The 72,089-nt window shown below is 35.7% G+C and overlaps 2 long non-coding RNA genes across 2 annotated transcripts; both read right to left on the bottom strand.

Moving 5' to 3' along the window:
* Positions 1-14,117: 14,117 nt before the first annotated feature.
* Positions 14,118-29,853, bottom strand: LOC118766287. Its single transcript, XR_005002202.1, has 3 exons — positions 29,764-29,853; positions 20,743-20,747; positions 14,118-14,129 (listed from the first exon to the last, which is right to left on the bottom strand). It is a non-coding gene; the product is annotated as an uncharacterized LOC118766287 (long non-coding RNA).
* Positions 29,854-29,884: 31 nt separating this feature from the next.
* Positions 29,885-39,861, bottom strand: LOC118766285. The gene is made up of 3 exons (XR_005002201.1): positions 39,851-39,861; positions 35,281-35,291; positions 29,885-30,236 (listed from the first exon to the last, which is right to left on the bottom strand). It is a non-coding gene; the product is annotated as an uncharacterized LOC118766285 (long non-coding RNA).
* Positions 39,862-72,089: the final 32,228 nt, after the last annotated feature.

The following is a 72,089-nucleotide window of genomic DNA, read 5'->3' as shown; positions in this document are numbered from 1 at the left end:
TTGAAATTAATAAGCCTAAAAGTTTGCAACACCACTACATCACATATGAAAAATGACATCGCTTAAATAGTAGTCATTTTCAGCTTCGCATGCCCATGGTCTTTCCAAAACTTTCTGAGCTAGTCAAGTCTGGGGAGAATGAAGGCCATTCAAATTAGACTTCACACATAGTTCCAGTTAGATGGGATAACTGCTCATACCACAAAAGAAACAATGCAGTTGCTATGGCAGTGCTTGGGAGAGAGAATAGTTTCCCACTATGGCAATGTCAACTGGCCTATATATATGTGTGTGTGTGTATTTATATCCTTATGTGTGTGCCCCCACCACCCATCACCACCATTTGACAACTGGTGTTGATTTGTCAACATTTCCATAACTTAGTGGTTCAGCAAAACTGATAGAATTAATACTAGATTTAATGGGGCCAATCTGTTGAACTAAAAACCCTTGAAGATGGTGTTCCAGCATAACTGCAATCTAATGACAGAAACAAGTAAAATATATATATATAACTATATATATATACTGCATATGTGGGGATGTGTGGGTATGTATGTAAATACACATGTATTTGTATTAGGTGTGATAAATAATAAAAACATATTGATTTCAAATTTTGGCACAAGGCCAGTAATTTCGAGGAGGGGGTAAGTTAATCACATCAACCCTAGTACTCAACTGGTACTTATTTTATGGATCCAGAAAGGACAAAAGGCAAAGTTGACTTTGAACCCAGAACATGTAGACAGATGAAATACTGCTGAGCATTTTGCCCAGCATTCTAATGATTCTGCCAGTTCACCACTTTATAACGAAAAAATGTTCAGAGAGCTCTTACCTCTGCTGGTAACAAAGGGCCTCTCGCTCAGAGTAAAAGGTAGACTGTATGATGCATGTGTACAAACACCCATGCTACACGGCAGTGAAATATGGGCTGTGACTGCTGAGGACATGCGTAAGCTCACAAGGAATGAAGCCAGCATGATCCGATGGATGTGTAATGTCAGTGTGCATACTCAACAGAGTGTTAGTACCCTGAGAGAAAAGTTGGACCTAAGAAGCATCAAATGTGGTGTGCAAGAGAGACGACTGTGCTGGTATGGTCATGTGGCAAGAATGGATGAGGATAGCTGTGTGAAAAAGTACCACACCCTAGCGGTTAAGGGAACCTGTGGAAGAGGTAGACCCAGGAAGACCTGAGATGAAGTGGTGAAGCACAACCTTCGAACATTAGGCCTCACCAAGGAAATGACTAGCGACCGAGACTTTTGGAAATATGCTGTGCTTGAGAAGACCCGGCAAGCCAAATGAGACCATAACCTCGTGGCCTATGCCAGGGGTGTAACCAGCCCACTTATGCATATCTTTCCTTCATTGGACACTAAACTCTGCTTGTGAAGACCTGTTGAGGCAAGTGAAATCAAAATCAAAATCAATTCGATGACTGGCATCCGTGCTAGCAAGTGTGATACGAGTGTGATCATTGACAGAGCGGCTAACCGGTTTCCGTGCCAGTGGCACATAAAAGGGCACCATTCAAGCATGATCATTACCAACGTCACTTCACTGGCACGTGTAAAAAGATTTGAGTGAGGTCATTGCCAGTACCACCTGACTGGCCCCCGTGCCAGTGGCAAGTAAAAATCACCCACTACACTCTCGGAGTGGTTGGTGTTACGAAGGGCATCCAGCTGTAGAAACTCTGACAGATCACGATTGGAGCCTCGTGCAGCCATCTGGTTCACCAGCCCTCAGTCAAAATCGTCCAACCCATGCTAGCATGGAAAACGGACGTTAAACAACGATGATGATGATATATATATATAGCATCTAATACAAATTGTGTAAAGCAATGTACATATATACTGCTTTACATCAAGTTATATATATTAGAATATATTAGATCAGGGTTTCTTTTGCCAATCAGGTCAAGGTATTTGGTCTTAGTTTGTTACTCTGGTACGTAAGCCATGCATAGAAGTTTGCATTACATTTTGCTGTTAATATAACTTCCTTAACACATCTGCTAACACTAGTGCACTCTATATATGATAGTTGCCATCCTTATTGACCTCCATTACATGGACAGAGCAGCTCAGAAGATGGAGGGATTGATTGAAATACTAAAATCCATTTAGTCAAACGATTCATTGTTTTTACAAATCCACCGCTTTATATTCTGATAATATATTATCAAGCCAGGTAGCAAGTGACCTCTCTATATGAACTCTTGATTTATTAGAAATAACTGCTAAATTTTCCTAAAACCATAGAAAGTCAGAATGAACTAAACAGAACAGGAGGAATCACATGGGATGGAGAGTCCCTGAAGAGTTCACAGGATGTGTGGTGAAAAATTTTCAGACAAAGGAAAATAAAATAAGAACAATAATAAATCTGAAGTGAAGAACAAATATATGGTGCATGTGTTTGTTTAGCAGAAAAACAAAAAACAAAAGACTATCCTCAAATATAACAATATCTGTTTCAACACACCATTTCACATCAAGAATCTTGCAAAACAAATATATAAACATAATTTCCTAAAACAGTATCTTAAAATGTGAAGGATATATTAATTAATGTAGCACTGGATATATTGTTGGAGCAGTAGACAGGATGGTCAATGCTGGAATGTTTTGATCATAAGCCTGCTTCATCAAAGCTGACATGGGGCTAAACAACAACGATATGTAGTTTTCAAATATTGGTAAGTCTATACCCATCTGTTGACTGCTATGCAATTACTATATTTCTTGCAAAATATTTCTTGCACAAACACATTGGTTGCAAACGCTATCAAAGAATGGCAGCTCCTTTATATTTGTGTAATTTGTAATCCAAAGCCAGGCAATAATTGAGCTGCCAATAAATAAATAAATAAATTCTCTTCTTAAAGATTACCTTGCATTTCAAAGGAAATGATCGAGTCTATTGTCATAAAGTTCACTTTGTTGATCCTTGCCTTAAACAGATCCAGCTCAGCATGCAATTGATATGGAAACCATATTAAGAAACTGTGAGTGAAGCAACTAAGCAGTTGTTAAGATCCCTACAAACTGGATGATAAAATATTCCTTTCTACTTCAATTGAGAGATCAAAAGACTTAATGGCTCCAACATTGACATTATTTTTTCTATTTTCATGAGAGTAATTAACATATATTTGAAAAAAAATCTCATTAAGCATACAGAACACATATATCTTCTTTTTCAATGAATAATCTATAAAAAAATAAAAAATAACTACAAAAAACAACAGGAAACAACAACGAAGACGTTGAATTTGTTGTTGTGTTTGCTGTTGTTACTACACTGCTGCTGATATTGATGCTAAAGATGACTCTATTACCAATTAATTCTGAATAATTTGTTTTTGAAAATCTAGTGGCTCAGCAGAAGATATATTTCATTCATTGTCAAGTCTCTTACTGCTTTATCAATTTCTTTTTCCTTTCTATAAACTTTTTGGCTTTTCTTTTCTTCATTTGTTTCTTTTCTTTTTTTTGCTTTTTACTTTATATTATTTTGTCTTCATTTTACTTAAAGAAAGAATAAGAAAAGTAGTCATGTATGGAGATGAAGTGAAATGATGTTGAATGTGACAAGAATAATGAGATTTCATTCATAGCGAAAGATTTGTTGACATCTCCATTCCTCTTCTCTGATCTAGCTACTGTCTATGATGTTATTGCATTCAGTGATGAATCAAGGTTTTAGTGGGAGATAAAATTACTCCTAGCAACTCTGATAGCTTTCACCTAATAACAACTGATGTTTAATATCTTATTGATGGACACGAAACAGTGGCGCATATAAATTTTAGAGAAGTAATTTTATAACATAGTCTCTCTCTCTATCTATCTATCTATATGTATGTATGTATATACACACACATATATATGTATACATACATGCATACATACATACATACATACATACATACATACATACATACATACATACATACATACATACATACATACATACATACATACATACATACATACACACACAGAAACATACATACATACATACATACATACATACATGCAAATTTACACAAAATTCTAGAAATATTAGGTTTTTCAAAGAAAGAGTAAAAGAAACTGCTGTAGATTCACCAATTCCAATCTATTAGTGGAACAGAGAAGATTTGTAAGACATGCCAAAAATTCCCCATCTGGGATTCTTTAGGTGAATAGATGCACACATTTCAATGAGTGCACTGACATCTCAACCAACACACTAACTCAACCACATATTTACAAACACTTGGAACTCTCTTGACTCAAAAAGCCTTGTTTCTTTGTTAGCACCTGGCTTAAACTCTCTAAAGAACTTAAATAAAGCTCAAAGAAAAATACATTCATATAATAATCATTGTTTTACATATCCTTTCCCATACTGGCAAAGGTTGGACAAACCTTCTTGATGCAGTATTCTATGGCTGCATACCTTTTTGCAAGCCAACCCTTATTTGTTTCAAGGAAAACACATTATACCGCTGGTTCTCATGCATTGAATTACAAGATATTTTGTTTATGTGGGACAGAGACAAGCTGTATCAATGCAGTGCTATAATAAAGCATAGGCACACTGGGCAGTTGCCTAGAGGCCCCATAGATTGGGGGAGGGGATGATGTTGTTAGTACAACATGTTCTTTGTCTATCTCCTTAACTTCTTGGAGATTTTAGGTAAAATTATAATAACGTGTCCTTCTGTTCTAATTCAATTAAATTCTATGTCTTTGTGCAGCTGAGGATTGCTCTACATTTTAAATTGATGTAATGAAATAATTGCATTGTTCAATTAAATGGAGTTGCATGAAATGATGGTACTGCATTACCGCTGGATATCCTTGTTGCTTATTTTGATATATACATATATATATATATGCATACATATACAGAGTATGGTGGGTAAATTTTCACCATTCTATATTTTTAATTTCGTGCATGTCCATTGTTTGTTTTTGATTTTGTCAACTACATAGTAAAGTAGGGTCAGTTGGGCACCATCTGAGAAAAAACAACACCATGACACAATTCACTCTACCAAAAATTTGGAAACAACATTCTGTACTGCATGGTATTTGTGCTGGAAGCTCCAATACAAACATTTCAGAGTGCTTGGATGTCAATCTGAAGACAGTGCAATCTGAGGACATGTACTGAGGGTGATCAAAATCCAACATCCAGTCAACATCATGGTGTTTGGAGTGATCACTAATGATGGTAACATTATGCCTCCATTTATCTTTCTACACAGTTTCACACTCAACACGGAGGCCTACATCAAGTACCTGGAGTAGGTAGTGCTGCCCTGGGTCAAGAGGGTGGCTGCTGGAAGACCCTACATTTAGTGACGGGACTCTACACCATGCCACACAAGCAGGAGAACCCAGTCATGGCTTTCAGACAATTTCTGCGACCACATCACCCCTAACATCTGGCCACCTAGCTCCCTAGACTGCAATCCCCTTAATTATTATGTGTGGGATGCAGATATGTAAGAGACCAACAAAACTCATTGTAACACCAAAGAAGAACTGAAGGCAAGGATTATGGCAGCATACACCAACTTAAAGAAGAAAACCATCCAGAAGAGTTGCAGGAGATTCTGAAGTCATCTGGAGGCTGTGGTTGACACCAATGGCAATTCTATTGAATAAATTTACTCTTCAGTATTTGAAGATATTTTTATGTAATTTTGGTAAATATATCTGTTAAAATGAGATGTTAGTATTATTTTCATTTTTGAGTAATTTAGATGACAATTTATTTTCCACACCCTGTATATACTTATATTTGTATACATACATATACACACATGCACATATATATATACAGGCATAAATACATAAATACATTATACAATAGTTTATACATAAGCAGATGTAGAATTTAAAGATTTCTGAATGGTTTAGTTTATTTCCTCTGAAAGGATAGCCATAATACATACACTTTTATGCAAAGCGGTATTGATGCAGACACAATTATTATATGAAAGAGAATTCTACTTCACATAAACATTGTGTGTCTGTAAACACATTTTGTTTAAACAGATATTTTCCATTTAGTCTCAAATTACTCCTCAAATTAAATTTAAATACACAACAAGAATAAAAAAAAATTGGTGTAATTTAATTGAATATGACCTGAAATTTTACCATTATGTAACTTGTTATTAAATTTTTAGTAACACACCCATTTTTCTGTATGGTTTATATATTTTGTGAACATAGTGTTGTAATTTAAAATTCATAGTTGACTAAAATGGCATTCTTGTTGTCTTTGGTGAATTAGCATGTGAAAAGATGTTAAATGAAAATTGTGATTTTGTAGCTTTTCAAAAGGTATTATCAATGTAATTAGGTGAAAATAACTTCAATCAAGAATAGAAACTAAGTGTTGGACCCTGCCTTTCATATGTCTTTCTCAGTTCATTTTGTTTTCTATGGAACAATGCATTTCTTTGGTCCATCTTTATTTCAAAATCAGCCATGTTTACCATCTGAATGAATTGATTGCAATGATGGTTGTTATGGCCAATGCAAGAAATAATTATATTTTAGACCAGGGGTCACCAAACTTTTTGCACAGTGGCCAGATAACTGAGAGCATGACAAGCATGAGCCACATAACCATTTAGTTCAATACAATACAGTGAATACACAAAAAAATAAAGACAACCAGCATATTTATTTACCAAAAGTTATCAAAGAAGGCGACATTAGCAATAAGATAGTTATATCACACCCAGTGTGCATATATCATATATCCAAATCTCACAAGCTAAGCAGAAAAAACGGTTAATGAGATTTGTGAAACTGGTGTTTAGCTTTTAAGATATCATCAATATTTGCTTTGGAATTATTGCATCCAACCAAGAGAATTGCTTTCAAATGTTCATCAGTGAACCTTGTTTGATGTGCTAACTTCACATTCTTCATTTTTGAAAATTTTTGTTCACAGATATAAGTTGTTCCAAACACTGATGCCATACCAGGGGCAAATTTCTTCAACTTTGAAAACTCATCAGCTGAGCAGTGATGAAATTCAACAAGTTTTCCTTCTCTGTGCTTCTCTTTCAACAAGCTTGCAAATCAATGAGCACCAACTGTAGTTCAAATGCAATGTCATCAAGATTACAATCAAACAATTTCTGAAACAGGAGAATGTCACTCCCCAAAAATGCATATTTAAATCTCAAAAAAAAATGCTAATTTTGATCACGAATGCTCTTCTTCAGAAGCTTGAAGTTAACAACTTCTGTGATTCCACTGTGAAACTCTTTGAAACATTGAAAATGAGAGAAGTTTCCTCCTTCAAGTTGTGCTTCAAATTGATAGCTTTCTCTGCAATCCTTTGATGATTCTGTAGAAATCACAGATAAGGTTATCCTTTCCTTGAAATTTGAAGTTCAATTCATTCATGTGGTATGTGATGTCAACCAAAAATGACAACTTTGACAGCCAGGTAGGACCTGACAGAAATGATCCAGCTTTATCTTTTTCAGTGAGAAAAATACCTATTTCACATCAGGGCTTATAAAAATGAAAGCGAATTTTTCTACAGCTCAGCCTCCTCACTGCTGTGTGATTAGCCAAGTCACAAAATTCAGAATAAATTTCTTCAAGAAAAGCCTGGAACTGACTGTGGTTAAGTGCATGTCCCCAACTGAAGTTCACTACAGGAACAACTGGTTTCAGTATGCAAGAAATATCTAAATTTTTCCCACAGAGTACTTGTTGATGCAGGGTATAAACAGAGCACCTGAGAGTTGAAGATCTTTCAACTTAGTCCTGATCTGCCCCACCAGACCCTTCCTCACTCCAGCCATGTTTTTTCCTCCATCAACACATCGAAGCTCATTCCACTGAAGATTATTATAGCCTTGCAAAGTTTACTGCACTTCCATGAAAATATCTTCTCCAGTTGTTGTTCTGTGCATGCTGCAAACAGATGCCAACTCTTCTGTGATCTGAAAATCCAAATTAACAGCACAAATGAACAAAAGAAGTTGAGAGATCAGTAGACTCGTCCAGCACCAGAGAAGTTCCTTGCTTTCTTGCATACCTGTAGCACTATGTTCTCTCCAAGTTCTTCTATTCTCCACACAACTGTGCTTGCTGAAAAACTGATACTTCCAAATGAATGAGCTTTCTCAGGACACAAGTCATTTGCTGCTTCCATCATACATTCTTTGGTGAAGTTGTCATCAGTAAATCGTTTTCCTCACTCTGCCATCTTATGCACTATTTTGTAATTTGTATGAGTGGCATATTCCTTTTCAGCAAACATTCTCATGCAGAAAATGTTTAAAGATAGCAATGCAAGTTAAAACATGATCACTGCAGGAATGAACTCTAAATGCAGTGCAGTGAGGGGGCCAGATCCAGTCCATGGACCATAATAAGGTAGCCCCTGTTCTAGAGTATTCATCAACACCAACCTGATACACTCTACCATCATTCTTTCTCTACTGCTAATAATCCCTCCTCTCCCTAATAAAATTCTGAGTTCAAATACCACCTTTCATCCCTACAGGGTTGATAAAATAAAAATATTAGAACTTGGGTGGGAGTGGGGAATGTCAATGGTTTTGGCTATTCCTCTTCCTCCCAAAAGTGCTGGCTTTGTGCCTTAATCAGAAACCATTATATATATATATATCTCATATTTATTCTGTTCAACAAGTTGCCTTGAGCAAATCCCACTGTAGATAAGAGAAAACTCTTTAGTTTTAATGGATATCACACTAATGCTGATACCATGATACTCTGTAAATTACTTTGTGTTTGGAAGGACATCTACCTGTAGAATCCAACGATAAAATGAAATGTATGAATGAGATGTAATCCTTTAACCAGTTTAAGATGGCAACAACTCTGAATGAAAACTGACTTGGACACTGATGACATGTCTAATCCATGCCAACATGAAAAGCTGATATAAAATGATAAGGATGATTGTGGTAGTGGTAGTGATGGTGGTGGTGGTGTTGCTTTTTGGTGATGATGATGATGTCTAACTTAAGCACAAAATTACAAATTTTTGGTGGGTGTGTCATTCTTTATTTAATCAATCTGTGCATAACTGACATGTATGTTATTGAAACCAGAAAAATTCAAAGTAAAAGTTGCTCTTCATAGCAGGATTAAAACTCAAATCACAAAGAGATAGCAATAATACAGCAGAGAATTTGGTAGGGTAATCAATGTGTTTGAAAGAATGTCAAGCAGTCCTCTGTCTCTTTGTGTGCAAAGTTCAAATCTTATTGAGGCCAACTTTATCTTTTATCCTTTCAGTATTGAAGAGATGAAAGGTACCAGTTCAGTACTGAGGACATTAATGATGATTTCTGCTTTGCACACTAAGTCAGCAATTCTGAAAGGAAGAGGAATAGTTCAAACTATTTTATCGGTCTCAGAGAGATGAAATCAAAGTTAACTTCAGTGAGATTTAAACTCAGAATGTAAAGTGCTGGAACAAATATCACATATCAGTTTTTTAGAATGATCTAATAATTCTACCAGCTTACCACTTTACAAGGGACAATCATAAATAATAATCTTTTTTTTATTAGCCACAGACCATAACCCGTGGCCTTTACCAGGGGTGTAACCAGCCCACTTATGCATACCTTCCTTTGGACACAAAACTCTGTTTGCGAAGACCTGTTGAGGTAAGTGAAATTGAAATCGAAATTGAATTTGAAATCGAACCAAATTCGACTGGCACCCATGTCAACCTTCCTTCATTGGACACTAAACTCTGCTTGCGAAGACCTGTTGGGGTAAATGAAATTGAAATTGAACCAAATCCAATGACTGGCACCCATGCCAATGGAGCACTAACAGCTGTCTGGCTTCCATGCCGGTGGCAGGTAAAAAGCACCATTTGAGCATGATCGTTACCTGCGTTGCCTTACTGGCACTTGTGCCAGTGGCACGTGAACAAAACATTTGAGCGAGATCGTTGCCAGTGCTGCTGGACTGACTCCTGTGCAGGTGGCACGTAAAAAACACCATTTAAGCATGGCCGTTGCCAGTATCGCCTGACTGGCCCTTGTGCCGGTGGCATGTAAAAGCACTTGCTACACTCTCAGAGTGGTTGGCATTAGGAAGAGCATCCAGCTGTAGAAACTCTACCAGATCAGATTGGAGCCTGGTGCAGCCATCTGGTTCGCCAATCCTCAGTCAAATCATCCAACCTATGCTAGCATGGAAAGCGGATGTTAAATGATGATGATGATGATGTTAGGCACTCAAAGAGACATTAACTAGGATGGGTGATACTGGATTGATTTTCTTACTTTTTAACCCTTTTGATACCAACCCAGATGAAACTGGCTCTGGTTCTGTAGTACAAATGTCTTGTTTCAAAAGTTCTGAATTAAAATCTTCCACCAAACCTTAGTCACAACTTATGTTCTTAACATTAGCTTAATGATAACTAAGTTATTTTACTAAATTCTTTGTTATATTTAGAATTCATTGAAAGAAACACAGAGGATCTCGACAGAAATATGTCAACAAACGGGTTAATAATTATCATAATCCTTTCTACTATAGGCACAAGGCCTGAATTTTGAGGAAGGGGGTTAGTCAATTATTCGACTGGTACTTATTTCATCAACCCACAAAGGGATGAAAGGCAAAGTCGACTTTGGCAGAATTTGAACTCAGAATGTAAAGATGGATAAAATGCCACTAATAATTTTTCCAGCATGCGAACGATTCTGTCAGCTTGCCACTTTGCTATAATAATAATAATAATAATAATAATAATAATAATAATAATAATAATAATAGTAGTAGCAACAACAACGATAATCATTTCTTTATTTGCCACAGGAGAGTAGGATGAGGAGACATTATAACAATAAAAAAGATGTTAATAACACTGTCTTTATCACCACAACTGTTCCAAGTGGAACATTACAAAAATAAATGAGAAAATAATAATAATAATAATAATCCTTTCTACTAAAGGTACAAGGCCTGAAATTTGATGGGAGGGAACTAGTCAATTATATTGGCCCAAGTACTCTACTGCTACTTAATTTACAACCCTGAAAGGATAAAAAGCAAAGTTGACGTGGGTGGAATTTGAATTCAATGTAGCAGCAGACGAAATAAGGAGACTCCTCTCACATTTTTTCTTAGAAGGTCTGACATTCAGTTTAATTTAGCCTTCTGTTCCTTTCAGTTGTCATCTTTCTTTCTGTCAGACTCTCACATTTCATTGTCTATCCTTTGATATCTTGTACTCTCTCTCTCTTTCACTCGCTCTATTTCACTCACTCTCTCTCTCTCTCTCTCTCTCTCTCATTTGATCAACTGTTTAACACAACCTTCTGATAGCCATTGCTGATATCATATTATTCTCTTGGCTCTTGAATTACATTTGGTTGGGCAAATTATAATCTTTGATTTGTTGAATTGTATTTTATATACCTTTACTTGTGTTATTAAGAAAGGCATCCAGACATAAAAACTTAGGCAAATCAAACGCTGAAGCTTGACACAGTCATCTGGCTAGTCTGCTTTGGTCAAACCACCCAACCCATGTCAGTATGGAAAACAGATAATGATGATGATATCAATATTACTAGTTTACTTTCATCATTTCATGTTAGATGGATTCAACATAAACAAAATAAATGACTGAATATAAGCAACTGGCTCTCTTCTAAAGTAGAATCCTTTTAAAAATCATTTTTCTAAAAAGATTATCTCCCCATTGTTAAAAATAAAATTTCATAAAATACATGAAATTATATTAATTGAGATGACTGTTAAAATGGATTATAATTTTCAGACCTAATTTGAATTTGGCTCAGTTGTGCACATGGTCCATGTACCTATACTATAAAAGTAGCATAACTATACCAGTAGTTCACTTGTAACTAAGCAATAAATGACATCAATGAGCATTCAGAATAAAGCAGTTCTATCAAGCATTTGCCTCACGTAAGTGTAATAAAGATGTTACATAATCCCTTGGAGCAGTGGTCTATCAGTGAAGACTTTTGTCATATACAGATGTTCTCTATGTTAAGCCTGTTTCTTCAATGATCTTTTCCCAAGGAAAACATGTTGCAGTTAACAAAACACTTGTTAATTATATGATACTCATAAGGTGGCGAGCTGGCAGAATTGTTAGCGTGTTGGGCAAAATGCTTAGTAGCATTCTGTCCATCTTTGCTTTCAAGGGAACCTTTTACATCCATCTTTACATATTTAGTTCAAATTTTGCTGAGGTTGGCTATGCCTTCCATCCTTTCAGGAGTTGATAAAATGAGTACCAGTTGAGATTAGGATAGATGTAATCGACTGTCTCTATCAAAATTTCAGACCTTGTACCTATAGACTGAAAGGAATTATAGAATACTCATTTTGCTTAAAATAAGAAAGAGAAAAGTCCATGAATTACTAATATGATATCATCTATAGTTGTTTAACCCCCAGTCAGAGCAGAGAAAGCAGACCTATGATAAAAGATACTCTTCACCTGTTTTCATCTTGTCTAACTAGGATTGTTCTGATCAATGTATCACTCTGTTTTTTGACATGGTAGGTCAGCCCTGTAGTCTACATTGTCCAATAAGTTTTTCTTTTCTTTTTGTTTTCATGATGGTAGAGTGTGTTTGATGTAAATTTGGCTGTTATTTCTAACATGCCAAGCTACCACAGAGAAACTTCCTCTCTACCTTAAAGGAGAACCAACTGTTATCTCTAGCAAGTTAAGTGACCACATAGGAGGTTTGTCATTGGCTTGTGTGACGGAGTTGTTGATTTTCAGTGAGTGCATTTTCATGTGTGACTCAGGATGTATGCAAGTACATGCATGTGCATGCATGTGTGTGTGTGTGTGTGTATGTGTGTGTGTGTGTGTGTGTGTGTGTGTGTGTGTGCATGTGTGTGTGTGTGTGTGTGCATGTGTGTGTGTGTGCACGTATGTGTAAGAAAGTGCATCACATTTAGATAAAGTGTGAACTACATCACATATTTGCAAATAGAGAGAAGCCTCAATCCTAGTCAAGACATGTATAACAACTGCTGTCACTGATCTTGTTTAGTCTCAGACCAGCCATTGTAGGTCTCTTTCAACCAATATATCCTTTTTGTGTTTGTTTCTTTTTATCAAAATGGTGTTGTGTAATATGATGAAAATTTGGTTGTCATTTCTAATACATTGAGCAACGACATAGAGACTCTTTCACTAACTTTGAGACATGAACTGTTAAGGACATAATAGATTAGACCTTATTGACATTGACTGCTGCAAGTCATACATCCAATTACTAAAGAAGCTATATATTTCATCTCCACCAATCTTACTGTCAACACCTATCATCTGCTTCAACCTTGCTGAATTAGTAAATAATTTCATGGTCTTCAAAGAATACACCAAAGTTTTATGTCAATGAAACACTGCATTATTGTAATCTGTGCAATTAGTCTACATTTAAAACATCTAAAATTTCCTGCTTCAATGACTAATACCTCTTCTGCTTCAATGTTGATAATTATTGCTAAAATTTCTGATAGACTAGATTTCAGTTCACAAAGCCATTAATCCCAGTATCAAAGAAATTTTTGTCTCCTAAGTATGTGTGTGTGTGTGTGTGTACATACATATATATACACACACGTATACATATGTGTGTGTGTGTATATATGTGTGTGTGTGTATGCATGCAAGCATGCATATATGTATGTATATATGTATATATGCAGGTATGTATGTACTTATGTGTGCATGAATGTATGTATGATGGATGTTTAAGAATCAGTACAGTACAAAGAAGTGAGTAATATGGTTATATATATTCATTAAGTCACATTCATAACGTATATGATCTACTTGTGATTCTATACTTTTAATTACTGTGAATGGAAATCATATTTGGTCAGCTCTGAACTATGTTTCTTGTAGTATGTGATGTAAAACATTATAGGCTATATTGATCTCATAAGATACAGTTACAGTCATATGTGTTTTAAACATATATGTGGGTTATGTCATTTCAATTGTGATTACTGGCTAGAAATACCAACCTCATGAATACTTCAGGTGAACAAGAAATATATAATGTTTGGAGATTATGTTAACTGCAAAACTAAGCTTGGATTCCAGATAATAGGCGACATAGCTCTAAAACTGAGTTCTGCTAAAGTATATGTCTTGAGGATTTATGGAGAACATTAGTGTGAAATCTCAGCTATAAATATTCAGTTAAATTTTTAAAATAACTAAAATAGTATGAGCAAGTTTTGTGGTGAAAAAAAAAGCAAATAAGAAAAGCATAACAAACAGAAAAAAAGAAAATATAAATGTGTGTGTGTGTACATTTATATATATATATATATATATATATATATATATATAATAACAATTACTGAAATTGCAAACTAAATTAGCAAGGATATCATATTTATTGTTTTAGACCTAAAAGATATGAGTGGAAATTATACAGGAAGACTAAACGTTTTCCATTTTATGAGTTGTAAAGTGTGTAGCCATATATTGGATAGCATAAGTTATGTCTATTATCTAAAGTAACTGATATCTAATGAAGAGCTTAAATCACTAGGGTAAAGTTACATGATAGTGATATTGTGTTAACTATTCATTATACATTTTATAAAAGTACCTACAAGACTGTATCACTCAAGGCTATTTACTATGTTACTAACACAACAAAATAATTTGTAAAACAAAATGGAAGCAGCAAAAGGATAAAATGTACTTAATTTCTGTACATCCACACATACTTACCTCAGTATGTGTATATACACTGCTTCAAAAATATACTTTTGGAAATTTATTTACAACCTGCTATAAAAGATAATAACTTGAAACAATTTCAGTTGTGACCAACCTGTCAATATAATGTTTAATATTCAAGCAATATACAACATTTAATATGTTAAAATCATTTAATATATACACAATTTTTGTAAAGATATATTGTATTTCATCAAAATGGTTTTAGCATTATATTAAACAATATATTGCATAATCAATCTTTTCAGTTGAAATTTTTAGAACATAATAAATGAATGCAGACATGTTTGTCTTACAAGATCTAAAGATCAAAACAACCAAATGCATATTGTAATATGTAATGATATACAACACAGAATATCTGATGTTCAAAACTTAGAAACTCCAAAACCCTTTAAAATTAAATCAAAAGTAAAAATATTAGAGGTGGGTGCATGATTCCTCCATTTTTAGGAATTTATTTGTTTCAATAATTCAATAAAGTCAGTTGTTTTTTTACATTACCCATAAATTATTAATTTCATTTTTAATTTATGTCACTTTTCATAGAAATTACTCTAAAAAAAAGTCACGATATGAAATATATTATTTCTGGCATTTAATTGTCCCAAACTTGTGGTATGCATTATTTATGAGTGCATATTATACAGGAAGAAGTGAGGCTAGACTGTAAAATTTTCAAAATTTCTGAATAACAACCTATACTCCTATATTATTACATTTTGGAAGAGTCATAATTAATAAAGTCTATGAACACACTCACTGGTTGTTTGTCTATATCAGACAACCAGTGGGTGTGTTTATATGTTTTGTCAATTATGACTCTTCCAAAATATAACAATGCTGGTTTCAATACACAGTTTCAAATCAAAATTATTGTAAAACAGTTTCAAAATCAAAAAGGCTCTATTTCTATTTTTGTACAAAATAGTGCTGGACGCTAATAAAAAGTATTCATGATTTAGTTATTTATTTTAAGATTGTGGAGCTGATACATAACATACAGTATTAAACTGGTTGTTTAATATTTTCTTATATCTTTTGTTTTTTTTAAATATACATATTCCTGATTCCAGATCTTTTTGTGTAATTGTAATTCATTTCTGCCTACCATTTTTCATATCCCACTTAAGCCATTTTGTAGAATATGTTTGTACCACATTTTTTTTCTGGGCATTTTCCATAATGCTAGCATAATTTGTAGCACATGAAGTTTCCTGTTCTATCATGTATGTTTATATATTCTGATTTTGCTATAACTATACAACCCAAAACAGTCAAGGACATTGCTTTTTTGTATTCTGCAAAATATTCTGCACATTTTGTATTCTGCTTCATTATATGTCTTTCATAGTTTCTTGTGAAACAACTACCATATTCTAGTGCTTCCCAATTGTTTTTCTGTAGTGTATGTGTTATTTCTTATGTAGTTCTTTTTTTAACTATCATTGCTGAAATACAGCTCTTGTGTTAAACTTTCTTGTCTATTATGTTCTACCTTCTCTCCATAAACCTTCCCAAATTTTTTCTCATTCTCTTGCTGTTGGCATTGCATTGGTTTCTGTTTTATTTTTACCTCGTTCTTGATATAATATATGGGTATTGGAGATGAGCTACTTGTTTTGTTCAAAGAACAAATATTAAATATTTATCAGCTATATTATATCTGGCTATTTGCATATGATTCTTGGTGCATATAGAATAAGTGAATGAAATGCACAAATATCACAAGAAAGTTAACTCACTTAAAAACAGGACAAGGGATTTAATTGTACTTTTCTGTTTCCTTTTGTTTTGAATGTTATGTAGAGCACAATAGGGTGTTTACATTTTGAATGAAGAGAGCCCTATCTGAAGCAAGTTGCAAGGCCAAGCCGTTGATGAAATTTAATAAAAGATAAAAATAAAGTAAAAAACAATATATATGAAATATAAAAAGTAAATAAATAAATAATAAAAAAAGCAACAAAAAATTCTCAATAACATTTCAATAGTGTTGAAATGTTGACAAACAATGTTTTCATGTTGAAAGAAAATAACTATTCACTTGGACATATTAAAACTCAACTGATTATCAATGTTTGAATTTTCAATCCAACATCACACACTTCAACAATCTTATAATAATAATAATAATAATAATAATAATAATAATAATAATAATAATCATAATAATGATAATGACGATCATGCTCAAAAAGCACCATTTGAGTGTGATCGCTACCAGCATCACCTTACTGGCACGTGAACAAAACATTCAAGCAAGGTCATTGCCAGTGCCGCTGGACTGACTCCTGTGCAGGTGGCATGTAAAAAACACCATTTCGAGCGTGGCCGTTGCCAGTACCGCCTGACTGGCCCTCATGCCGGTGGCATGTAAAAGCACCCACTATACTCTCGGAGTGGTTGGATTTAGGAAGGGCATCCAGCTGTAGAAACTCTGCCAGATCAGATTGGAGCCTGGTACAACCATCTGGTTCGCCAGTCCTCAGTCAAATCGTCCAACCCATGCTAGCATGGAAAGCGGACGTTAAATGATGTTGATGATGAGGAGGATTATAAAGAAACAACAAGAAGAGTGCGACTGCTATCAAATGAACAATATTTCGACACTTCATGTTAATCCTTAAATGTTACCAACTTGAAGTAGATTGAAATTATTATTTTGAACTTGTGGAAGACACACAAAGTGTTGAAATATTGTTCATTCTATAGCAGTTGCACTCGTCTTATTGTTTCTTTACTTTCTGAAGGAGTAACATTAATAATAATAATAATAATAATAATAATAATAATAATAATAATAATAAGTCATAAGAGAGCTTGAGCAAGAACAAACATACAAATATTTAGGGATAAATGAAGGCTCTGGTATTCAGCATGCAAGCATGAAAGAGAAAATCAGGAAGGAATGTTATAGGAGAGTTCGTGTAGTCCTGAAATCTGAACTAAATGCACGTAACAAGGTGTTAGCTATAAATTCCTTAGCAGTCCCAGTTGTTACTTATAGCTACAATGTGTTGAACTGGAATATGAGTGAAGTAAAGAATATAGATAGAAAAATACGCAAGCTGCTGAGTTGTAATAGGATGCACCACCCAAAGGCAGACGTAGATCGCCTTTACCTTCCCAGAGCCCAAGGAGGTCGAGGCCTGATCCAATTTGAACTAGCTTACAAAACAACCACAATTGGACTGGCCAAATATCTCGAAATATCGAATGACTGGATGCTAAAGCTCGTGGAAAATCACGAGAGACGAAAGAAGCTTCATTCTATCATAAAGGAAAGCAAAAAATTTGCTATTGATCTCGTGCAGGATACCCAAACTGAACAACCCGAGGGAAGTATGGCAACTATTGTTGCAAAGAAGGTGAAAATGATGGCAATGAAAAAAGCGCACGAGCAATTGGCTGATAGGTGGGAGGAGAAACCTCTGCACGGCAAATATGTGACCCGCAGCAAACAAGCTGATGTTGACCAGAAGCAAACCCATCAGTGGCTACGGAGCTCAGGGCTAAAAGCAGAGGGCGAAGGTTTCATCCTGGCTGCTCAAGATCAAAGCCTATTAACCCGGAACTACCAGGCCAATGTGATGAAAAATGGAGCAGACCCAAAATGCCAATTCTGCAACGACATGATTGAAACAGTGGACCACCTAATCTCTGGATGTAAAGTCTTAGCACCAGTGGAGTATAAATTAAGACATGACAGAGTTGGCCAATATCTCCACTGGCTAATAAGTCGGCATTACAATATCAAAACTGCCGACAAGTGGTATAATCACCACCCTGAGGCTGTAACTGAAGGAGAAAATGTAACCATTCTGTGGGACTTTCCAGTACATACAGACCGAACCATCAAGGCCAATAAACCAGATATTGTTGTGAAAGACCAAAACAATAAAGTTTGCTTATTGATCGACATGAGCATCCCCTGTGATCATAATATCTCAGCGAAAGAGTTTGACAAGCTCAGAAAATATAAAGACCTACTCATTGAAATTGAAAAAATGTGGCATCTCAAGGCGGTTACAATACCAGTGATCGTAGGAGCACTAGGAATGATCAAGAAGGGAACCGAAAATTATATGAGAATGATCCCTGGCTTACCATCCCTGCAAGAAGTGCAAAAGATTGTCTTAACTGTTGCTGCTCATGTATTTTAATTTAAAAAAAAAAAAAATGAACGAACTACTGAGTTTGGTTTAATGGCCTACCAATGTATACTATGAGTTTCTTTGCCCTAGGAATCGGGAAGACACTCGGCAAGAAATGGAAGCAAATTTGAAAGAAGAAAAAAAAAAGTAATAATAATAATAATAATAATAATAATAATAATAATAATAATAATAATAATCCATGAACTGTCTTTTAATAATAATAATAAAAAGACAGTTCATGGATTTACAAAGACAGTTCATGGATTTAAAAAGACAGTTCATGGATTTACCAAAGAAATAGATAAAGACAGTTCATGGATTTACCAAAGAAATAGATATGAAATTTGGATTAGAAAAATGCGCCAAAGTAACCATGAAAAGAGGAAAACTAGTTAAGAGTAACAACATCACACTAGATAAAACCAATGAAATAAAAGAATTAGACCAAAGCCAAACTTACAAATACTTAGGAATCCATGAACTAGATAAGACACAACACACACAATGAAAGAGAAAATAAAAAAAGAATATTATAGACGAGTTAGATCAATACTAAAAACAGAGCTCAATGCTAAAAACAAGATAATAGGTATCAACACTTTAGCTGTCCCAGTTATAAGTTACAGCTACAATATCCTTAACTGGACACGAAATGAACTGTCCAAAATAGATAGGAAAACAAGAAAAATACTGACAGGATCTAGGATGCATCACCCAAAATCTGACATAGAAAGACTATATATACAACGTATAGAAGGTGGTAGAGGCCTTATACAGCTGGAAAACTACTATAAAATAACCACCATAGGACTGCAAAAATACCTACTTCAGAAGGAAGGAAAACTGATCCAGATAGCAGCAAAACACGAGCAAAACAAAAAACTGTTCTCAGTATTTAAGGAAGCTGACAAATACTAACAAGAAATCATACCACCTAATAAACACAAAGAAGAAGAAGAAGATGATGAAGAAACAACAAAAGCTATAAAACAAATGAAATCCAAACTAAAAATAGAACAGCAACGAACCATGATAAAACGATGGCAAGAAAAGCCCCTTCATGGTAAATACTGGACTAAACTAAACGCAAAAGAAATAGACAAAGAAAAATCCCAGCAATGGTTGAGAAGCTCAGGACTCAAAGCAGAAACAGAGGGATTTTTAATTGCAGCACAAGACCAAAGTCTCCCCACCAGAAATTACCAAAAACATGTAATGAAAAGAAATATTACAAGTAAATGCAGAATATGTGGAGATGGACAAGAAACAATAAATCATATTATCTCTAGCTGCCCAGTCCTGGCTAAGAAGGAATATATTCACAGACATGACAGAGTTGGAACCTACATACACTGGAAGCTATGCCAACATTACGGAATAACAACAGAAAAAAGATGGTATAGGCACACACCAGAAAAGGTCACAGAAAACGAGAAAGCAACCATACTCTGGGATATGCCGATACACACAGATAGAGAAATTAAGGCCAACAGACCAGATATAGTTGTCAGAGATCATGAAGAAAAAAAATGCTTTCTAATTGATGTATCAATACCGGCAGATGACAACATGTCTCTAAAAGAAATGGAGAAACTCTCAAAATACAAAGACCTGGAAATAGAGGTAACTAGAATGTGGAATCTGAAAACAGAAACAATTCCTATCATAGTAGGTGCATTAGGCATGATAAAAAAATATTCAGACAAATACATAACAAAAACACCAGGACTTACAAACACATATAACATACAGAAAATTGCACTACTAGGCACTGCACACATCCTACGCAGAACACTTTCCATACAATAACCATCAGAGCATCACAACAAATCACAGCACATACCCAAGGCACACAGAGCTGCGCTCGGTAGTGAAGTGAAAGCACGCTATAAAAATAAAACTACTGAATAATAATAATAATAATAATAATAATAATAATAATAATAATAATAATAATGGAGCAGGAGTAATCACCTGGACTGTAGACAAACTAAACAGCTTAGACAGAAAGACAAGGAGGTTGCTGACTAGATATGGGATACTCCACTCAAAACATCACACAGACAGACTGTATGTACCAAGCATCTACCATGTTGCAGATAAGACAGAGAGAAAAGATGGCTATGGATGACTAAAAATGATTTAAAACTGGAAATGGAGGCTCTAATCTGTGATGCTCAAGAGCAAGTATTAAGAACAAATTACAACAAATACAGAATAAACAACACGTCAGTAAGTGATAAGTACAGAATTTGTGGACAAAATGGTGAAACTGTATGGCATATTACCAGTCAATGTACGCACTAGCCCAGAAAGAATATAGGAGACTTCATGACAATATAGCAAGGATCGTCCATTGGACATATTGCAACAAGTATGGACTTGACAGAGCAAAAAAGTGGTATGAACATAAACCCAAAGGTATTATTGAAAATGATAATGTAGAGATCCTATGAGATTATATGATTCAGTGCGACCATGAGATAGAGAATAGGAAATCAAACATAGTCTTAATTGAAAAAGAAAGCAAACGATACTGGATCATAGATATAGCATGTGCAGCTGACAAGATATGCGATAAGGAAGAAAGAAAAGTTGAAAGATATGGCAGGTTAGCTTGGGAGGTTAAGCAGTTGTGGTCAATGAAAAAGGTGCTAGTAGTACCAATAATTGTTGGAGCCCTGGGAACAGTGAATAAAAATCTTGAGAAGTACATAGGGGCTGCAATAAGGGTGGAGCACTTGCAGAAAACAGTACTGCCCGGAACTGCTCAAATACTCCAGACAGTGCTCGAAAAATAGGGGTGTTACCTTAGTTCACTGGTAGTGAACAACTGCCACCATAGTTCCTCTCCAGTGTTAGAAGCTGTGCAAAGACAATAAATAATAATAATAATAATAATAATAATAATAATAATAATAATAATAATAATAATAATAATAACAGTAATAAGGCCTGAAAGTTTGGCTGTGGGGTGGGGACTAGTCGATTACATTGACCTCAGTGTTTCACTGGTACTTAATTTATCGACCCTGAAAGGATGAAAGGCATAGCTGACCTTGGTGAAATTTGAACTCATGATGTAGAGACAGACAAAATGCTGCTAAGCATTTTGCCTGGCATGCTAACAATTTTGCTAGCTTGCTGTCTTAATAATAATAATAATAATAATAATAATAATAATAATAATAATAATAATGTATTAAGGGATGGTCATTTTGCTGATAAACTATGCATTATTTATTTGATCTTCATTTTAGCTTTATTATTATTATTTATTTATTTGTCAGATTTCTTTTGTTACACATTCTGTGACCTCTTCAATGACTATCTGTTCTGCTTCTTCATGTTTCCTCTTCTCTCTGTTCTTGTTCTGGAGACTTACACTTATCCCACAATAATGATGCTGGTACAGAACTCAAATTGTTTGTTATGCTCAGGTCTTTACACCAAGTTGTTTCAAACCGTACTCACATGCCACACAAAAGCACATCAAATTCTCATGATCTCTTTCCCACCTCCAAATCTAACCTCCATCAAACCATGACTTTCATTTCACCTAATAAGGTTATCACAATTGCCCAACACACATTAAACGTTATACAGAGCTCATTCCTGTGGTATTTTATATCAAGTTCACTGACTCATCAGAGCTCCTCTAGTCTCATACCATTCAACACTGGCAGTGCATGTACTTCTCTCCTGACCCATTAGAAATCACTAGACAGGTGAGTAACCATGCCTTTAGGCATGGCCCTCTAAGACTTAAGGTCATAAGACTAAATTCAAGAGTATGGAATGTAAGAAAGTCAAATTCAAATAACCTAAAAAATCAGATACTGATTGCTTAAAAGACCAAATACTTAGTACACTGAACTTTAAAATATTGATTTCAAATTTTAGTACAAGCCCAACAATTTTGGGAAAAGGAGTAAGTAGTCAATTACATTGAGCCAAGTGCTAAACTGGTACTTATTTTATTGACCCTGAAAGGATGAAAGGCAAAGTTGACTTCAGCAGAATTTGAACTCAGAACGTGAAGACACAAAATATTGCCAAACATTTTACCAAACATTTTAACAATTCTGCTAGTTTGTTGCCTTACTGAATTTGAAAATATGGAAATCGACCATAAAAAATACATTTATTTACATTTTTAAAAACAGTTTATTTGAAAAAATATTATAACATTTACTTTTTTTTTATACCGCTGCAGAATAACTATTTTATAAGGAAAACAATAGATTTATTATATTACATTAATATGACTACTTTAGAAAAATATAAGCAGGAAAATGGTCTTAAAATATTTACTTACTGTTTTAAAATAGAGTTAAGAAACATAACATTTACTTTTTATTATACCATATCAAAATAACAAAGGCACATGCAATATGGTGAGTGTTTTTATTTACAAAATAATGATATTACTGAAATATGATATCAAAGACATATGTGCAAACTTAAATAGTTTAAGGAACATTTCAGTTTTAAAATTTTCTCCTTAAACTCTCGTTTTTATGAAATTTCTGTTTGCCTCCCATTTTTGTATTTTCTGTCAGTTTTGGCATGCTGAGCATAACAGTTACATTACTTTTTATAAACCAACAAAGATTTTCATAATAATCATGAAAATACAATATATATATTGTAATACAATTTATTGTCATTTCAACTGCATTATGAAACATATAGAAATCAAATAATTTAATGAGTGATCATGAATAATGCAACAATATTATAATAACAATGGTGCTGTAATAAACTCAAAAGTGAACATTGAATGATCATAGTCTGTTTTGGTTTCTACTGTCTTCTTGAACCAAGTTCTATATGCAATTGTCTATTCCATCAATTTTATGTCCTCATGGAACCATTCACCATGCTCTTGTGACACAGTACCAACATTTGGTCTGAAGAATTCCAAATGGAAGTGCAAATAGTGTAGCTTAAGTGACACTTCTGTAATTTTCAAGCAATTCAATTCCCTGCTATTATTGTTGATGATCTTCTGGAAAGCATTCCAAGCTCCTTTCTTCACCACCATCATTTCCATAGCTGCAGTTACGGATACAAGCATCTGCTTCACTTATGATCTAACAAACAACAGCAACAACTTTTAAGTAACACAGCTGTAGTAACATTGTTCCTATGTTAGTGTAACCTTCATTGTTGTGATGCAAGGTTGTGATCAATTGCTATCAGGTCAAGTTTCATGTGGAGTGGCAGTGAAAATATTTTCTTCACTGATTCAAGAGCATTGTACATTGTGTTCCTAACTGCAAAGCTCATCCTTTTTGACATTGTCATTTCACATGCTTTTCCTTATCTCTGTTATCCTGCAAGCACATGCATAATACACACATATGCACGCACGCACACACACACACACACACACACACACACACACACACACACACACACACACACACACACAGCAAGAGTACTTAGTATATCCACCTTGCAACCTCAGCAAGAACCCCAACATCTTGAAATTGCTACACACAACAAATTTATAGCCATCATATTTGATTTTTACAAGCAAAACTTTTATATATTTGTAATCTTTGCAATCTTTCAAGTGACCAACAGGAATAAATGGATATTGGTTCCCACTGTGATGCAGCACAATTTTCAGACGTCAATGAACAGACACCATTAATGAGGATTGTGTCTAAAATTGATTACTTGAAGAAGATCTTTTACCCCAGAATAGACGTATAGTGACTCAGACAATAAGTAGAAATGGGCAAAATCTGTGTACTTCAGAATTGTCGCTTTCACATCTATTCTTTCAATCTGAACACCAGCAACTCTACACCAGTTTTGAAGAGATTCATCTTCCTTTTGTTTCATCAATCTTTTGCTAGTTTGTCAAGTGGAGTTTTTCACACAAGCATGCTGCTTCCTTTTCTTCCCAATCTTCAACGTAATATGACATTTTAATGTCGATTTTATCTGATTATTCAGAAGTTGAAGCAGGAACTGGTAATTAATCATTGTGATGCACTGGTGCAATTAAGGATAGGATACTTGGATGGACCAATTTCTTCCTATCTCAGGATCTTTTATAAGTAGACACCTCTACCACTACAGAAAAGCAGTCGTTTAGATAATCTGTCAGTTCTCTTCAGATTCTAAGAATGGTAAATGGCATGCATTTTCCGCTGATACACATCCATCCCTCTAGTGTAGATATGTAAGTACCAAAGATTGCAAGATGGGTTCATGACATGTCCTGGTCTCCAATGGGAATGCAGAATTACTTTTCATATGTCAATAACACATTTGACTTATTTTAAACCAAGGTAAAGTTCACACACACAACAAAAGCAGTTAATTGATTTGTTCTTGCAGTGTATAGAAGTTATGATTACACCCTCAATAACAATCAAACATTAAAATTAATACAATGTAGTTAACATTAACAAATGTGACACACAAACAGAATATTTAAAAAAACATCTTTATATTCTTTTTACTTTTCTTTTTGTACAATGCTTAACTTTTAAAATATAACTTACTTGAATACTTGTAAGACACTGCTCTTACGAGGGACGTTCAATAAGTAATGCCTCTGACCCACTTGCAGTTGTTTGATCTAGCTGAAATTTTACATGTGCAATTATTTATATCTCTATAGAGTAAGTGGCAAATTACAGCTCTGAATTAATTGTGGTTTCTGATTTACAGGTGTTTGAACTGAGTCAAGTGTGAAATGGAGCCTGTTGAGTGTCGAGCAGTGATCCGGTTTTTGTATTTGAAAGGACGCACACCACGGGAGACTTTTGATGAAATGAAAGTAACTTATGGTGATGATGCCCCATCATATGACCTTGTAAAACGCTGGCATCGTGAATTCAAACATGGTCGGAACTCTGTGGAAACAGCTCCCAGATCTGGTCGCCCCTTCTGCCATTGAGGCATCTGTCCGTCAAGTTGAGGCTGCCATTTTGGAAGATCGACGCATAATTATTCGCCAAATAGCCCATGAGGTCAAGATTAGTACCGGGTCTGTGGAAACTATCATTCATGACCATTTGCATATGCAAAAGGTGTCTGCCAGATGGATTCCCAGGCTGCTCACGCCTTTCCAGAAGCAAGAACACGTCGAGTGCTCGAGGGTGAATTTGGAGATGTGCCAAGAAGATGAGTCAAAATTTTTCAAAAGACTGATTACACATGATGAAACCTGGGTCCATCATTATGATCCAGAGACCAAAGCCCAGTCAATGCAGTGGAAGCACCGTGACTCACCCCCTCCAAAGAAGGCAAGGGTGCAGCCCTCCTCTGGAAAGGTCATGCTCACAGTCTTCTGGGACCAGGACAGAGTAGTGATGACAGATTTCCTGGCAAAGGGTACCACAATTGCAGGAGCCTATTATGCTTCACTTTTGCGGAAATTAAGAGAAGTTATCAAAATCAAGAGGCAGGGCAAGATCAGCAAAGGCATCCTCCTCCTGCAGGACAACGCTCCGGTCCACAACTCGCTTGTCGCCAGATCAGAAGCACAGGCGTATGGCTATGAACTCCTCCCCCATCCCCCTACTTTCCTGACCTTGCACCCTCTGATTTTCACCTCTTCCCAGTCATGAAGTTGTTTTTGAAAGGAAAGCATTTCCCAGATGATGCAGCCTTGATTTCTGAAGTCACGTTCAGGTTGGAGGACCAAGCTGGAGTCTTCTACAAAAACGGTCTCCAGAGCTACATCAAACGATGGGAGAAATGCGTAACTCTGGGTTGTTCCTATGTAGAAAAAGACTAATAACTGTGCCAAGTTTCGTTGCTCTACTGCTATGGGAAGTGGGTTAGGGGCATTACTTATTGAACGCCCCTCGTACATACTTTTAACAATTGAATGTCCCAGAACAGTGAAAAATCCATCATCAAATATTTTGTAAATATATAAGCATATTTTCTTGGGCTTGCCTGGATTGTCTATTCTATGTTGTGTTAATAGTTATTTTGTGGTACATTGTTTGTATGAATATTTCTATGGATCAACGTAAGTAAATTCTACTGCTTTCCTTTCTGGAAAGTTCTACATAGAAATCTGACAAGAGTGTAATTTGACCACAGACAATGTTAAGAATGACAGAAAATAAGTGATATAATTGACAAAATATTGGTACTAATATGAAAAAAATTTCATCATTGTGTTCAACATGTTGTAAATATACAAGAAACATAAAAATCAAGTGAAACCGTTTTCTGTTGAGTCGAGTTGAAAAATATTTTCTTCCTTTTATTTCAACTCAAAACATAAAATCTCAAACATTGCTTATATCAAGAAAGTAATACTACAGCACACCTCATCCTAAATATGTGTAACACTCAACTAGGGTTCTCGCAGTTGTTCCAAATACTGAATCACATTATAAATGAGGAACTTTTCTGGCAAAAGCCTATTCCTAACAGTTAAGAATGCATCATAAAGACTGGACCTTCTTTTCAGTGCCAGAAAATATTTCATCCCCTACAGATGCTGACACTCAACAAGGCTTAAGGAAGGCCCATAGCGGAGTACTACCCCCATAGTACTACTCAACTGAGTGGCATCAAATCAGAAGCAGATATGTTCCAGGCTCTGGATTACAAGCATACTGTTTCCTCTCTGACTTTTCTTTCACTAGTCTGATCAAACACCTCATCTATTTAAGTCTCCTTGGCCCACGTCTCTCCACTTCCTATCACCCTTGTTATGTTTCACCCTCCTGGCTCTACATTAACCACTATGCAAAATTCTTCCTCCTCAGAATATCATCCTTCTAGAAACTTCTCCCTGCTCATGTTTTTCCAGCAGGTGTTGGTCTGCAACAGCTTAAACAGAACATTAACAGCATCACCTCTTTTGGTGGAACAATACAGGTCATGGACACTGTTTTTCCCTCCAGATTCAACAAATAATGAAACAAAAAAAAAAATAACTGGAATCTTCAAAGTATAGTAAGTGTCTCTTTCATAACAAGTACTTCTTTTCCTACTACATTCTGTTTCTTTTGTATTTATCTTTTGCACATTTTTTTCATTATTTGTATTTTTCAATGTTAATTTGATTCAGAACTGAAAGATATTTTTTATTGCTTTCTATCCTTCACTCTGTGTTTGTTTCCTATGAGCAACCTATGTCTTTTTTCAGATATAGTGTATCTAGAACTGCTTTATCCTTCCATTTTTAAGTTGGAAAGGAGTTATTTTAGGGACACATAGCTGCTACTTCCTGTCCATTCAGTAAAAATATAAAATGCTTCCTTAGGGTCTTGAAGGCATTCTATAATTTACTCATGTTTTATTAGACTCAAATATTAATCTTAAATCATCCCATGGGTAAAACATGCAATAGACTAATGTTGTCGTCAAGAATTAAGATGTATAAAATAAGTGCCAGTTGAATATTGGGGCAACCAATTTACTCCTCCTCTTAAAAAATTGCTCACCTTGGGTCAAAATTAGAAAGAATTATTATTATTATTATTATTATTATTATTATTATTATTATTATTATTATGTAATTGACTTAACCTCCCCAGAAATTGTTGGCCTTGTGCCAAAATTTGAAACCATTGTTGTTGTTGTTATTTTCTGACTGATTTGCATTTTATTTCTTCTTCTGACTGGGTCTCAACCAAAGACCTAAGGCATGTATATATTACATGGACAAGAAAATCCCGAGAATGTGGATGGTTGATGTCAACACGGTTTTCTAACCTCATAGATTGTTGGTTTCCCAGGGATCTGGTCAAAAAATTTGTCCTTTCTTGGTCATTCCCAAAAGGGATTGTTTTGGTTTTTAATTGCAAATTCCTAGATATCTTAATCTCAAGGTCCTTATATTTCAGCAATTTTCAAATTCCTTTGCCACGATATTTCTATCAGTAGGCACTGTCATATCAATTAACAGGCATGTTTTTTGTCTTAGGTCTTTGATGACAATGTCTGGTCTGTTAACATTTATTTGCCTGTCTGTATGTATCCCATAATTCCATAGGATGGTAACATTCTCTTCCTCAGTGGCTGGCTCTGGATGGTGTTCATACCAGTTCTTAGTGTGCAGGATATCATAGTGATGGTATATGCTCCAGGGCAAATATTGACCTACTCAATCATGCCAGGGGTAAGGATTGAGCAGCCAGCAACAATGTGGTCAGTACTCTCAAGTTTGTCATTTCAGGATCTACACTTCGTGTCTACCTCATTATGTGTATCATTAGCTTGATAGTTCCACGTAAGGAGACACTGATCTTGTGCCACTAGGATAAATCCTTCTGTTTCAGCTTTCAAACCAGTACTCTGCATCCAGTGATGAGTTCTTCTCATATCTACATCAGCTTTCATAACTCGTTTGAGCTATTGCCCATGCAATAGATTTTTTGCCACAGTCTCAATATTTCTTTGAAGCTTTCCTGTTTGGTTTTTGTTTTACACTTCTTTGCTGTTTTAGTGGGTGGTGTGTCCTCTTTATCATCATCATAATCAGGAAGGTTAAGCTCTTGTCTGTATTTATATGCCTCCTTTGACATAGAGTGCAGTTTCTTACTCTGTTCATGTTGCCTTACCAGCTGTACCATCCAATCCATGTTATTTTGGATGTATACTTGGAGACCTATTGTGGTCGTTTTATAGGACATTTCAAGTTGGGTTAGGCCTCTACCGTCTTCCTTTCATGGGAGATAGAGCCTGTACACGCCTGATTTTGAATGGTGCATCCTATTTAGTGTCAGCAGTTTCCTGGTCTTTATGTCCATACTCTGGAGACACTCAGATTCCAATTGATGACATTAAAGCTAAACAAGACAACAGGTACTACCAGGGAGTTTATAACTGCAATTCTATTCTGAGAGCTCAGCTCAGTATTCAGGACCATTCTAACACAACTGTAATACTCTTTCCTGATCTCTTTCATTGATCCGTATTGAATCCCTTTCCCTTTATGTACCCCAAGATACTTAATCCAAGTCTGTGATAGATGTATCATGATCAAGTTGGGTCATGGTATTAGCTGTCAGTTTACCACATTTGAATGAAGCTTTTGCACGCTTGTCAAGGCCAAATTCTATATTGATGTTATCACTGAATTTTTTCACAGTTACTAGTAGCCTTTTCAGATCCTTGTTATCTTTTGCAAATAATTTCAGATCAACCATGTAGAGCAAGTGTGAGATAATTTTGTCAAACATTTTGAAACCATAATTTTATCTATTCAGCTCATGGGACAAGAAAATAAGCGAAAGACAGAAGAGGAGAAGGGAGAGTGAATTGCCCTGGAATATTCTATGATCTGTTTTGATGTGCTCTGACACATACAAGCCTTTCTTGTGGCTGAGAATCAATTTTGAGTTCCACAGTCCCATATTGTGCTGTAGAAAATCTCTTACGAAAGGAGAGATCTTGTATATGTTTAGTACCTTTAAGTTCCAGCTATGTGGGACATTGTCAAATGCCTCACAATAGTCAATCCATGCTGTGCTAAGATTTTGTTTTTTGAGATGAGCAGTTTTCTAGTATCCTGCAGTTTGTTAACAGTTGGTCTTTGCAGTCGTGTCAGTCTCTTTTGCACCTTCTTTGCACCTTTGTTTTCATCAAGAAATTGGTACATCCTTTCAGTGAGGATGGATGAAAGTGTTTTGTACCTAGTGGTGAAACAAGTGATCAGCACATCATTTTTTTAGATTCAGTGCCACTCATTTTAAGGAATAGATATGTTATCCCTAATGTTAACCAGCTTGGAGTCTTTTGGGTGTTTCTGATGATATTAGACAAGCACTCCATTAACTGACAGCATGATGATGAGAGACTATTAAACCAGAAGTTTGGGATTCTATGTCCAGGAGATTTCCACTTATGAGTTTTAGATAGAGCTTGAGTTAGTTCCTGAATTGTAATATTGTTCCATCACTGTTCTTCAATCTCAGCCATTCTTCCTCCTTCTCTTCCTACCCATTCAGCTTTCTTGTTGAATTCCTTCCTATAGCTCCATATGCTTTTCCAAAATATCACTGCTTCTTTCATACCAGGTAGGTCTTTTACTTCTATTGACTGTTTTCCTAACTCTCTGTAGAATTTCTTAGCATCAGATTCAAATATCTTATTTTGGCTGTAAAATTTGTTTTTCTTTTTATACTTACATAAACATTGGACCTTAACCTGCATTTTTTGCTTAACCATCTTTTTTTGCTCTCAGGTCTTCAGTCATGTTTATCAGAATGTATCTTCACTTTATCTTTCTAGCCCTTCTTGTCTTTACATTTTTTGTTTTAGAGAGTTCAATAATCAATAATTCCTGCTCTTTCCACCTTGGGTGTTAATGTGCTTTTTTGTGAGCTTTTTACTTTATCTTGACACCTGTTTTCTTAGTGGCAGCAATAGCTGTTGAATGTATAATGGTTTGATGAGTTTAAATCTGTCTCAGTGTCTAGGAGAAGCTGTTTCAGGGCATAATCATATATTTGGATCATACAATGATTTGATTTGGTGTTCTGAAACTTTGGTAGTTGATCTTTCTCATTCATTTCTAGATGTTTGGAGATGCCTAACTCTCTCAGGAGTATTTGTAAGGTCAGAAGATAGGGATAGCATAGGTTGTCCACAATTTAAATTAATTGGCTACACAGATCACAAATTTGTGATATGCTCAGTCGATTTAGCTAGGACCCGTAGACAGGAATCCGGTTACTGGAAGTCAAATACATCCTTACTGGCTTGCAAAGACTACAGGAACTGGATTAGTGAACTAGTTAAGCAGCAGTTAATGGGGGCTACCACCAACAACTAGTGATGGATTGCTCTGAAGAGAGTAATTAGAGTAGAATCGATAGTGTTTAGTAAAGATTTAGCAATAGAAAGAAATAGATTAGAGGGAGAACTAGTTAGCAAACTAGAAGAGGCTATTAGTAAAGGCATCGCAACGGACGTGTTAATGGCAAGAATGGCCCTGACTATGTCTTTGAGGCAAAAAACGAAGGTTGCATTGTCAGAGCTAAGGCCAAGCGCTAAAACACAAAGGAACTAAAACTGTCCAATGGACCCGATCGGTAGAGACATGAAAATAAGAGCTATGGGTTGATAGAACCATTAAAGCATCAGGTAAAACACATTACAATATTTGTCCCAACATCTCGTGAAGGTATGTGGCTTAGTGGTTAATGAATTCAGCTCATGATCATAAGTCTGTGGGTTTAATTCCTGGTGGTGCATTGTGTACTTGAGCAAGACACTTTATTTCTCTTTGCTCCAGTCCACTCAGCTGGCAAAAATAAGTTGTACCTATTTTAAAGGGCCAGCCTTGTCACTCACTCTGTGTCAGACCTAATCTCCCTGACAAGAATGTTAAGGGTATGCATGTCTATGGAGTGTTCAACCATCTGCACATTAATTTCAGAAACAGGCTGATCAGTTAATTGTATCAACTAAAATGCTAGTTGTCATAGCTGATGGAGAGCCTGTCCAGTTCTAATTCTTTATTTTTCCTGGGTCAATTAAATCACCTACCAACCAAGTTATAAGGTTGATATAATCGATTATTCTCCTCTCCTAAGTTCCAAACCTTGTGTTTTTGTTTGGAACAATTGCCATTGCTGTTATTGCTGTTGTTGGTTCAATATATTGTTATTTCATTCTTTCAATCTAGTACCAAGCACAGCTCTGTATCCCTTTTATAGTAGTGTTTTGTTATGTTTTTGTATTGTATTGTATTGCCTGCCGGTATCTATGTAATATGTATGAAGTATCTAATAGTACTGTTTTATGTATGCTGTGTATGGAAGCCCTAAAGTCTTATTCATATATTTGTCTACATCTCCTTTTAATCATTCCCAACCCAACTATTATTACAATGATTATTTCTATTTTCAGTAATCATATGCTGAATATCTATTTCTCAGTCTTATTATTTTTCCACAGCTTCCATTGTCTTATGTTTGAATTAATATATTGAGGAAGCAACATTTTCCTAGCTGCTTTTAACAATAATATCTGAGCAATTTGCCTTTATTTCTCTGGCTCTGTGCTTTCTTGTATCTCAGAGTATGGTTACTTTGTGATTTTGGTGAATGTTTGTACCATTTCTTTTCTGTGAATATTTCATAATGCTGGTATAGCTTTCAGTGTTTGAAATTTTCAACTCTGTCATGTCTGTTTATATATTCTCTTTGTTCACTAAGACTGGATAGCCAGAAGCAATGTGATTGATTGTTTCTGCCCAGCTGCCACATATTCTGAAGTTATTTATAGTAATCTATATTATTCTATGTTTTTGGTGTTTCTAGCAGAAAGTCTTGTGCCATAATAAAAATCTCTTTGATCTCAGCTTTGAGTCCTGAGCTTCTCAGTCAATTCTGAGCTTTTTTTTTTTTAATTCATTTCCATTTTATTTAGCTTTTTGAGGGTATTAGCTACAAAGAGCTTTACTTTACAATATTTTCATATTATTTTTAGTATTAAAATATTACTTTGTTATTTTTCTCCATTATTATCACAACTCACTGTTACTAAAGCATTAGTTTTATATTTAATGGTTAGCTATTTGTATCAGTTTTCTATTATTTTTTCTAAGGTATTTTCAAACTTCTACAGTCGAATTTTTTTTTTTAGTTTTTAAGTTGCAGAAGACCATTGTATGTCTCTGTTTTAAATGTAATCTTTCTACTAAGTTTTGGTCGTGTATTCCAAATGCTGTCCCTATATACCTTGTTTTTATATATCATCATACTTAGCATCCAGTTGAGAATATTTTAGCTATTACTAGAATAGCTAGAATATTAATAAGATTACGTTGTACTTTGCATTTAGCTCTGATTTAAGAATTAATCCAATGCACTTATAATACTCCTCCCTAACCTTCACCAATGTGTGCGTGTGTGTGTGTGTGTTGTTTTCCAGCCTTGTTTACTAATTCCTAAGTATTTGTAAATTTGTCTTTGGTCTAATTCTTTTCTCAGTTTCTTTATCTAACATGACATTACTGGTTTGTATTAATTCTCCTCTTTTCCAGGTGACCTTTCTCCAAACCGAATTGCATGTCAATTTCCTGGCTAAATCTGTGCAACATATATAACAGAATGTCCAATAGTTTGTCATCTGCAGTATATAATTCGAGATGATCCATTTGCAGGGGATGGGGAGTGGGATTGTCATCCTCGAGAACTTGTTTCAATAAACAATTTAGTTTAGCATACTAGCTAAAGGGATTAGTGCCCCCCACCCCACAAAAAAGAGTAGAGGAGAGCAAAAGCAATATTCCCCTTCTAATAGACTTTTTTTTACTCAGTAAAATTGTTTTACATTTATTCATATCATGTTTCATGCACAGAAACCCCACACATTATAGAAGCATTAAGTTCCTCAAGATCTTTGAATTTCATAATGCAGCCCTATTTTCTCATTGATTTCTATTTTATCTAAAATGGGAGTCAATGGGAAAATATGTTTTATCATAAGGATTTCCATGTTTCAGTAAGAATTTCAAGAACACAATCCTTCCATAACACAGGGATGCCTGTACTTGCTTGTTATTTACGCTATCTTATTTATGGGTACACTGACTTTATACATTTATTCTTAATACATTCTGACAGATTTGAATATTAATATGCTAATTGTAGTTGTGTTTGTCACAAGAGAGCAACTTCTCCTTTACAGTGACTATGTGTTCATAACTCACTCAATTCACTAGTACAAGGAATCCTAGAATATCAGAATTCCAACATGTTGCGGCTAATCTGCCAGGAGTACCTGGATTAATGAATCTAAACAAGAGCAATAATTTCAGTGAATTGACTGTTTGCTTATCTGTGCTGATATCAGGCAACTGAAAATAAATCAAACTTATTATTTATGGGTAATGCTTTTAGAATTCCAGAACAAGAACACAGTCAAAATCCTTTCGACAGCCAATTCATGCTGTGCTCAAGCTGTTCTTTTTTCCTCTTATGATTTTTCCTTTATCACTTCCTTTATCAGTAACTGCTCTTTACACTCAAATGTGCTTTCCCAGCATAATTCCTGCTATTTTTTTAAAAGAAGTATTTATTCTTTCTGGGTAATATTGCAGTTAAAATTTTGAATACTATAAGATTATGGAACTGTCATTTCAGGAGTTTGTCTTTCCATCAGTCTTACAGATTAATATTGCAACGCATTCAGGTATCACTTCTCATTCTTATAGAAGTTACTTGAATATTTTTGAAAGTTCTTTGTGGACACCTGTTGGATAATTTAGTCAGAGGTTCAGCATTTTCTCATTTCCGTGTGTTTTCCCACTGATTATATTCTGTTCTTTAGTACAACTCCCAACATCTGTTTTTCTTGCTGTTGGCACTACATCAGTTTCTGTTTTTGTTTTAGTTCTTAGTAAAATCATTTTGAGTTGAAGATTGATTATTTATTTTATCCAAAACATGCTATTGTTTTTTCATCAAAGCAGATGATTCATTGTGATTTAGTGAAGTTCTCTTGTTTTAGGTACTCTTTGAGATCAGATATTTCTTTTTCAATTTTTCCTTTCTGTAATATTTCTATATTTTTTTTTTTTCACTTGAAGCTTATGTTGCCAATCTCATTTAAGATTGAGAGAACTTTATATTCTGTCTTTCTTTTTATGTTTGTTCTCCACATTATTTGTTTAGGCTTAGATATTTATATACGAGATCTTTTGAGAAAGTATCCGCTTTTCTTTGTGACTATTCTTGCTGCTGCATAATTTAGTTGATTTATCCTGGTAATATTGATGTTTGCATATGTTTCCAGTGTCTCTTTGAAAGCCAGTTTGCAGTTACTATGATTATTGCCTCTGCTGTTATTGTTGTTTAACTCCAGGTCAACCCTGACAGAACAGATCTATGTAATTTCATTGGTATTAATGGATATAAGGCAAGAAAGTAATGATATCTGCTATCATTAAAGCCTTGACTATATCATCATCATTGTTGCTGTCATCATTGTCAGTGTTGTCATCATTGTCATCGTCATTGTCACCATCATCATCATCATTGTTATCATTATTTTGTTGTTGTTGTTAATATTCATGGTGTGCATGAATGTTTTACATTTGGAATCAATATCCTTGATACAGGTTGCAACCAGTTTCCCTAGATGTTGAGGACCTTTCTTACAATCTTTGCTCTTCCCAATTGAGCAGATTTCTGAATTAATGCAACTTTTGTTGTTACACCAATCTCAATAAGAGTACTGTTAAGTCTGTTGGTGATGGTGCCTAGGAGGAACCCATGACAACTGGGATTACTTTCTCAGAAATCCTCCACAGTTACATTTTCCTAACCAAAACCTGGTATTTTCCTATTTTTTCCTGTTCTTCGACAGCAGATATAGCCACATCTCTGATGATGCACTCTTTTTCCTCCTTGTCAAGAACCATGATATTTGGTCACCTTGCATGAAATTCATGATCAATCTGTGCATTAAAATCTCATAAGACCTTATACTGAACATTCTCTATTACACTTTCTGGTTTATGTTGGCACCATTTTCTTCCTACTTTAAAATCCTATTTGTTGTACTACAACTACTACTACTACTACTAAGCTACTGCATACTAATTTAGTTAGGAAGTATTTTATCATGAGGTTTGGTGACAAGTCTCCTCCAATCTCAAGAATCTTTATTGGGATTTTTGCAGAATATAGAATGATACTTTTCTCAGGTCAACAATGCAAGTTTGAATTTCAGTTCCTTTTAGTCTTTTAGGTAGCATTTTGAGTGTTGTATCAAGTGCACCTATTACTACAGAAATAATTAGTGTCTTGGTCTTCTACAGTCTCCTCAACTCTCCAGCTTGATCCTGGTATCTCTCATTTTTTTCCATTTATTTGATGTCAACTTTGCTATTATAGGAAATTGTAAAATCTATGATCTTACACTGTCTGTTTATTTTGTCCTCTATAAGTAAGTCTGGTCTTCTTGCCTCAGTAGCATGGTCAGTCTCACAAGATTTGATAATTCTTATTTTCTATCACACTAGTTTGTGTTGTTTTCTGTTGTTTTGAGGCCACATACTCAACTAACATCCCAGTGCACTCCTTTGTCTACACAGTCATGTCTGTGCTTATACTCTTTTTACGCCAGTTTACTGCACCCACTCAAAATGTGGTTGATGCTCTTATCTCCTTTCTTTCAGATTCTACATTTTCTGTTTGATTGAGTTTTATCAATCTTTGTCTTTATCAGATTTGTTGTATGATCTTGTTCTTGAATGGCTATAATTGATGTTTCTCACTTCAAGTTTCCATCTATCATCCAAAGCCAGCAGGTTTCACTTCCAACATTTTCAGTTTGTTGAATAAGTTGGCCATGCAGTTCCATTTACTTTCCACTTGTTTATTCAGTCGTTCTTCCTTTTCTTTTTAAATTCTCCTACTATTTCAGTCACATTTTAGGTATCTCTGTCAGCTGAAAGTATTCTTTCCTTATTCTGTATGACATAATTTTTCAGACCCAGTATCACAGTACCAATAGTGTCTTCCACAACCACTTTCCCTTGTTGGCAAACAGAGTCGATTGGCATTACTTTTACGATGGGCCTTTGTCCATTTCAGAAAGGGGGTGAAGTATCTTAGTACTGGCATAGCCCATGTATTTATGGTTTTAATGATATTCTCTCCATTTAATTTTGTTTTCAGCACCTTCCCAATTCTCCTCTTATACTCTTAGTGACTTTCTCATTTCTCCTTCCATTATTGCTTTGCAGCACTCCTAGACATTTGTATCCCTCATTATTCTACAGTGATCTAATGATGTGGTAATTTTTATGCTATCAGACTTTATCTTCTAGCCCCACTTCATAGTCAGTACTGCTCACTTATCTACCCCAACCTGCATTCCAATGTCTTTACTGAATACTCTCACTGTTTAGATTAGAGAATCCAGGTCTCGCTGTCATTTTTGAATACATCTTGAGATCATCCACATAAAGTAGGTGATTTATTTTTCCTCTTTACTTGTACCTCATTTAATATTCTGTAGTCTTAACTTAGCAGATCAGCAGTTCCTCTTGATTTCTTCCTACGTCCTTTTTTGCTCTTCTGGTAGTAGGTTCTCCTTTTCCAGAAAATGATATACTTTGTCTGTGCTGAGGCCAGTTAATAGTTTCCAGAGTAATGGTAAGCAAGCAATAGGTCTATAATTGCTGACTTCCTCTGTCTTTTCTTTGGTCTTCTGCATCAACACTGTCCTTCCCTTTGTTATCCATGTTGGTGTTCCATTTTCTATGCAGTCAATTAAAAAATAGTTGTATATAGCAATGTATATTTTGGAGGTCATCATTATCATCATCATTATTATTATGAAGAGCTTTTTTTTGGTAGTTGCCATTGAGTTTCTACAGCACTACCTAGTGCACTTCTATGAAATTCCTGAATGTGTGCAGAATTGTGTTCTCGTATTTGTAGGGATTAGGAGAGTGTAGACATCTCCCCACAAAACAGGTTGGTAAAACAACATGATTAGTTTTGGCAGGATGAATAAACTATGTATGATGTGGGCAGTGTTGATAGTAGGAGAGAAATTTAGTGTGTACAAAAATTATTGGTTGTATTGGAATTTCAAGAAGTACTATCTCTTGATACAAGCCCCAATTACAGAAAAGAACTTGACAAAATAATTTTGGAAATGGAGGAAAACAATTTTATAAATGACATTGAATCTAGAACATTGTGGTAAGAGCAAAGTATATCTACAGTTTGTGACCTGAAAAAATTACACAAAAGGTTTGAAGTTTTCCACCATTGCATCCAATTTGCAGCAGGCATGAATACTGTACAGCCAAAACTTCAGAGTGGTTGGATAGATTCTTATTTCCTGAAACTAAAATTCAAAAACAACCAAATTTTCATGTCAAGATATTTTTGATTTTGTTTCCATAATTAACAATTATGGAAGCACCAAAATAGTTTCAAAAACCATGAATGTTTCTTCACTTTACCCCAACATCAACCATAATGAGGTGGTAGAGGTATGCATGGACACCTTGGAAAAATAGTCAAATGAAAGTATTCCATTTAATTTCCTCTGCAGATTATTCAGTAATCTGCAGAAGAAATCTACAACACAACTTTACCATCAGACAAGCGAGATGTGCAAAAGCAGCCAATTTTGATAACAGATGAATCACTGACATCTTGAGTTTAAAGGTTCATTAGACTGGAGCTAATCCTGTTTTCTGTGGTATTTAACCCTTTTTTATACCAACCTGTCCAAAACCACCTTTGGTTCTATGGTACAAACTTCCTGTTTTAAACTTATCTCAGTTAAAACGTTCCATGAGAATTTTAATTTACAAAGCAAACACAAGTATAATAATGACAAAATCATTTTACTGAATTCTTCATTATTTTCAAATTTTTTTGGAACAATGGCAGTGTATTCCACCAGAAATACGGTAACAAAAGGGTTAAACAAGTGGGAGTACAAGACTCCACCCTGAACAGAAGACCAATCTTTCATGAGGTAATCCACCCACACTGCTGTTGCTGGCATTCATATTCAGCTAAGTGAGCTGAAGCAGCTGAAACGAAGTCTCTTACTCAAAGGCACAAGAAATCACCCAAAACTAAGTATTGAATCCATGACTTAAAGATTATGAGTCCAATATCCAAACCAGTACACCATGCATCTACACAATATAGCTGGTGAGCTACCCTAAATGTTTACTTCTTGCTTTTGTACTATAAAATTATATCTTTTTTAAATTCATTGTATTTTTATATATGGTTAACTATTTAGTTTGTGTTTATTTTACATCAAATTTTTCAATCCCAATTAGCTAAAAAAAATGTTAACCATTGCTTTGCTTTTGAGTGCACATGACAAAACAATACAAACAATAGCAATCAGGCAGAGACACGAGGTCATCTTAACTCAGCATAGTCTGTAACATTTTCATGTTTATTTCCTTTAATTATGTCCTTTTCAATCATTGTGTGTTTTATCATAGTTTTTTTATTATATTTATTTTCACAAAATATTTGTGCTTTAAAATTTTCCATTCGTCTATTTATATGTTGTACAATGTCTTGTTCCATCCCTTGTCTTTGTATAACTTATCTGTTCCTACACCACCACACATTTTCCTTGTAAGCCATTCAGTTAATGTCTCTTCATATTTTATATGTACTTCTGCGAGACTCTGTGGCTAATAAAGAAAACATTACTATCATTATTATTTAAAGGTGGCCAGCTGGCAGAATCATTAGCATGTTAGAAAAAATGCTTTGGGGCATTTCATGCATCTTTACATTCTGAGTTCTAATTCTACCAAGATCAGCTTTGCCTTTCACTGTTTTGGGGTTGATAAAATAAGTATCAGTTGAGCATTGGGATCAACATAATCAACTGCCACATCCTACAAAAAATGTAAGGCTTGAGCCTGTAGAAGAAAGAATCATTATTACCATCACCATCATCATCATCAAGGAAGCAAGCTGGCAAAATCATTAGCATGCCAGGCAAAATGCTTAGTAGTATTTTGTCCATCGTTATATTCTGAGTTCAAATTCCGCTGAGTTCATCTTTGCCTTTCATCCTTTTGGGGTCGATAAAATAAGAACCAGTTGAACACTGGGTCAATACAATCGACTTAGCCCCTTCCTCGAAGCTGCTGTCCTTGTGCCAAAATTTGAAATCATCATCATTATTATTTACTTTTAATCTGCATGCTTGTTACAATCACTTACCGAGACACACCCAACATCCTAGGGCGAGTGAAGGATAAGAGATATTACAGTTTTTTCTGAAAGCTTGGGGAGAGTAAGTGGCAGGAGCAGTAGGGAAATATCTTTATGTAATGCAACACACACATTTAAACTGATAGAGTTTTTCTAAGTATTTATCAAATACTCGGCAAGCGTTCTACTTTCACTCCTTATACAGGGTCTATACTAATTAGTCCTCTGCCACCATTCTTTCTTTTCATATTCAGTCTGTTTACATTTGCTTTATGGTGTAGCGTCCCATGCAGCGTCATCAACTTTCTCATCCTTCTATCAAGTGTTGATATTTCCTACTTAATCCATTTGAGGTTGGATGCACTATATGTGACCACCGCAACTTCCCAGATATTTATTGTGGAAATCAAATTTTTGGCATTCAGGTTGGATTTCAACACCATCTTCACCCTTTTTTGATATACCACACTGACCTTGACTTTCATTTCTCTATGTTGTATGTCATCCAGCTCCAAAATCCCTAAATATTTATACCCACTACCATCAGGTTCAATCATGGTCTCTCCTGATGGTAACTGTAATCTTTTGCAGGATGCCTTCTTCCCTCTTTTCATATTAAGTACTGAGCATTTGGTAATCCCAAATTCCATACCGATGTCCCTACCACAATTCTAGACTATTTTGGTTACGGAATCTATCTGTTTTACAGCTTTCCCAAACAATTTCAGGTCATACATAAACAGAAGATGGTTCAACGTTGGGCCTTTTTCCCCACATCGGTAACCCGTCTTAACTTTCCTAAGTGTCATTGTTATGGGCATTAGTGCAATTACAAATAGTAACGGAGAAAACATGTCACCTTGGAAGATTCCCCTTTTAATATTAAGTTCTCCAAGGAATACATTATTTGAATACAATTTGGTTTTCCATTCTTTCATGCTATGCATCAGAAAATTTGGGATGTTGTCAGCAACATTGATGACCAGGTGATCTTTGATACTCTGAGAACTCTTCCTACATCCTTTTGTTCCCTTGGTAGTATTTCTTCTTGTGCCAGGAAAGTGTATGTCTTTGACGCACATATTCCAGTGAGTATCTTCCAGATTATGTTTAGGCATGCCCTGGGATGGTAGTTTCCCATAATATTCCCTTTCTATCTTTCATTATAAGTGCTGTTCTCCCAGTCACCATTCACGTTGGGACTGTGCCTTTCTGGACACACTCATTCAATTGGGCTGCTAGTCTTTCATGCACTGCATGGCATCTCTTCAGCCAGAAGCCATGAATCCCAGCTGGTCCGGGGGCTTTCCAGTTGGGCACTTTACCCACTTGTTCTTTCACATCACCCATGTTTAGGACAATATTCCTTTGTTTCTTTCCTCCTTGTAATTCTGTCTTGATAGTTTCTACCCACATTGCATCCCTTTTATGCACCACATAGTTTCCCCATAATTTGCTCCAGAACTCCTTGGCTTGAATAATTACTGGACAAAGCACTCATGGCATTTCTTTGGGCTCTTTACATTCTGTGTTCAAATCCTGTTGAGATCATCTTTGCCTTTCATCCTTTTGAAGTCAATAAAATAAAGTAGCAGTCAAATACTAGTGTCCTTTCAAAATTTATGGCTTTGAGCCAAGATTTGAAACCATTATTATTTGCTAAACAAACTATGGAATATTGAACCCATAGTTTGTACCAGCCAAATAATTCAATATTCTATTGCTGGTATGGTAAAACTGTCTTTTATATCATGCTATATATGTTAAAGAGTTATTATCTGAACCTTACTTCCTTGTTATTCAGTGCCCAACCAAACATTGCTACCTTCTTACACAGGAACTATATAACACAGGTTATTGTTGTTTATGTTACAAGGAAACTAATTAAGATGTTAATGAAACATTATTGTATTATAAAGATGTATTCAACAGAGAAATATGCATCTTCATTATTTAGTATCTGAAGTAAATTAAAACAAACTTTCTTGTTTAGTAGTATTGCAGAGTTCTTATTTTTAAAGAATTAGTATTGATTCTTCCAAAAATGATATTAAATGGAGGAAGGAAAAAAAACAAGTGAAAAATAAATGACAGAAAAAAGGGAAAAGAAAAACAACAACCTATCCACAGAGAGACACACAAGCAGGACAGAAAGAGAAAAGAAAAATGACCAAATGAAGATAAAGAAATGAGCAAAACAACAACAACAACAATGGTGATGATGATGATGATGCCATTGGTAATGATGATAATTATCAGTGTTATATCTTTATTTGCAGACATACATATCATACGTACATACATATCATACATACATATATATACACGCACGCATGCATGCATATGTGTGTGTGTGTCTATATTTTTTAAAAATAGAATTTTGGGATATTTGCCAATAAAAATTTTTGTTTTCTTTCTTTCTTTTCTTTCCAATTTTCTCTGTAACAACCAAGACATGTGGAACCATAAAAATACTATATCTGTTTGACATTTATGTTCAATTTGAAGTATAACTAAAATAAACATCTATATTATTTTCTTTTCTTTGTTTTTTTAATTTTTATAATATATGAAAATTATTTTTATTGAATATAATAAAAGTGTAAGAAAAAATACAATTAAAAAATGTTTTTCTTTTCTTGAGAAATTTGTTTTACATAGACTATCAAGTGATGAAGTTTTAATGTAGTTTTTTTTTTTTTTTTAAATTACTTTGTCATTTGTTATCGTATTCATTTTCTTTATCAGGTTATATAGAAGGTATTCTATTCCACTGGAAGGTAGATGATTCAATATCCTGTCAAAGATTTACTACAAGTATCTACATTTGAACCAATTGTTATTGTTGTTGTTTAATCCCAGATTAGTGCAGATTAACTGAAGTTGATTAAAGGTATTATGACTATCAGATCTTCATATATATATATATATATGTATGTTCTTTTATTCTTTTACTTGTTTCAGTCTTTTGACTGTAGCCATGCTGGAGCACTGCTTTAAAGGTTTTTGGTTGAAGAAATCGACCCCAGAACTTATTCTTTGTAAGCCTAGAACTTATAAGTTATGGGGATGTAAACACACTAACAGCAGTTTTCAAGCGATGGTGGTGGGGACAAACACTGACGCAAAGACACACACACACACACACACGCACACATAAATACATACATACATACATACATACATATATATATATATATATATATATATATATATATATATACATACCGAACTTGGGATGTGTTTCATTTGTTCACTGAAAGCTACTTTCACTATGGTTAAGCTAAATAACTCTCATACTGTTTAAAGATTTCCTCATTGTCAGAAAACTTAGAAATTCTGACACCCATTTAGCTATACAGTTTATAATGCATCTTGGATGATTTGAGTTGCAGCTGATGTACTCAAGATTTTCTTTAGTTTGTTAAATGTGTGATGCAGTCCAATACTAAGGTCAAGTGCAACATCTAAAAAAAATTACTTTACAGTGTTTGTTTTTTTATAGAGATAGCAAATCTCAATCCATCATATAAATGGATAAGTTTTATTCACCTTATAATATTAGTTTTACTATAATTACAGACAGTAAACAATGCATGATATATATATATATATATATATATATATATATATTAATAATTAAGAGTGCTAAAAATAGCAGTCAAAATTTTTTTAACTTATGGTATTTTTTATGCATGCTATGCCTCTTGTGATATTATTGTAAACAATAATATCCTTATATCATCATCATCATCATCATTGTTTAACGTCCATTTTCTATTCTGGCATGGGTTGGAAGGTTTGACTGGGGACTGGCAAGCCAGGAGGTCGCACTAGGCTCCAATCTGATCTGGCAGTATTTTCCTAACACCAACCACTCCAAGAATGTAGTGGGTGCTTTTTACGTGCCACTGGCATGGGAGCCAGTCAGGTGGCACTGGCATCAGCCACTCAGATGGTGCTTTTTACATGCTACCAGCACAGGAGCAAGTCGAGGTGGGGAGGCTGACATTGACCACATTCGAATGGTGCTTTTTATGTGCCACCAACATGGGGAGCCAGTCAGGCGGCACTGGCAATGACCCACACATGCTTGGTGCTTATTGCATGTCACCAACACAGGAGCTAGTCAGGTGGCACTGGCATCGGCCACAATAACAATTTCCATTTGATTGTGATTTGATTTGATTTTGATTTCACTTGACTCAATAGGTCTCCTCAAGCACAGAATGTTGCCCAGCGATTCAAAGATACTTTTTAAATGGGCTGGTTATGCGACACTGGTGTAGGCTGCAGCTGTGATCTCACTTTACATGCCAGGTCTTCTTAATCATAGCATATCTCCAGAGGTCGCAGTCTTTCATCATTGCCTCTGTGAAGTTAAGCTTCACCACCTCATCCCATGTTTTCCTGAGTCTCCCTCTACCACGGGTTCCTTCTGCTGTTAGGGAGTGACACTTCTTCACACACCTCTCCTCATCCATAGGTAGCACATGACCATATATATATATATATATATATGGAGAGAGAGAGAGAGAGAGAGAGAGAGAGGTTATCTGGACTTAAAAGACATATGCAAAAACATTCCTTCAAAATCAGATTCCAAAGGGTAAAAATGTAGAAGAAACTTGAATATCTGTCACGTGTGTTTTAAACCCTGTCAGTCAGCATTTGGTCTGAAAAGTCATCTGAGGGCTTATCAAAGGAGGGATTGTGCTGTGTAAGGGGGTGTGGGGGGTGTGTTGATGCAACACCTATCAGCTGTCATGATGAAGCAATCATCATATATATACACAAATCTTAATATGAGAAGATGGATTGAAAAGCTTTATTACAAATTATTATAATTGTCTCAGTGCATCTATATCAGCCATTAATTGCTGAATATTATATAAATTATACATTTCTACAGCTGGATGCCCTTCCTAACCCTGACCACTCCAAGAGTGTAATGGGTGCTTTTTATGCGCCACCAGCATGGGTGCCAGTTACATGACACCAGCATCAGCCATGACTACAATTTCACTTGGCTTGATGGGTCTTCTCAAGCACAGCATATCACCAATGGTCTCAGTCACTTGTCATTGCCTCGATAAGGCCCAGTGTTCGAAGGGTGCTTTTTATGTACCAGTTATGTGACACCAGCATCAGCCACAACTATAATTTCAGTTGGCTTCATGGCTCTTCTCAAGCCTGGTATATAGCCAAAGGTCTCAGTCACTTGTCAATGCCTCTGTAAAGCCCAAGCTGTACACATGCACATCCTCGAGTGGCCAGGGTCAAAACATTACTATACCATCTTTAGTTTCTTCATCTAGCCTATAAAATGAAGAAGGCGAATGTTGATGCAAATTGGATTTTTATGTAAAAAGGGGTCTAAATAAGGCTGGAAGGGGATTAAAATTTACAGGAGGGAGTAACTTGTGGTGAGAAATTGATTGGGAGACATTTTGGGGCACTGCATCGGTTGCTTTGGTGTGAAAATGGGGGATTTTATTGATTTGGGGGGACACTTGGGGATCTAGATTGAACACCTTTTGTCTAATTTCTATCAAATTTTCAACAAGGTAAAGTGGAAGCGGATTTGTAATTTAAGCATGGAAATCTAATTTTTTATAAATGGGAGAGAGATAGATAGAGAAAGATAGAGAGTAAGAGAAAGTGAGGGAGAGTCCGAGAGAAAGGAAGAGTAAGAGAGTGGGAAAGTGAGAGAAAAAGGAGAATGTGGCAATAAGAAACAGAAAGGAAGCAACAGAAAGTAACAACCACACCCTCACCTGTGTGTAGAGCGGGTCACTTTAAGCTAGTATTTTATAAAAATTACTGGGAAACACGGGGAGTCCAAGATGACAACTGGAAAATAGACTGCTATTGGTTGAGGCAGGTTACATGGTGTTGTCAGAGTAAGGTTGATTGTTCAGCCACAGCATTTCCTTTAGAAAGTGGAATTTTTTTGACCACATGGCTAGATAGGAAGCTGGTGGCATCTAAGTGTCTGGGTGCAGCAGAAGACTGGTGTGTGTGTGTGTGTGTGTGTTGTCAGCTATATGAATGTGAGGATGTGGGTGTGTTATTGGTTGTACAGGTGTGCATGTGTGCATGTATGTAGGCATATGTGCATGAGTGCACTCATGCTTGCTGCCTATGTGTGCAAGTACGTATGCATTAAACACATAAATATGGGTGTGTGTGTGAATAAGTGTTTACGTTCTTGCATTTGTGTGTAAATCCATGAGTGTGCATTGTGATGTCTGGAAGACCATGTGTGGGTGCCTGTGTGTATGTGTGTGTGAGTGTATGTGGGTGGGTAGGTGGGTGTGTGCGTGTGTGTGTGCAGGTGTGATGTATGTTAGTGTAGTTATGTGTATTTATTCATGTGAGTTTGTTAATGTGTGTTTGAGTGTGTGTGTGTGTGCTTGTGTGGGCATGTGTGGGTGTATGTGCACATAGATACTTGTATGTGTGTGTGTGTTTATATTTATGTGCGCATGCCAAGTATATGAAGGCAAAATTGTGTGGAGAGGGGACACATGTTGTTGTGAGTGTTACTCTGAGCAGGATTGTTGTAGTGTTGTTTGTGGTATTGATGATGATGATGACGGTAAAATGTCTATAAAAATTCTGGCATAATAAGAATTCAGACTGCAAGTGACTAACATAAATACTATAAAATATTATGTGTGTGTGTGCGTGTGTGTGTGTGTGTGTGTGTGTGTGTGTGTGTGTGTGTGTGTGTGTGTGTGTGTGTGTGTGTGTGTGTGTGTGTGTGTGTGTTTCTGTGTTATCTAGAAAAGAAAGGAGGAAAAGTAAAGAATTTGAGGACTTTTATTTGAAGAAAAAGAAGTCTCTTCCACTGAGGGAGTATCAGTTTATGCTCATGTGGGGTAAATTGCAGTAAAACCTGTGTCGAGATTAAAATATCTGTTTACTAGTAACTAAAATAAACTTTCAGATTCACCATACTTCTACCACAAAAGTGTTTTGAGTACTATAATGTTTCTCTTGTATATATTATTATACATAAATGAACACCCTGGATACATGTATACATGGGTGTGTGCATGTGCATGTTTATGTGTGGTGTGCATGTGTGTATATATATATATATATATATATATATACATAGAGAGAGAGAGTAATAGTTGGACATAGATATAGATATATATGTATATGTGATTGATTGTATGTATGTATGTATGTATGTATGTGTATGTATGTATGTATGTAAATATCATCATAATAACTTCTTTTCAATGCATGCATGGGTGAGAGAGAGTTCATTGAAGCAAATTTTTATACACCCCACAAACACACACATTGAGAGAGAGTGAGAGAGAGAGAGACAAAGAGAGAGAGAGAGAGACAAAGAGAGAGAGAGAGAGACAAAGAGAGAGAGAGAGAGACAAAGAGAGAGAGAGAGAGAGAGAGAGTATAAAGTTGCTAGGAAAAACAACAAAAGAACAGAACAAAAACACACCAAAGACATGGGCAAGCTCATCCCGCATCATCAGTTATTGACCAAAAAACTTCACAATTTCATGTCATTAAGATTGTTCATTTTGTTGACAGCAAAACACTGCTGAGATAAGTGAACAGACATATATACATACACTTTTGTTTGTATTTTTAAAATGTTTTCATCAATAATTTTTTTATATTTTGAAAATATTCAGGGAGTTATTTGTATTTTAATATACATGTATTATGACAGCTAAGTCAAAACTTCAGTCACTGTCAACTTTTTCCTCGTAAACATTTGTGTATGAGTGTGTGTGTGTGTGTGTGTAAATATGTATGTATTGTGCATGTATATTTTCTGTGATTAACAAGGAACATCATCATTATCCTTTAATGTCCATTTTCATAGTTGGCATGGGTTGGACAGTTTGACCAGAGTTGGCAAGCTGGTAAGCTGCACCAGGTTCCAGTCTGATTTGGCTTGGTTTCTACAACTTTCCTAATGCCAGCTACTTTATAGTGTGTGCCGGTTGCATTTTATGTGACACTGGCATAGGACTCTTGCAGGCCAATCCTCCTCACCAACAGGGGCAGCCTTAATGCTTCTGCTGTGCAGGATGGACCTTCTTGAGAACAGCAAATCATCAGATATTTTGATCCTTTACCATCTCATCTGAAAGGATCAGTGTCCTGCAGTCGTCCTTCAGTACTTTGTTCCATGTCTCCCACTTTGAGATATTAGCAAAATCCAAGCCATGAAAGCGGTAGATAGAATTGTAGTTATTTCTGTACAGGTTTAGATTGGTTAAGAGGTTGACTGATTTGTACAAAGTGGTGGGATTACAGATGATATATTTTTTAGGAAGATGACAACACAACACATTCTTAAAAAAGAAAGAAGCTCATTGTGTGTTTGTTAACTTTGGCAAGCTTTGATAGAGTCCTCATTCTGTATTCAAGAAAATTAGTTGTTGAAGAATGGTGAATGAGTATCATTCTTGGATTAGTAGTTGATGAATTGTAAACGGGATTTATCCATGAATTAGTAGTAGATGTATGGTGAATGAAAATCATTCCTGAATTAGTAGTAAATGAACAGTGAATGGGAATAGTTTGTGGATAAATTGTGTATCAGAATCATTCATGTCTGAATATAATAAAAAGTAATGATTCATCATTATCATCATCATTATCCTTTCATATTCTAGCACAAACCCAGTAATTTTGGGGGAGGAGACACGTCAACTACATCGATCCCAATGCTCAACTGGTGCTTATTTCATTGACACCAAAAGGACAAAAGGCAAAGTTAATCTTGGTGGATTTGAACTCAGAATGCAAAAATGAATGAAATGCCACTAAGCAGTTTACCCCGGGATACTAATGATTCTGCCAGCTCACTGTTTTGTTTCACAATACAGATATTAAAATGCAGAGGAGCTCCGCCTTGAGCTCTTTTATTTTTATCATAGTCAAATTACTCAGAGCCTCAGGATTGACTTTCCTAGAAATTTTTATTTAACATATCTCTTACGCAGTGAATTTTTGAAATATACAAAAAGAATAGCCTAGAATAAAGAACTAAAGATCTCCAGAGTAGTAACAATAAATAGTCTAAAACAATTGTGGACTGTTTGGATAACTTACTAGATGTTTATGATCTATTATTTAGCAGATAAGATAAGTGTTGGAGGTAGTGTGAATGTAATGAAATTAAGGTAAATAGGAAGACAACCATTTTATAACACATATTAGAATGTTGCCTAAATATGAAGAAATGCTGGCTCATATCTCTCTTGAGGATAGTGAGTTTCTTCTCACTTATAGTGTGGACATAATGCAAATGGATGAGGCATGCTGGGTGGAAAAAGTGTTGTGGGATGAGGGTGAAAAAAAAGACCTAATAAAAAATGTGTGATGGCAGATATGAAAACAATGAACCTTGCAGGAGAAATGAGAAATGACATAATCATGAAGATACACAGTGTCGTAAGCTTTACCAGTTATCAAAAATACTAACAATGAGTATGATAATGATGGTTGTGCTCACACATGACTATCATCCATCTTTCTTTTCCTCAAGTGATCATCTTTCTTTTCCTTCAGGACTGTCCTAAGGACCAGACGTGTTCTATCTCTCTCTTCTGTCTTTTCTCTTTTCAAAAAAAGTATTTCTCCAGCATTTGCTATTTTACCCTTGTTCCATGTTTGTTTTCATTCGGTTTCCTTGTTTGTCTCCACTGTTCTGTTTTCATTCTCAACTTTGACAGTCCATAAATCCAAAATATTATTTTGGTACTTATGGGAGAAACTGTCTTCAAAGACTCATATTGTCATTCAATGCTCGAAATGAGGAGTAGATAGACAGCTGACAACTAATGAAGGGATGTTCTTTGTGTTACTTGTCCGTTTTTCCATTTGTTTCTCTTGTTGTTTGTGCATTGAAGTCATTTGTTTTCATATTTCAAGTTGGTTACTGTTGGTGACGTCCTGTACCCATATATGCATATGTGTGTATATATGTATATATATATATGTATATATATATATATATATATATACACTGGAGTAAGCACATAAATGTGAAACAAGGTGGAAAAAAAGAGTACTCAAATACCAGAGGTAGAGTAATATACTTTATTTAAAAGCAGCAGAAATACCACAAAAACTGTTACTCAGAGTTTCACGTTCCCATTTGTCAGACAGTTTTGTTAGAATAAAGTATATATATAAAGTATATATATCATCATCATCATCATCATCGTTTAACGTCCACTTTCCATGCTAGTATGGGTTGAACGATTTTGACTGAGGGCTGGCAAACCAGATGGTTGCACCAGTCTCCAATCTTGATTTGGCAGAGTTTCTTCAGCTGGATGCCCTTCCTAACGCCAACCACTCTGAGAGTGTAGTGGGTGCTTTTTACGTGCCACCAGCACAGGTGCCAGTAAGGCGACTTTGGTAACGATCATGCTCGAATGGTGCCCTTTTACGTACCACTGGCACGGAAGCCAGTTGGCTGCTCTGGCAATGATCACACTGGGATGGGGCTCTTGGCACCCTACTAGCACGGGCACAAGTGCCAGTAAGGGGACGCTGGTAACGATCACGCTCAAATGGTGCCCTTTAAATGCCGCTGGCACGGAAGCCAGTTAGCTGCTCTTTCAATGATCATGCTCATATGGTGCTCTTTGCACCCTGCCAGCACGGACGCCAGTCATCGAATTTGATTTTGATTTTGCTATTGATTGATTTGATTTGATTTCACTTGCCTCAGCAGGTCTTCGCAAGCAGAGTTTTAGTGACCAAAGAAGGAAATGGTTACATACAAATGGGCTGGTTACGCCCCTGGCATAGGCCATGAGATTATGGTTTCATTTGGCTTGCCGGGTCTTCTCATGTACGGCATATTTCCAAAGGTCTCGGTCACTAGTCATTTACTTGGTGAGGCCTAACGTTCGAAGGTCGTGCTTCACCACTTCAACCCAGGTCTTCCTGGGTCTACCTCTTCCACAGGTTCCCTCAACCGCTAGGGTGTGGCACTTTTTCACACAGCTGTCCTCGTCCATTCTCGCTACATGACCATACCAGCGCAGTCGTCTCTCTTGCACACCACATCTGATGCTTCTTAGGTCCAACTTTTTTCTCAAGGTATTTACACTCAGTCGAGTATGCACACTGACATTACACATACATCGAATCATACTGGCTTCATTCCTTGTGAGCTTACGCATGTCCTCAGGAGTCACAGTCTATGTTTCACTGCCATGTAGCAAGGCTGTTCGTACACAAGCGTCATACAGTCTACCTTTTACTCTGAGCGAGAGGCCCTTTGTCGCCAGCAGAGGTAAGAGCTCTCTGAACTTTGCCCAAGCTATTCTTATTCTAGCAGCTACACTTTCAGTGCACCCACCTCCACTACTGACTTGGTCCCCTAGGTAACAGAAGCTATCGACTACTCCCTGGAATGAGGTGGAAGCTGGTCTCTGTGTATTTTCAGTGTTTATTGCTCCCGAACATCTACCACATACAAAAGCTATCTTCCCAGTTAGCCTTCCTTTGATATTGCTGCACCTCTTATGTGTCCATAGCTTACACTGGGTACATCTTATAGAGTTTCTACCTACACCTCTACCACAGATTGAGCAGGGCCATCTACCTGAAGGGATTTGTGGTTTGCCTGCCTTCCTACATATTAGGACTTTGGTTTTAGCTAGGCTGATTCTAAGGCCCTTCAATTCTAATCCTTATCTCCATATATATATGCTTTTGGTGCGAATGGCTTTATTATATGGTGCCGTATTTTACAATCCTGTAAATAATAATAATGGTATTTTTATATAAGCTTAAAGCTTATGCCGTTCACTGTGCAATGACTTAGGAAAATAGTCTAATAACAGGGCATATAAGCCCTTGACAGAGAAAAGAAGGCCTTCCCATTTGCATGGGACATGAACCCATTCTCTTTGTTAACATGACTAAGTGTGTTACCTTTACACACGGATGGGAAAGCCCTCTTTTTTCTATCAAGGACTTATATGCCCTGTTATTAGACTATTTCCCTTAGTCATTGCACGGTGAATGGGTTATTTCATTGGAAGCTTAAAATAATTACACCCGCCATTCAACCACGCCCAAATGTTATTCCTCCTGCTGTTTACCCGAACATTTTTTGAAATCAATTTATACTCAAAACCTCCCCAGACACATAAGCAATGCGCGTGTGAAGTTAAAGAAAAATCAGTCGAGCCGTTTTGGTGCAAAATGAGGACATACCAATACACACACGCACACACAGAGACATTTTCAGTTTTAATATGTAAGATATATTTATATTATTTATATTATTATTTGATTGAGTACCACACATCCAATTTCCAAGTAAGTTTATATGCGTATTATTGTTATTAATTTTAAAACAGCTTGACTTGGCCCTGTCTGACTTAAAGTTTCAAAACTGTAAGTCACATGGGGCCAAATGAAAGTGATAATAACAGTGATAGATTACGTTTATAATATTATTACCATGAGAACCAGAAATGAAATCAAATGCATAAGCTTCAAGCTGTTGTTTTCTCATGTGTCATTCACAATGGTTTTTAAATGAAAGAACATAAAGATAAGCAAGCATTTTCTCCAAACTTTCATTTCGTATTTCATAAAGTATTTAGACAATGAATGTTCAAAAGAAAACAAGGCTTGGTTTACCAGCAGATGATCAGAAATGAACAACTGCAAGAACTGGAAATCGCAGCCTTTCAATTATAATGTACACACACAAACACATACACATACACTCACAGATATACAAGGTGCATTCACACACACACACACACACACACACACACACACACACACACACACACACATACACACAGATATACAAGGTGCATTCCAGAGGCTTGAGACTTGTTTTTAGCAAAAGCAGTTATAATTACCCCCAGGTTATTGTAATTTTAGTATATCATTACTATATCTTTATATATAAAAGTCAAGTTGTGTGTCTGTCTCCTACGATTTAGATTCCTAACTACTCCTACATTTTGCGGTGCAGTGTAACCAAAAGCGGGTATCTTATAGTCGTGATTCATATCGAGCCCTTCTGGGTATTAGTGCGCGTCTACGATGAGTCTATGATTTAAAAAATAATTTACCATCATTTTTTTCCATTTTAATGCATTTTTTCGCTATTAAATAAGGGAAGTAACTCTCTAAAAATGTCTACGATGAGTCAACGATTTAAAAAAAAATTTACCAACATTTTTTTCCATTTTTTATGCATTTTCTTTTGCTATTTTTTGGCTATAACTCTCTAAAAATGCTTATATAGTTATTTCCCTTACAAACCCGAGCAACGCCGGGCGATACTGCTAGTATCTAATAAGATGATTTGCCAACTTTTGTTATTCCAGATCGATGGAGACAACAGTAAAAGCATTTTGAACACACCCTACAAAAACCCTGCTTGTTACTACTGACTAGTTTATAGAGTGCAGTTGGAACATGAAAATAATTTGGAAGTTTGATATGTGATAAAGATTTGCGCTAAACCGAGCAAAAATGCTATAGAAACATATGGAATGCTACAGACTGTTTATGGATTAGCCTGTTTGAGCTGAGCATCTATTTTATGCTGGTGCAAGCGACCAGGTAAAGCAAATTCATCAAAAAGTTCATGATGGTCCTTTTTTTTACAGCAAGAGCATCATCTACATCCACTGTGTTCCCTCTGACAAGACGGTCAACAAAGAGTATTTTGTGGAGGTTTTAACTGAGTTCAGGAAAAGATTTTGTGACAAAAGGCCAGAGCACCTGCACTAGAACAATGCTCCAGTCCACAATTCCATCCTGGTAGCCAGCTATCTGACAGTGATGAGCATCAACACTGTCTCCCACCCTTCCTAGAGTTCAGACCTTTCTCCCTGTGACTTTTGATTGTTTTCCAAACTGAAGGAGAAGATGAAAAGAGCTGTGACAAAACTCCTGGACACCTTCACTTTGGAGGGTGTCGCAGAGACTTCATGAAGTGGCTGAAGCACTACAACAATTTGAGACCTCTGTAATTGTTCCTATCTAGTGCATCACCTTTACCTTTGTAGCAGTTGACTATGATGCTGCTACACCAGTCATTGTTTATGACTCCTTCATGTATCACTTAGTTGATTATACAGGAAACTAAAATTTAGCCTACACCACCAGATGTTTTAGGCATCTCTGCAGTGACTCCTGATGGACTGAGAGCTTTCCCTGTCTTCATGCCCTTAACTGATTTATCTACCAGGGTACTGTCAATTTGAATAGCTGGTCCCTCTGTTGGGTCGACATTTGGCTGACTCTCTTTCTCCCATTCATTCTCTACATTTAGCAACCTTTCATAGTGGTGTCTCTGAGTCTTTCTCTTTGCAGCATCATTGAATGCAAGTGAGCTATCATCCATCTAGACATATTTCTCTCCTATGACATCATGATTCTCTTTCACACACTATCTTGCAATACAAAATAGATATATATATATATATATAATATATATATATATATATATATATATATATATATACACATTTATATACACACATGCACATTTATACTCACACACACATGCACACACACAAATTGTGTGTGTGTGTGTGTGTGTGTGTGTGTGTGGTGTGTGTGTGTGTGTGTGTGTGTGTGTGTGTGTGTGTGTGTGTGTTTCTGTGTGTGTCTGTATAATGTGAGCATTAGTCACAAATATAACTGGAAATAAATTTTCATTCAAATAAAATTTACATTGAAACAGGAAAAAAATTCTTCAAGCAAAATGTTGAATACTGACAAAACTTAGAGCATATTTCTGGTATAAAATAACAACCAACTAGCTTAATATCTTTTGTAAATGTAATATTATTAATATATAGTCTTAATATGGTGAGCTGGCAGAATTGTTAGCATGCTGGGCAAAACACTTAGCAGCATTTCCTCTATCTTTATATTCAGAGTTCAAATTCTGCAGAGATCAACTTTGTATTTCATCCATTTGGGTGTTGATAAAATAAGTACCAGTTGAGTACTGGGGTCGATGTGATTGATTTACTCCCTCCCCTGAAATTGCAACCAAAATTTGAAGCCAGTATTATTAATATACAAGCTTGTATCAAAAGACTAGTTCTATAGTGCACCAACAGATGGCAGCACACAGTTGCTTGCATAGTGAGAGTTAGCAGAGACCTTGGTGAGACAGTTTGCTGAGTGACATCACTGTGTTTACTTCACAAGTTGTGAAATTTATGTTTTTGTGATCACATGTATGCTGTAGTCTGTGATTTTTGTCATAGACAGGAACAAAGAGCCAATGTGAAATTTTGTGTTAAACTTAGAAAGTCAGCTACAGACATTGAGCATGCTTTGGCAAGCTTATGGTGATGTGACAATGGGTCATATACAGTGTTTCAAACAGCACAGGTGCTTCAAAAGCAGAAGAGTATCCCTGGAAAATAATAAGTGACCTGAAAGACCTGCCATAAGCCTCACCCCTGGAAATGTGGAAAAAATTCCTGAGCTTGTGCATGAGGATCGTAGGAGGACAATCAACGATGTCTTGAAGCATTTGAGGGAGGACATTCAACGAAAGTAACTGGGTCTGTGGAGCATGAAGGATTGGATTCTTCATGATGACAATGCACCCTGTTGTTGAGCTCTCCTCACGCATGAATTTCGCACCAAAGACAATACAGTATCACTTCCGCACCCACCCTATTTGCTAGATTTAGTACCTGCCGAATCTCATCGGGCTTCCCCAAGATGAAAATGGCCAAAGGTCACCATTTTAACAGAGTTGTTGAGATCTAGAGTGAAGGTCCAGGTCAGATTCCAAAAATGGCAGAAATGGTGGAATCAGTGTATTGCAGTGCAAGATGACTATTTCAAAGGAAATTATGTTAAAATTTATGTAAATAAGTTATTTTCTTATTGAACATAACTAGTCTGGGAACTTTTTGATACCACCATATATACCCTCTAAATTCTTACTGCTGAAATAATATTGCCTGTCAATGCACAATCATTCATAACAACTTTCAAAAATATCTTTATGCATATTATATATAATCCTTACAAACTCAGATGCAAAGCACTCAGAGATTTATTTAAAAATCTAAATAAAAAAATAAAAGACAAAAACTTCTATTGTTAATTACACTTGAATACTGAAAGATAGGTCAATTCTATATTCTTAAGCTAAATTTGATACTGGGAAATTAGATACCCTGTAACTAACATACCACTGAGGGTTATGAAATATTGTTTCCAAGATCCTCATTCTCAAACAGTCATACTGAGAGAATAAATAATACACATATCCAGAAGCTGTGATCTTGTGCACACTATCAATCACTTTTTTACTCACATCACTAGTTTTTTGTGCTTGCTTGTGTGTGTGTGTGTGTGTGTGTGTGTGTCTATATATATACATACATACACACACATATCATCATCATCATCATCGTCGTTTAACGTCCGTTCTCCATGCTAGCATGGGTTGGACGGTTCGACTGGGGTTCTGGGAAGCCAGAAGGCTGCACCAGGCTCCAGTCTAATTTGGCAATGTTTCTACAGCTGGATGCCCTTCCTAACGCCAACCACTCCGTGAGTGTAGTGGGTGCTTTTTACGTGCCACCTGCACAGGTGCCAGGCGGGGCTGGCAACGGCCACGGTCAGATTGGTGTATTTTATGTGCCACCGGCACGGAAGCCAGTCGAGGCGGTGCTGGCATCGGCCACGAGTCGGATAGTGCTTTTTACGTACCACCAGACCAGGGATCCTGGCTGGTTCAATTCGATTTCGATTTTGATTTCGCTTGCCCCAACATGTCTTCACAAGCAAAGGGGGTTGGCAAGGGTGCCTGTCGTACGGTCGCATTGGAGTATTTTACGTGCCACGGCCACGAGTCGGATAGTGCTTTACGTACCACCAGACCAGGGATACTGGCTGGTTCAATTCGATTTCGATTTCGCTTGCCCCAACATGTCTTCACAAGCAAAGGGGGTTGGCAAGGGTGCCTGTCGTACGGTCGCATTGGAGTATTTTACGTGCCACGGCCACGAGTCGGATAGTGCTTTACGTACCACCAGACCAGGGATCCTGGCTGGTTCAATTCGATTTCGATTTCGCTTGCCCCAACATGTCTTCACAAGCAAAGGGGGTTGGCATGGGTGCCTGTCGTACGGTCGCATTGGAGTATTTTACGTGCCACGGCCCCGAGTCGGATAGTGCTTTTTACGTACCACCAGGCCAGGGATCCTGGCTGGTTCAATTCGGTTTCGATTTCGATTTCGATTTCGCTTGCCCCAACATGTCTTCGCAAGCATGGGGGGTTGGGATGGGTGTCTGTCGTCGGATGAGGTTCTATATCGACTTCGCTTGCCTCAACCGGTCTTTGTGTCCAAGGGAGGAAAGGCATTCATAAGTGGGCTGGGCTCACTTGTCCTGCCTGGTCTTCTCACGTACAGAATATTTCCAAAGGTCTCGGTCTCTGGTCATTTCCTCAGTGAGGCCTAAAGTTCGAAGGTCGTGCTTCACCACCTCGTCCCAGGTTTTCCTGGGTCTACCTCTTCCACGGGTTCCCTCAACTGCTAGGTGATCACATGACCGACCAGACCATCAGATGTTACTACACATCGCTGGTCACAATGCGTTTGCATTGTTTTAGCCTTCGAACGACGCCACCCCACTGGCTAAGCGAGCAGGCCAATATATATATATATATATATGTATGTATGTATGTATGTATGTATGTATGTATGTATGTATGCACACACACACACATATACAGATATGTGTGTGTGCATGCGTGCGTGTGTGTATGTATATATTCTTTTATTAGTTTGAATCATTAGACTGTGGCAATAATGTTCAAGAGTATAGTTAATTATATGAACTCCACTACTTGACTGTTACTTATCTTATTATAGAAGGATGAAAGACAAAGTCAACATGTGCTTGATTTGAACTCAGAATGTAAACAGACACAACCAAATACCACAAGGTATTTTATCTCTATGCTCTAACAATTCCACCATCCGTTGTCCTATACATATTTAATATATCCTCATATGCACATACACACAAATGCCCACAAGCACACACACACATATACATATGTAATAATATGTATGTATGTATGTATATATATATATATATGTGTGTGTGTGTGTGTGTGGTGTGTGTGTGTGTGTGCGTGTGTGTGCGTGTGTGTGTATGTATGTATATATGTGTACGTGTATATGTGTGTATAAGTATATATATATATATACATACATATACATTCACATTATATAAATACATACTTAGTAAATATGTGTGTGTGTGTGTTTATGTCTAATATACACAATTACCATACATACATCTTGTACATACATACATGCATACAAACATACATACATACATACATACATACATACATACATACATACATACATACATACATACATACATACATACATACATACATACATACTTACATACATACAATAATATTTAATGAAAGTTGAAAGAAAATGAAAATCCAAAATAGATAATTTGATTCTGTCTGATAATCATTTCTAATCTAACTGATATGATGTGGAAACAAGGGAAAAAAAACCTAGCAAATAATTATTTGTTGTTTAAACAAATATCCTTTTGAAGTGAGTTTCTTCTTTGCTTCACTGATTTACCCCGCCTTCACAATAAGCTTTCCAGTATAAAATTATAATAATAAATAAGAAAGAAAAAAAACATAATGGTTTTGTCCACTTGAAATAATGCTGGAAAATTCCAATAGGTTGGTTTTTTTTTTTGATATATAAGGTATTATATTTCTCTGAGAATATCCTTTTTCATTTTTTAGTCATTAATGACTGTGCTAGATTATGTAAACTATTAACTTATTACTATTTTTCCTTTGTCTAATTGTTTTCAAAATCAATCAAGTGCTTGTTTAGTTACCCTGTCTTTTACGTTTGCTTATATTTATTTATATATTTTAGTGTTGTTGTTTGTTTTTCTATGTTTTATATGTTTTTTTTTTTTTTTTTTTTACATTTCTGAAAATCCAATTAAATTTTAATAAATAGATATAAAAGAAATTATAACTTTCTATTCATATAATTTCCTTGTAATGGCTTTATTTCAGTCAAAAAAGTTTAGTAGCACAATCAAGTATCAAAGAATATTGATCAAAAAGATCTATGGTCAGCTTCATTATCAGTGAGACATACTGTCTGATTCCTTACAGGGATTACAAATTTGTTGATTAGAGCCATATTCAAGGTGACTGAAATAAATCTGGTCTCAATTTATTTTTGGAAGAACTTCATTTAAGACACAAATGACTTGCAGGAAGGTCTGATTAAGTATCATTTTTATTCTCCTCAACCTCGTCTTATAACTCTAAATCTTCATGTAAATTTAGGAAGTCAATACTAATTAGTAATATAATGGAGAATTGTAATAAAAACATGTTTGCTTTTTCAGCCATGGATTGTGAATTAATATGTCGTCTGGAGCAGCATTCCATACTCAGATATGTTGCAATGATACAAAATGAGGTTATTTCTGCTGCTGACAAGCAATTTAGTGGCATATATTTTAAATCTAGCCATGCACTGTGTTGCAAATCAGCTCCCAATAATATTGTTGTAGTGACCTGAGTTGATAGCAACCAGTGAAACTTGAACACAAATAAATCAGATTGGCTTATAAATCACCAAAAAAAGAAAAAAAGATATTTCCACTGTGATGTGAAAGACCTAACCAAATCACTCTAACCAAGATTGAGACTGAAACAATGATCTATCATATTATAACAAATATAAGCTGAGTTTTGATAAGGTTGTAAGTGTTATAGGTACCTGATTTCTATGTATATGACAGTTAACAGAATTCATAAGTAGCCATTAGTCAAGGCTGAGAGACATCAAAGCAATAGAACTATGTAACCATAAATGACTCCTACCAAAGTAGAATAAATAAATAAATAACAACAACAATAATAATAATAATAATAATAATAATAATAATAATAATAATAATAATAATAATAATAATATAATAATAATAATAATAATAATAATAATAATAATAATAATAATGGTGATGAAACCTGAAACCTTTGCAACTGCAATTTTTTTTTAACTATTGGATTTGGTGTGGAGTAAAGGGCAGAGCCCATGGTTTCACAGGTTCCCTAAGCCTGGTGACATCAATAATGTTAACATTCCACTTGAACAGTTGCAAGCACTTTTGTTGGAGATGTTTTTGATACATAATAAATTAATGATAATATTGAAAAACTGGCATTAGATCATTTTAAGGATTCTCATTCACTAAAATAATACAATATTATGATTCTACTATTGGATTGCATTACTAACAGAACAGCCTCCAGAATAATGTTACAAATGTCACCAGTGAGTTCTCATATGACTTGAATCATTTTGTCACAATATCACATATGTTGAAGTAAATCTATTTGCATGTTGTTGTTGTTGTTGCTTTTGTCGTTGGTTAGTTTTGATTGGGAATGCCTATGATCAAAGACATTCCACCATCACTGTTCTAGCCTTTTTCAGATATGTCCTTTATTTTTAAAGATAATAGAGTGTGATTTGGCCATTGTTTTTGGTATATCAAGTGACTACATATAGAATCTCATTTGCTATGGGGAAGTGGACTTGTGAACATGCATTTTTCTGGCAAGCAAGTATGAATTTTAAGTACTATGTCATCAGCAAAATATGCAAAGGAAAATGTACAACCATTGTTGTTAATAGCAATTTTTGAAGGGAGCCTGGTGTATAAGTGGTATTTTATCCTTTGTTTGTAACAAACAAATGGCTTTAACAACATATTTGTGCACTATAATTTATAAATAATAATACTGTAGTATTGTAATTCAGCAACAGTTATAGAATACACTACTGCTGCCAGATCTATGTTTATCAACAACTGCATCGTGACTGCACAATTGTTATTTAGAGAGAAAAAAAGTTAAGAAATTAGGCAAATGAACTCATTTCTTTACTTCATTACTTAGTTTGCTAGAAATAGTTGTTAAATTCTCTTCAAACTATCTTATGAAATGGAAGAACAGATATTTATATCTTTATATATGTTTTTAGTAGGTGAGGTGTGGATAGACTGAGATACATTATCTAAAAGCAAAGTGTGCAGATCATGGTTGGATTACGTTTTATCCGAGGTTTCCTTGATTGGGTTGATTTAGGATTTTTAAATGTGGTATTTGCTAAGCTACCTCATTCTTAATACTCTCTAAATCCCCTATATCTTTATTTGTCCCTTAAACTCTCTCTCACTAACCCCTGACACCTCTTTCTTTTTACTTCCTATTACCCATTTCTTTAACATTATGTCTGTTAGTATCTCTTCCACCACCCTCTCTCAACAATAAACCTGTAACAACTGGATTCGATCCCACATTTTGCCACATTCAATTTGATCATGTGTGCAAACCCAATTGTTATCCAAACACTGGCTGTTATTCACATGATTATCTGGTGGCAAAACTAGAACCCTCTGTGAACACAGCCTGTAAAAACAGCTCAATTGAACACCAAAACTCCAGAATGATTCAGTTCCTGATGGCTTTCACTGTCCACATGTTGTTTTCACATCTACATATTCAACCTGCTATGATTGAAGAAGACACACCACAACAACAAGAATATATACTGATATATAAAAGTTAGCCTGAATGTTGAATTTCTGATGAAGACATTCTGTACTTGTCATATTTGTTTTATCTGAATATTCCTTTTCTTGTATTGCACAGACACTTTCTATATTAATGTAGCAATAAACCATAAAAACAAGCCTTCCTCACATGCTACAAACTTATGTAACTTTCTTGGCTTCTAACAGACTGTTTAACCCATATAGGCATAACAAACAGACTGAAACATCCGGGCACTAGGTCTACCTAATCAATCCAGTTCATCACCATTACACTTTGTTTCCCCCCATCTCCTTCACATTAATCCCTGGCATTACTCTTCCTCTCCCTCCTTCCCTTCTTTTTCCCTTCTACCCTGTCTCTTCCATTACTTGCATCACAACTTTGTTCCCAGTGTTATTCTCTCCTCTACCATTCTCTCATAACAATAAATTTCTTTCATGTGAGTTAAAAGGTGATCCTTGCCACTCCACCAGTACTGATGCTCCTCACCCAAAGCACCCCACACATTGGTGATGATGATGATGATGCATTTCATTGTTATTGCTGTTGTTGTTGCTATTGTTACTGATGCAGTTGTTCACACTGACAGAAAAGACATGCTTGCTCTTGGCTCTGTGAAATTTCCTCATTTTTCAATTTTCATTCAAATTGGGATGTGGTTTTATTAAAATTTTGTCATTTTTACAGAACAAACCAACTTCTTTTTTGGTGTGATTTTTACACCTTTTGCACAATTCCAACATTTGGAGGAATCATTCAATTTTAAACTTTGTATTTGCAAACTTAGTGTTTGTATTTATGAAAAAGCTATCAGTTTTCTTGAGAAAAAGTGATGGATCCTTATGAGGAAATAATAATGTTCACCTGAGATGAATATAACACATAGGGAGTGAAAAAGAGTTTAATTAAAATAAATAGTGAGAGATGCAGAAAGATGAAGTTGTCTAATGCCTGCTTTAGTAACAATATTTTTGTAGCATAGCAACAACAAACATCACAGAGAAGAATTTGATATTATTTTTCTTAGGAATAACTTTTTGTACTAAAGAAAAATATTATTGACAACAACTAAAACAAGGACAGCAACTGCATCAGTAAAAACTGTAACAAGCACAACAACAACTGAAGGCATACTAACAACAGAAACATCAACAACGATCACAGCAACAGTGACTGATACACATACAGCAAGAACAACAGCAACAAGAGAAGAAACAGTAACAGCACCTAAAACAAGAGCTGAATAATCAACAAACACAGCAATAACAACAATTCATCAATGAATCCCTCAACTACACAGTTCTACAAAATAGTTCACAAACCTTTCCAGATATTTTTATTTGTTTGAAAGGTTTTGCCTTGATTTCTTAATTCAAATCATATTTAGAAAGATTTGTACTAAGAAATACTTGCAGAAAGGATTAACATAATTTGCCCACAGTTTCAGATGGCTACAATGGATCACAGACTTGTAACAGAACAGTCAAACAAGAACAAACTAATAGAAATGAGTCTGGCTACTGAAACCCGAAAACATTCTTTCAGGCATGGAAACATTTCACTGACCAAATTAGTGAAATAGTTAAATAAGAAATGATGGGAATTTCACAGAGCCAAGAGCAAGCATACCTTTTCTATCAGTGTAAACAGTAACAACAGAATCAGCATCACCACCACCACCACCACCACCATCATCATCATCAATTCTTACTTAACTAATTGATCAACAACAGATGGTAGTTCATGATAAGCAGAGGAAATAGAACAGCATCAGTTATATTTAATAAGGCAATAGCTAAAGAGAATAACAGGGTAGAGAGAAAATTAGTAAATCATTTCAAAGAAGCATTGTCTTTGTTAAGGTGCAATGTGGTGAAGGTGTGATGTTGCAACAAAGCCAGAATTCAATCTATGTTCGATTGTGCAGGTGTGTTATCAAATAGTTTAGTGCAGTTTTCCAGTTATATTTTGCCAAATTGTTCTCAATCAGTGGCAGATTGGAGACAGACTTCCAACCTTGATGGTTTACCACAATTCTCAAGCAGGGATGTAGAATGTTGCAAACAGTCAATGTCAGCAGACAAAATGGTAGATATGTTGAGCTGCTGTGCAAGGTGCAGATTGCTTTGTTTGGATGGTCTGCCCTGTAAATTCTGTTTCTACATGCTAGACTTGTTCACTTCTGTCTTAGCAGATGTCTGTTACAGCGAGTGATAAACTGGAAGCACTCTCAGTTGAGTTAGCTGGCGAGTGGTGAGGCTGCTGAAAAAGAACATGAACAAAGAAGTGACTAAAAAATTTTGGTCATAACTCTGCTCAGCACAGGGTTAAAGATACTTGCCAAGTGGCTGAAACTTGCTGTTGATCAGCAATATCATCTCTGGCAGATCCATCCATGACAACCTCCTCTACATGCAGTACAGTGTGGCTTGGGTTAGAAAAAGATCTAGCTTCAGTGGACACCAATCAGTTTGAATCAGTCTGAAGTTTTTAACAGACTTGACAAAGTGGCTGTGTAGTAAGAAGCTTACTTCCCAGCCACATGGTTTCAGGTTCAGTCCCACTGCATGGCACCTTGGGTAAGTGTCTTCTACTATAGTCTCAGTTGACCATGTGAGTGGATTTGGTAGATGGAAACTGAAAGAAACCTATTGTGTATGTATGTATGTGTCTTTATGTCTGCGTTTATCCCCCCACCACCACTACTTGATAACCAGTGTTGGTGTGTTTGTATCCCTGTAACTTAACAGTTTGGCAAAAGAGACTGATAGAATAAGTACCAGGCTTAAAAATAAGTCCTGGGGTTGATTTGTTCAACTAAAAATTCAAGGCGGTGCCCCTGCATTGCTGCAATCTAATGACTGAAACAAGTAAAAGGTAAAAGATCACCACCTAGTGGCAATCCTAAGAACAGTCAATTTTTGTCCTGTCTTCAGAGCAGGATTGCTACAAAGTACAGCGCCATCTGTTTAGTAGTCAAACAAAAGAGAAAGAGAGATACTGCCTTCTATTGCATTCAACAAAAAGTGGGTGAGAGTGGAAAAACTGGCAAGGCTGAATGGGCCTACCCTGTGTGCTTTTATAAACAAGAAGAAAAAGATAGGAAAGAAGATTTTGATGTGGCAGAGAAATCCTGGTTTTTGCGATGGATTTTCCCTACACCACTCTAGATGGTCTTTTTCACTTTGGAGGAACTTTTCTCATTGAAATTCTGCATTGTAAATAGTTTTATTTTGTTTTGTTGACTATTTTTTATTTGCTGTAAAACTCATTTTTTGTGTTCGTGTTGTTTTCCTTGAATTGCCTGCCCTTGTAGCCAATAAAAGAAAGCTTTACTGTTATCATTATTATTATTGAGTGAGAGAGCAGTGCATGCCATCAAAGTGACACTGGGGTAAAATATACAAATCCCAGTATAACCATCAGGACTATCTGTCTGATAAGGGTACACCAGGCACATGCATCACAACCATATGTGCACAGCATGGAGATCTCATATCATCATAAACAGCACATGACCTTGCAGGTGGGGCCAAGTAAGAATTTTCTTCAGGTTCAGTAGCCTATTCCACTCAAAAGGTCCCTGAATAAGGGTATTATTATTATTATTATTATTATTATTATTCAGTAGTTTTATTTTTATAGCGTGCTTTCACTTCACTACCGAGCGCAGCTCTGTGTGCCTTGGGTATGTGCTGTGATTTGTTGTGATGCTCTGATGGTTATTGTATGGAAAGTGCTCTGCGTAGGATGTGTGCAGTGCCTAGTAGTGCAATTTTCTGTATGATATATGTGTTTGTAAGTCCTGGTGTTTTTGTTATGTATTTGTCTGAATATTTTTTTATCATGCCTAATGCACCTACTATGATAGGAATTGTTTCTGTTTTCAGATTCCACATTCTAGTTACCTCTATTTCCAGGTCTTTGTATTTTGAGAGTTTCTCCATTTCTTTTAGAGACACGTTGTCATCTGCCGGTATTGATACATCAATTAGAAAGCATTTTTTTTCTTCATGATCTCTGACAACTATATCTGGTCTGTTGGCCTTAATTTCTCTATCTGTGTGTATCGGCATATCCCAGAGTATGGTTGCTTTCTCGTTTTCTGTAACCTTTTCTGGTGTGTGCCTATACCATCTTTTTTCTGTTGTTATTCCATAATGTTGGCATAGCTTCCAGTGTATGTAGGTTCCAACTCTGTCATGTCTGTGAATATATTCCTTCTTAGCCAGGACTGGGCAGCTAGAGATAATATGATTTATTGTTTCTTGTCCATCTCCACATATTCTGCAGTTACTTGTAATATTTCTTTTCATTACATGTTTTTGGTAATTTCTGGTGGGGAGGCTTTGGTCTTGTGCTGCAATTAAAAATCCCTCTGTCTCTGCTTTGAGTCCTGAGCTTCTCAACCATTGCTGGGATCTTTCTTTGTCTATTTCTTTTGCGTTTAGTTTAGTCCAGTATTTACCATGAAGGGGCTTTTCTTGCCATCGTTTTATCATGGTTCGTTGCTGTTCTATTTTTAGTTTGGATTTCATTTGTTTTATAGCTTTTGTTGTTTCTTCATCATCTTCTTCTTCTTCTTCGTGTTTATTAGGTGGTATGATTTCTTGTTTGTATTTGTCAGCTTCCTTAAATACTGAGAACAGTTTTTTGTTTTGCTCGTGTTTTGCTGCTATCTGGATCAGTTTTCCTTCCTTCTGAAGTAGGTATTTTTGCAGTCCTATGGTGGTTATTTTATAGTAGTTTTCCAGCTGTATAAGGCCTCTACCACCTTCTATACGTTGTATATATAGTCTTTCTATGTCAGATTTTGGGTGATGCATCCTAGATCCTGTCAGTATTTTTCTTGTTTTCCTATCTATTTTGGACAGTTCATTTCGTGTCCAGTTAAGGATATTGTAGCTGTAACTTATAACTGGGACAGCTAAAGTGTTGATACCTATTATCTTGTTTTTAGCATTGAGCTCTGTTTTTAGTATTGATCTAACTCGTCTATAATATTCTTTTTTTATTTTCTCTTTCATTTGTGTGTCTTGTGTCTTATCTAGTTCATGGATTCCTAAATATTTGTAAGTTTGGCTTTGGTCTAATTCTTTTATTTCATTGGTTTTATCTAGTGTGATGTTGTTACTTTTAACTAGTTTTCCTCTTTTCATGGTTACTTTGGCGCATTTTTCTAATCCAAATTTCATATCTATTTCTTTGGTAAATCCATGAACTGTCTTTCATAGTGTTTCCAGCTGTTTGTCATTTGGAGCGTATAGTTTTAGGTCATCCATATATAAAAGGTGGCTGATCGTTTTGCCGTAACATTTATATCCGCATCCAGTTCTATTTAGCATATCAGATAGAGGTGACAGTGCCAAGCAGAAAAGGAGTGGAGAGAGTGTGTCTCCCTGGAATATTCCTCTTCTTCTTCTTCTTCTTCTTCTTCTTATTATTATTATTATATTATTATTATTATTATTATTATTATTATTATTATTATTATCATCATCATCATTATCAATACTATTCAACCAAGGTCAACTTTGCCTTTTGTACTAAAATTTGGAACCATTATTACTACCACTACTATTATTATTATTGTTGTTGTTGTTGTTGTTGTTGTTGTTATTATTATTATATGAAAACTCACAACTTACTTTGCTGGGTATGATGGAAAGTGTCAGCTGTCCACAGCCAGCAGACTAAGGTAACACTTGTTTACTGGTCATGCTTCAAGAACCTTGCAAAGAATTCTTGCAGTTCCAAGCAATGCTGATTTTTGTAGGTGTTCTACCTTCACACTTGCCTCGATCTTTTTCAGCCATGTTGGTAGTTGAGTGCTGATACTTCCAAGTGCACCAATTACTATTGGTATCATGTCTACTCTTTTCATTGGCCACAGCCTTCATATTTACCATTTTAAATCATTGTAGTTGTTTATTTTTTGCTCTTCTTTCACATTGATCCTGTTGTCACCGGGGCATGCTATGTCGATAATCATACATGTTCTTTCTTTCTAATTCACCACAACAATGTCCAATTTCTTATGTCTGGTCAGGTGGTCATTATTATTATTAACTCTGCCTTAGCGAAGGCAGAGGTATTGCTTTCAGTCGTGTTTGTTTGTTTGTTTGCCCATGGACAAAATAGCTCAAGAACTGCTGGATGGATTCAGATGAAACTTACTGGGATGTTTGGCCTTGTGACTGGCACAAACTGATTAGATTTTGGGATCGATCCAGTACCAGACAAGGATTCTTGAATATTTGTTATACTTACTTTACATGATTATGATCTTATGTTGACTTTCAAGTCTTTCTCAATTATCTCCATTTAGGCTGTTTCTAAAGTATTAGGCTTGGATTAGATAAGGATAAACAATTATTACTGCTACTAAATTTTCTACAACCACCTTCACATTCCATGACTACCATTGGGATTGATTGGGTGCTGGACAAGGATTCTGGATTATTTTTACGGATTTTTACATAATTTTTGAGAGCAGTTGGGTTCGTTTTTAGTATTCTTGTTTGTGAGAGCAGTCAAGTTTATTTCAGATAGTCTCATTTTAAAAATCATTTCTGGATAATTGGTGTTGCCTTGGTGGAAGTTTGCAGTGTCTGAGCACTATTATTATTATTATTATTATTAGTAGTAGTAGTAGTAGTAGTAGTAGTAGTAGTAGTAGTAGTAGTAGTAGTAGTAAGGCAGCAAGCTGGCAGAAGTGTTAGCATGCCTAGCAAAATGCTTAGTGACATTTCGTCCATTCTTACATTCTGAGTTCAAATTCTACCAAGGTCAGCTTTGCCTTTCATCCTTTCAGGATCGATAAAACAACTACTAGTGAAACACTGGGGTCAATGTAACTGACTTACTCCTCCCCCAAAATTTCAGGCCTTGTGCTTTTAGTAGAAAGGACTATTATTATTATTATTATTATTATTCAGTAGTTTTATTTTTATAGCGTGCTTTCACTTCATTACCGAGCGCAGCTCTGTGTGCCTTAGGTATGTGCTGTGATTTGTTGTGATGCTCTGATGGTTATTGTATGGAAAGTGTTATGCGTAGGATGTGTGCAGTGTCTAGGAGTGCAATTTTCTGTATGTTATATGTGTTTGTAAGTCCTGGTGTTTTTGTTATGTATTTGTCTGAATATTTTTTTATCATGCCTAATGCACCTACTATGATAGGAATTGTTTCTGTTTTTAGATTCCACATTCTGGTTACCTCTATTTCCAGGTCTTTGTATTTTGAAAGTTTCTCCATTTCTTTTAGAGACACGTTGTCATCTGCCGGTATTGATACATCAATTAGAAAGCATTTTTTTCCTTCATGATCTCTGACAACTATATCTGGTCTGTTGGCCTTAATTTCTCTATCTGTGTGTATCGGCATATCCCAGAGTATGGTTGCTTTCTCGTTTTCTGTGACCTTTTCTGGTTGGTGCCTATACCATCTTTTTTCTGTTGTTATTCCATAATGTTGGCATAGCTTCCAGTGTATGTAGGTTCCAACTCTGTCATGTCTGTGAATATATTCCTTCTTAGCCAGGACTGGGCAGCCAGAGATAATATGATTTATTGTTTCTTGTCCATCTCCATATATTCTGCAGTTACTTGTTATATTTCATTTCATTACATGTTTTGGTAATTTCTGGTGGGGAGGCTTTGGTCTTGTGCTGCAATTAAAATTCCCTCTGTCTCTGCTTTGAGTCCTGAGCTTCTCAACCATTGCTGGGATTTTTCTTTGTCTATTTCTTTTGCGTTTAGTTTAGTCCAGTATTTACCATGAAGGGGCTTTTCTTGCCATCGTTTTATCATGGTTCGTTGCTGTTCTATTTTTAGTTTGGATTTCATTTGTTTTATAGCTTTTGTTGTTTCTTCATCTTCTTCTTCTTCTTCTTCTTCTTCTTCTTCTTCTTCTTCTTCTTCTTCTTCTTCTTCTTCTTCTTCTTCTTCTTCTTCTTCTTCTTCTTCTTCTTCTCTTCTTCTTCTTCATATTTATTAGGTGGTATGATTTCTTTTGTTAGTATTTGTCAGCTTCCTTAAATACTGAGAACAGTTTTTTGTTTTGCTCGTGTTTTGCCGCTATTTGTATCAGTTTTCCTTCCTTCTGAAGTAGATATTTTTGCAGTCCTATGGTGGTTATTTTATAGTAGTTTTCCAGCTGTATAAGGCCTCTACCACCTTCTATACGTTGTATATATAGTCTTTCTATGTCAGATTTTGGGTGATGCATCCTAGATCCTGTCATTATTTTTCTTGTTTTCCTATCTATTTTGATCAGTTAATTTAGTGTCTAGTTAAGGATATTGTAGCTGTAACTTATAACTGGGACAGCTAAAGTGTTAATACCTATTATCTTGTTTTTAGCATTGAGCTCTGTTTTTAGTATTGATCTAACTCGTCTATAATATTCTTTTTTTATTTTCTCTTTCATTTGTGTGTCTTGTGTCTTATCTAGTTCATGGATTCCTAAGTATTTGTAAGTTTGGCTTTGGTCTAATTCTTTTATTTCATTGGTTTTATCTAGTGTGATGTGTCTACTCTTAACTAGTTTTCCTCTTTTCATGGTTACTTTGGCGCATTTTTCTAATCCAAATTTCATATCTATTTCTTTGGTAAATCCATGAACTGTCTTTCATAGTGTTTCCAGCTGTTTGTCATTTGCAGCGTATAGTTTTAGGTCATCCATATATAAAAGGTGGCTGATCATTTTGCTGCAACATTTATATCCGCATCCAGTTCTATTTAGCATATCAGATAGAGGTGACAGTGCCAAGCAGAAAAGGAGTGGAGAGAGCGTGTCTCCATGGAATATTCCTCTTCTAATGGGATGGCTTTGGTTTTCATGAGTCCCTCTTTTGTTTGGAGCTGTAGCACTGTTTGCCATTTATTCATAGAGTGCCCTATGAATTTTATAATTGTTGGTGCTACTTTGTTAATGGCTAGTGTTTCGAGGATCCATGTGTGGGGGATGCTATCAAACGCCTTTTTGTAGTCGATCCAAGCCATACTGAGGCCTTATTATTATTATTATTATTATTATTATTATTATTATTATTATTATACATTTTGAAATACACTCAACAGATTAGACTGTTGGAAAAGAAAAATCCTAACATCAGGCTACAAAAAGTAACTTTAGAAGCCAAGAACCCCCCTATCTTACTACAACAAGTAACCTTAGCTATCTCTAATAACACTGTTTTCTGGAGCTGTACTAAACTAGTGTTATGCCTATTTCCTCGATCCATGTGTTCAGATCTAAGATAGTTCCTAATGTACCTATAACTACTGGGATATATTTTACCTGCACTTTCCATAGTCTCTGTGATTCAATAGCTAGATCCTGGTATTTTGATATTTTTTCTATACTTCTCATATTAATTTTTTCATCATTTAGGACTGTAAAGTCAATTATCTGGCACTTTCTATTCTCTTTATCTACTACTACCAAATCAGGCCTTCTCGCTTCTATTACTCTGTCAGTATGAATGTTGAAGTCCCACAACATCATATATTTCTTGCTTTCTAGTACTTTACTAGGGCTAGGGTTAGGGTTAGGGTTCATGGTCATACCATTCATCAGTATGTTCAAATCCTAGCTTTCTATATAACTCCCAGTGGATTATTTTCCCTAGATTGTTATGTCTTTTCTTATATTCTTTTTGTGCCAACATGCTACATTTACTTACCATGTAACACTTTTCTCTTTTGATTTGCATAATCTACACTGGGAATCTACTTGTCCTTAATGCCTGATCTTATGCTGCTACTAACAAACTTT

This window comes from Octopus sinensis, linkage group LG1, assembly GCF_006345805.1.
Source record: "Octopus sinensis linkage group LG1, ASM634580v1, whole genome shotgun sequence".
Lineage (NCBI taxonomy): Eukaryota > Metazoa > Mollusca > Cephalopoda > Octopoda > Octopodidae > Octopus > Octopus sinensis.
The sequence above is the reverse complement of the archived record's forward strand: the minus strand, read 5'-3'. Positions and strand labels throughout refer to the sequence as shown.